At 38.8% G+C, this 57577-nt stretch overlaps 1 long non-coding RNA gene across 1 annotated transcript; it reads left to right on the top strand.

The window, feature by feature from the left end:
- Positions 1 to 24833: 24833 nt before the first annotated feature.
- On the top strand, positions 24834 to 33172 carry LOC138159789 (uncharacterized). The gene is made up of 3 exons (XR_011167977.1): positions 24834 to 25013; positions 25472 to 25569; positions 31254 to 33172. It is a non-coding gene; the product is annotated as an uncharacterized lncRNA (long non-coding RNA).
- The last annotated feature ends 24405 nt before the right edge of the window (positions 33173 to 57577 follow it).

Here is a 57577-nt window from a genome sequence, read left to right as displayed (position 1 = left end):
TGAATACTGTCCACTGGTGAAGGACAGTGCTGTTGTTGCAGGGGTCTGGGAGCCTTTCTGTTGGTTCAGAAGCCCTGAAGAAGGATTTTCTTGTTGTATGTTTACAGAAATCCTGGGAGAGGCTTTGCTAATGTGTTCAGGGGTTCTAGGACTGTTCTACAGACAGAGGATGAATTCATGAAGGGACTGGCAATGTATCTTATGGTCTTGCTAAGCCTTGTCTCCCCAGGAACTAAGATTGCTGAGAACTTGCCTCGTGTCAAGATGAAGAAAAGACCTCCATTTGGGTATTAAGTGCTGTGTTTAAACTTGATGTAACTCTGGGGTAGATTCAATTGTGATCCAGGGGTGGGGAACTTTTGACCTTATTGTGCTCTGTGATTGACAAACGAAGGTACTTTACTTATGTTTGGAAACTAATCTCCATTTGAGAAGAGGGGTTTTGTGGTGGACCAAATGAAGGTATAGCCTAGGGGTGGAGAAGTATTTAGAACAGGGACTTTGTAATTGATTGAATGATTGGAAGATCCTGGGGTGGGGTAGTACTTGGAGATTATTTAATCACACTTAGTAAATGCTGTATTTTGAATGATGTCATGTTTTGATCTTCTCTGTTCTTGGTTGGTCACTGAATAAAATGGAGAGCACCTATGCTGGTGTTTTGAACCTTGGGAAGTTGCCTTTGCTTGGCATTACATTACACTGACCACCTCATGTCCCCGTTAAGGGAACAGGCCCAGAGAGGTCAGGTAACTTGGTCAAAGGTAAACAGGTAAGAAGAGAGCAGAGTCAGGATTCAAACCCAAATGCTCAGACTCCAACTCCCATGTTGTTCCTATTCTACCATCCTTCCCCTGCTCCTTGACTTCAGAAGACTAGCAGTGAAAAAGGCTCCTCTCTCTGTCAGCAGAGAAATGGTGGAACATAAGGGGGAAACAAGCAGTACATCATCAGGCATGGCCAATGTGCTGGCTGGTTCTGCTCAGTTATAAAAGAAAAGGCTCTTGTTAGGGGAGGTCTTGGGAATAATGGAATAAAAAGTCAATAATCAAGATGTATCTATTTTCAAATATTGAGGCAGCATGGAATAATAAAGATCAAATAAAAAGATCTTGATTCAAGTCCCACTTCCTGTACATATTGGCTATGTGACCCTGGATAAGCTTCCCTAAGCAACTTCCCAAGACTATAAGTTGCAGAGAAGGTGACTATCTACATTAGCAGAAGGAGATTCCTCATTGAGAGGAATCTCTCCCTATTAATTGTCATAGGTCAGTCCAAACCAAAAATAACAATTGAAGTAACATTTAGTAAGAAGCAAAGCTGGGGGGAGGGGGGAGAGGGGGGAGGTAAGTAGGTGGTGCAGTGAATAGAGCACCGGCCCTGGAGTCAGGAGGACCTGAGTTCAAATGCAGCCTCAGACACTTAATACTTACTAGCCATGTGACCTTGGGCAAGTCACTTAATCCCAATTGCCCTGCCTTCCCCCTTCTAAAAAGAAAAAAAAAGGAGCAGAGCAAGGATTAGAACCCATATCTTTGGACTCCTCCAATATTCATTCCACTATACCAACAGCTAAATTGAGGAAAAAGAAACAAGTGTAAGTGACTTACCAAGGGTCACATAGCTAGCAAGTATCTGATGCTAAATTTGAACTCATATCTTCCTGACTCTAGGTCAAGCATTCGATCTACTGTACCATCTACATGCCACTCAAAGCCATAGAGTTGAAAATGACCTTTATAGGTCATCTGATTCAGAACCCTGCTTTCAGGTTGGAGCACACCTAAATTATTCAAGAAAGATACAAATATCCTGTTTGAGAAGATGCCTAGGAAAAAGGAAATTCTATGGCCTTCCTTGAACATTTTACTCCATGCCTGACAGAGGAAATCCCACCTGATTCTCTTGATGTCTTCCAACGAACCATCTCTATAAAACTGTTTCAAAGGGAAGATCGCTTTAGGTGAAAAACTATGGTTTTAGAAAGGGAGTCCTATCTGCCCTTCCCCACCCAAAAAAAATCCCATAGTTTAGTCATCATCAAATGGTTCAACATCAGAAATTGGCATGATTTTATTAGTGGGAAAGATGTTAAAGAATGGACGCTGCTACCTACTTTGTTCCTGCACCCTAAATGCCATGGGACGTTTCCACCTGACTTTCAGCTAACACCTGGCACGTGTGTGGTCCCCGCCATTAGAATGTGTGAGCTCCTTGAGATAAGGACTATCTCCATTTTTCTATTAGTATCTCTAGCCCTTAGCATGGTGCTTGACACATCACAAGTGCCTGATAAACGTAGTTTTTATTTTAATTTCTTCATTCACTCAAGATGACTTTATTCACTTTGGATGTTTCTGTTGTACAGGATTCTGTAATTAACTAATGTTATTTCCTTCTTTAACCTTTATTTGATTAAAGGAACCACAGAGAGGGCTCATTTGTCCACTTCCTCATCTGGTTGAAACAATAACAAAAGAGAAGGGGGGTGGGAGTGGGGAATACCAGTAAGGATGAAAAAGAACATGTGGGAATGGAATAAAATCTGTCTCTAACAACACTGCAGGTTGCCCAATTCCACCCTTCAATGAGTGACATTAGACATTTGAAAAGTCTAAATTCTATTTGAAATTATGCTCCATTATGCATTCATCATGGCTATTTGAGTGTGTCCTTAGCAATGCAGTCTACTTGTCAACAGAAGCTTGTTGAATGTATAGTTATTCAATGTATACACCCCATAGATGCTCCATAAATATTCGGTGATAATAATGATGGTCCTGAATTCCTGGGGCAAGGCTCTCCTACTGCAAAAGCCATCTGTTGCTGGCTCTATTTGGGTACACTGGGGCGAGAACATCCTGAGTTTTAGGATTCATCACTTTTATTGTAGATGACTTAATTTTATCAAATACCTTTTCTTACCCTGGAGAAGCACAGATTCCAATCTTTCTAATTCCTTTGCCTCTCACCATTTTACACTGCTGAATCACATTTTAAGAAACCATATGATATTTAAAACACTGATTTCGAGGGGAATTTAGAGGGAAGTTTTTGAATACTTTTGTAATTTTGGCATTTCAGTGGGTTTTATGTCTTGTTTTCTTTGGGTAGGAAAGAGTCTAGACCTGTGGTTTCATCATTGTTGGAAACTCCCACCATCGGTGAAGATCAGCAACTCATCTCAAACCTGGCCACTGAGACATTAAGTGATTTGCCCATGGTCACACAATTGGAATGCCTCAAAGTCAGAACTTGAACTCAAGTCTTCTTAAGTACAAAGCCAGCATCTTATGCATTACAAAAATCCTGACTCTTCATTATATAATTTTTATAGGGTTTTTTAAATGTGTTTATATAAAGGAGGAAAAGAACATTGGTAGTAGGGCTATTAAGCTGCTGTAGACAAAAAAATATATATTTAAAAGGCCATATTGATTTAGAAATTAGGACTGACCACACAATTGAAGCTTGATTTCCAGTGGCAGTCTTGTTTAGGATATTGACTAAAGTCCCCTCATGCAGAAAACATTTTTCTTGTTTGTTTGGTTTTTCTGTCTTTTTTGTAATAAGCTAATCTGATTTCCTTTTTTAACCTTTGTTTGATTAAGGGAACCACAGACATTTGCATTAAAATTCAAGAGAGCTGAAGACTGCCATCGATCGACTTCCTCACAGACCACTTATACTCAGTGAAAGATGATTTAGAGAATGTCAAGAGTCTTAGAACAACTCTAATGAGAGGGAGAGGGAAAAAAATCACTTCAGACTTACAAACTGTTAGGGGCTTACTTGACAGAAAGGGCAATTGTGTTTGGTGAATGTGTTTTAGAGAAATCAAATTGGGACATTTAATTTTGTGCTTGGGCCAAGTCATCAAACGAGCTGTGGGATGAACGACCATTAATAAAAGTATAGACTCACTGAACCAAAATATTTCAAAACATCTGAAAAGGATGAATAGAAACAGCAGGATTATTATTGGTGACAAGGAAAATGGAAGTAAATTGTAATATATCTTGATAAATAAGACAATAAGCATATACCGACTTTAGACTTCTGCTATAGATTCCCCTGAATAAACTGAGAGGGCTTTCCCTTGCTGCTTCTGATATGAATGAGGCTAACTAATGCCTACACCATCACAAGCACCACCCCTGCTACTCCCTCCTTCATAAGCCTTGTAAATAGCCCTCTTTCTCAGTAGAACCTATTGTTTCTGGGACAAAGCCTTATGGTGTCCCTGGCTCCAGATAATTTTCATGAATAAAGCCAATGTACAATATTGGGTCCTAGTTTGGTAGACCCAGCATCCTTTCATATTTTTACCCACAAGACCTTCTCTGGAAGGAGTGCTTCTCTCACTTATACAAGGAGGTTCATGGGACTCTGAGAATTCAATTCAAATTGATTCAACCCAGTGCCTAGCACTGTGTTGGGCATCATAGAGGTCACTAGAGGAGTAGATTAAATGGCACTCACCCTTGAGTGGGGACAGCTAGGTGTTGCTGTGGATAGAGTACCACGCTTGGCTTGGAGTCAGGAAGACCAGAGTTTAAACCAGGCCTCAGACACTTATTAGCTATGGGACCCTGAGCTTGCTTCAGTTCCCTCATCTGTAAAATGAGCTGCTTTAGAAGGAAATGGCAAACCACTGCAGTATTTTTGCCAAGAAAACCCCAAATGGGGTTACAAAGAGTCAGATACAACTGTATACCTTTGTATAACTGAACACCCTTGAGAACTTCACGTTGTTATCACTGCCACCATCATCTTAGGATCATAGAATTAGAATAAGAGCAGATCTCATAGGTCATCTTGCCCCACCCCATCATTTTATGGATGAGGAAATCAAGACCCAGAGAGATAAAAGAATTTGCCCACAGTCACAGAGGCAGTGACAAAACAAGGAGGTAAACACAAGTCTTCTTCCCAATGCACCAAGTTTCCTCCTTGTCATCATCATTGGAAGCTATATTGGGATAATGCATGGAATGAGGCAATACATGCAAAAACACTTTCAAACTCTAGGACATTATTCCTATGAATGGCGTTATAAAACATATAGCCTAATGCTTCTCTGGATATATCAGTTCTGACATATTTATCCATAGTATTTCCAGGGTGATTGTCAGGAGATTAGAAAATGCACTGTTAATTCTGTTTCATACTTGGGTAAATCAAAAGACAGAAAGAGTAAGTCACTCCACCCATTTCACCTGATAATGACAAAATCTTGGCTCTTCATCAGGTTGGGTAAATTTTCATGATGCTATGGGGAGAGTTTCCAGGAGCAGTATGTCATTGCTTCCCTTCCTCCCAACAGGTTCACTGATGGAATGTACTTCAACAGTCATTGTTCAAATAACCCAGTTATTCTCTTTGGTTGTCCAACACTTTAGGTCTCATGAGTGTAATTGTATTTCAGATATAACTGTTCATGTTTTTGTAGTATCTTAACTGACACAGATGAAAATAGTTCTTCTTTATGTGAACAGAAAATAAACTTTTAGACAAGTATAGATATTTAACTTAAAAGAATTTGGAAATAATGGTTCAAATAACTGAAGAGAGAAGTCTATGAGAAGATTGGATTTGACCTGTGTCATAGGTAAAAGTACTGTTTCCTTACATTCAGTGAGGTATATTTTAAAATCTTATAAAATTTTTTTTTTTTTTTTTTTTTTTGCTTTTTGATGGGCAATTGGGATTAAGCCCATCACCTTGCCCAAGGTCACACGGCTAGTTTTTTTGTGTTAAGTGTCTGAGGTCAGATCCAAACTCAGGTCCTCCTGACTCCAGGGCAGGCGCTCTACTCCCTGCGCCACCTAGCTGCCCCTTATATAATTTTCTAAAGGTTAGAAACAAAATTAGGTAGGTTGGCTGTGAGAATATATTAAATTTTGTTGTCATCAGCATAATAGTTGGTAAAGGAACAACCTTTGAATCAAGAAGACCTCGATCCAAGTCCGGCCTTTGACACATAATTGCTCAGGGACCATGGTCAAGACACTGAGCCTCTCATTGGCCCAGCCAAATCTTTAAGATGGTAAATTTCAGACCAGTTGCTAATCTGCAGAATTTGGAAGAATTTCCACTCCTACATCAGCAAATCACAAGGCCAAAACAAAATACACATTCATGTACATGTGAGAAAACCTTTAAGATACAACAAAAGTGACACATTAATTTTAAATACTCTCTAATTCCATGAAATCTAACCTTTTTTTTCACTAAATGAACCATTTTACTTTTAATTAAGCAAGAGGAAAGAAAAAAATCATGCCATGGATGGTAACAAGATTTTCAAAAGAGTTTGTGAAACCATTAGTGCTGAGGAAGCTGACTGTCCATAAAGCATGACAAAAAATATTTTCATGTGTCCCATAGGCCCAAGACATCAACCATCCTTTAATGCTACAAGTCCACATGAAATCTATATTATGCTTTACACAATGTTAAAAATCTATATCAAGTAATATAAAATTCACCTAGAGGATACTGATTAATAATAAATAATAAATTCTTGAAATATTTTTGAGACATTTATTTAGACCATAATTCAAAAAAAAAAACCCATCCTTATTCTGTTAGCTTCTGTCTACATTGTTCATCCAGTCTTATGGAAGGGCAAACAGTTTTAGCACCTGGGAAATCAATCAAACTCATCCCCATCAGAGGGCTACAGCCCAGACATGGAGTGATTTCCCCCCTTCTTCAGCTGCCTTTCAAAATCACTGAGCAGCATTCTTATCTCATAACACAAAGGCTTTGCTAGCATATTCTATGTGTAATTTATCAGAAGGACTGGAGAGATGTTCAAGTATTAAAAAAGAAAAAAAAAGCCATAGGCTGTGGTTGACTAGCTAGAATCTTTTAAAGGCTTGATTTTTGCATACTCTCCTATCCCCTGTAGCCTCTGAATTTTTAGTTTATTAGTGACTCCTAGGATACTGTCCTTGTCTCCCCATTATTCAAGTCAATAATAAATGTTCAATGTGCCCAATAGCACACTGGAGGTCACAAAATTCACTGCTTGGCTTCGCCTTCACTTAAAGTGTTTTTGAGGTTAACAGAGATGCAGCATTTGTAAAAACTCAAGAAAATAATCTGACACCATCAATATATGGGTAGATTCTTTTTAAATGACTGCTGTTAACATTTAACTACATTTGGTCTTTAGCCAGGATACACATATGATAGATGACACATAGTTAAAGTAAGGAAAAGAGAGGAGAAGAGGGAAGGAGAATGAAAAAAAGGGGAGGAAGAAAAGAAGGTAGGTAAGCACAGGAGAGGAAGACAGAGGAGAGAAGGGAATAAGACAGGGATTTCTAACTCATTTAATATTCTAGTTGATAAAGAGTCATCATGTATACCAAACATGTATTACAATTTTCAGATAATGAGACTACCATAAAACAGCCCCTAAGGTAAAACAATCTTCTTTCTATAGTCTCTATGTACAGACCAAATACAAATGAAGTTTCTGTTTCATCTTCCTATTCTGTTTCCTGGACCAGTTGAGAGGGGACCAGTTTCTGTTCATATCAGGTTTCTGCCTTGACCACAGTCTCAAGATTGGCCAGAATGACATCAATAAAGAGACAGAGGGTTTTACAACAGCAGCATGAATCATATTATTGTACACATAACTAAATGCTGTTTTATTTTGTTTTCTAAACTTCTAGTAATTCCATAGCAATGAATTCCTGATCTTTGACTTGCACTTTTAATTGACACTGTGTCCCTCCTTACATAATGGATTTTATGTCCATAAGTGTAGCGGAGCTAAACCATATGCTGAGACAAGACCCTAACATATTTGCTTCTTTGATGGTTTAGAAAGCATTTCAGGAACATAGTTCCACAGACCATTGTGAACTTCTTTACTGGACTATAAACTCCATGAGAATAGATCGTCTCTTACCTAGTCACTACCTCCCCCAGAATTTAACTTTTTTTGGATGTTTTTTTTTTAACTCATTTGCTATAAATCTTGTATAATCTTAATATGCACATGGGAAATATTCTTCAGAATGATTAAGTTGCATTTTTCTCTACCTACTCATTTGGGAGTCTGTATATGTTCAGGGGGCATGGCAGTCACCAGCAACCAATAAAACTCAGAGGGTTCTTAAATCCTCTATGCCTTCATTGATTGAAGGTACAGCCTGCTATAAAAACTCACCTATGAAACCCTTCTCATATTTTCATCAAGGGAATCCTCATTACATGTATAGACTGTTCTTGTAAAGATTTTACAGAGCCGAGAATGTAGGCATTTGAGTTGACAGATGCTAATGGCTTTTCAGTGACTTTTAAAAAATATATAATAATACTGTCCATGATCTTTACCATTCCTTTGGAATCTCTTCCAATTTGCAATATCTTGAAAATCTGTCCCTGAGAATCTTCAGACTTAATGTCATACAATCCTTCCATGTGTTCTTGGTCAGGCTCCAACCACTCTACTCATCTTGATTTTCTCCAAGAGACTTTCCTCCTTTCTCATGTAGTACTCCAGGTACTGAGTATTGGAATCCACATACTGAGGTTCTGCTGTCATCAATGATCATAATAGATCATCTGTTCCCTTTTATGTATGTTTATCATCCTTCTCCCAGTTTTATCTATGAGACAGGACTTGGGATGATCTGGATTAGTTTGGTTTCATGCCATGCTTTCTACAATTTCATTTTTCCTTCCACTGTTTTTTGATGTTTTATAATGCAATACTGTCCATAGTCTGCCAGAATCATCCTTCTTAATGTACTACAAATGAACTTGTATTTCAGACTGGTCTGTCTTCAAGGCCTGGGGGTGAGGTGAAGTTAATTATTTATTATCTGAGGACCTTTCTGGGCTCTTTTGGCCTCCTTGTGGAGGTGATCTGTTTTGATTAGTTAAGCTTCTAAATGAAAAAATATTAATAAAAGTCAATGTCTTCATCTTTATTAATTTCTTTTTTGTTATTGTTTCAACAGTTTGTTTGAATGGTTAAGGTTGTAATAGTCATAATTTCCTCCAGTGTAGTCTTCTCATTTTCATTTTTCCTTCTAATTTGACACCGATTTTTACCAATGGTATGATATACACATCATTGATTCTGAAATAACTTCCGGTAATCAAGCGTTTTCAGTCTATTAAGAGAGTTTTATTTTTCATAGTGTGGTTCAGTACTCACCATATTCAATGACTTCTGTCTCTCCTCTTGAAGATAATACCAATGCCTATAATAATGAAAATAGAGCAACTACGCAGCACTGTGGCCTGGAATCAGGAAGAACTGAATACAAATCCTATCTAAGAAATTTACTTGCTAATTGTGACCCCGAACAAGACACTTCACCCTGTTTGCCTCAGTTTCCTCACCTGTAAAATGAGTTGGAGAAGGAAATGGCAAACCATTCTAGTATCTTGGGCAAGAAAACACCAAATGGGGTAACAGAGAATCAGACATGACTGAAGAGCAATGGTCCTTTTCATTTCTTAATTTCAAACTATGTTTTCTAGCATACGTACTTTTTTGTTTTTTTCTCCTCAGCCCACCTTTTTGTTGAAGTCCCTGAGAAATTTATTATGACTTCATTTGGATAATCTTGCCAAATTTTTTGTAGCATTTCATCACATCTTCGGCCTTTGTAACCAATGTGATGAATAAGCTGTAATTATCTTCATGGAAGTCTTTTGCTCACGCTCACCATTAGCACTGCAGGCCAAGGTGACTGATGATAAGACATTTCTTATTGCTTTTAGGAGCACGACGAACCTAACTGTCTTTCACTGTCATCTCACTCTTGCTAAAGCTCTCCCCCCACGCTTGGAATGTGCTATGTTCACCTCTGCCTCTTTGAAGCCCTAAGCCTCCTTTAAAGCTTGTGAAGCTTGAGCCTCCTACCTAGTACCCAGTACTTGCTCCTGTCCCACTCCCCATCAGAGGCAGCCATGGGGTGCTGGGCCTAGAGGCAGGAAGAGCCAAATTCAAATCTAGTCTCAGACACTTATCCGCTGTAGGACCCTGGGGAAGATACTTAACCTCCATAGACATCGCAATAGCCCCTACCTTCTAGAGCTAACATGAGGACTAATTTGTAAAGCCGGTGGTACAAAGTAGGAGCTTGATAAATGCTTGCTCCCTCCCCGCTAAAAAAAAACAAAACCCTAACAACTACCTTGCATATATTTTGTATTTACTTATATGTCAACACATTTTCACTAGCAGAATGTAAATTCCTTGAAGGCAACAAGAATTTCATTTGGGGTTTTGCATCTCTATCACTTTACACAGTGCCTGGAACACGATAGACAATAAATTCTTGTTGTTTGATTTAGCTGTTATTTCCTTTTGTCTTCTGGTTTCATCCATAAAGAGAATATCAGTGTTACAAAGGTTCATTTCCTCTAGCACTGTATCAACTCATTGATGAATGGGCAAAGATCACATGTTTAGAGCATCAACAATTAATGTTTACATGTAACCTAAAAACTCTGTACTCTTGGCACTTTATTTTAGAATTGTTGCCAGAAAAAAAACTCTCCTAACATGCCCTATTCTAAATGCCTCTAAAATAGTCTATTCTAAATGCCTCCTATTCAAGAATCTTCAGTGAATCCCTATGCCTACTACATTAAATATGGACTCCTTTCCTAGTCTTTTAGACCATCCATAACATGGCTCCTTACCTTTCCCCATTTTCATTTCTCTCTTTCATCTCCACTATGCTGCAGTCAGGCGAGTTTTCTCCCTGCTCTCTGAACAAACCATATTCATCCCCACCCCCATGTCTTTGCTCATGCAATCAGTCCATTCCATGTGAATACCCTGCTCCCATCCTTCTGCCTATTCAAATCCTACCCAACCATACACCACCTTTCCAACAAAGCTTTACCATACAAGTCTAGTCCACACTTTTTTCTTCCTTCTCCAAAATACTATTGCACTTAATCATATGTTATTTTATGGTTATCTCCTATTTATGTGACATTGCCTCTCCCCCCCCCCAAAAAAATGATAAGTGCCTTGAGAAAGCTAGATGGTATGATGGATAAAGTGCTGAATTTGAAGGTGGAAAGATCTGAGTTCACATCTGGTCTCAGACACTTACTAACTGTGTGACCCTGAGCAAGTCATTTAACCACTGCCTGCTTCAGTTTCCCCATCTGTTGTTTACCTCCCAGGGTTGTTAGGAGGACCAAATGAGATAATATATGCAAAACCCTTTGCAAACTTCAAATTACAATGTAAATGCTAGCTATTATTATATACTTCTTGGAATCACCCACTAATCCTAGCACAGTTCTAGGAACACAATAGGTAATCAAATATCTGACTAATAGTTAATAATTTCCCTATTAGATTCTAAACTCGATGAGGACAAAAATAAGGTTTTATTAAAATTTATAAGGTACACGAGAAGAGTAGGCTAGACTTAAAAGTGACCCTGTGACACACTCTAAAAGCTTTTCCTGTTGTTGTCAACCTCTTACAAGATTGCTTACTAATCATTTGTCCCCTTTTAGTAAAAAAAAAAAAAGTCCCAGAAAGTCTAAGGATAATCTAGTCCAGAGGCCAGAAAAGGAGTGGCTCTTTAAATACCAGCTCTTTTAGCCAAAACAAACCTGTGAGTCCATACCTGGGTGTTGACTCATCTCATTAATAATCCAGAAGCCCTTCTGAAACTCCTAAGACTCAGAGGTATAGAGAGCTCCAGCCTGGAACTGTCCCGTTCCCTCCCTCCCCCAGGGCTTGCTGATGCCCTACATCTCTTCCTCTTCTACCACCTCCATCTGTTGCCTCCTGTCCTATATACATCATCCCCTCAGGACCAGACTCTCCCTCAGCTGGAAGGTGACAATACACTAATCTGATAAATGCATTCTAGTTTTCTGCTAAGGGGAAAAGGGTATAATAGGACATTATTAGGATTCCCTCTCCAGGTACCAGGTCACAGTCCAATCTCATCCAAAGGTCCTTCTGAAAACAGCAAATTATTAATTGGTCACTCTAGTCTAGGGTAAAAATTAAATATGCTGACACTCTGCATTTAATTTATACAAGTTTTTTGTTGTTCAATCATTTCGGTCACGTCTGACTCCTCATGACCCCGTTTGGGGTTTTCTTGGCAGAGATACTGAAGTGGTTTGCCATTTCCTTCTTATTTACAAATAAAGAACTGAGGCAAACAGGATTAAGTGACTTGCCCAGGGTCACACAGCTAGTAAGCATCTGAGGCCAGATTTAAACTTCAGGAAGATGAGTCTTCCTAACTTCAGAACTCTATCTACTAAATCACTTTATATAAGTTATAATAATACAGTAGACAATAATTTCAATGAAACAATAAAAAAATATGAATTGGTATAGATGAGGTTGTTACAAAATCAGAAATGCACCAACTGAATATATGTGTGCAATTGTACGGGGTGTGCCAAAAAAATCTTAGTGTGATTTTAAGTCATTATACTTTTTGTGATATTTTGTGCTTGTGCATATGTGTAGACATATACATGTGTATGTGTGTATATGCATGTGTACATGTGGGTATGTATATATTGCGTACAAACATGTGTGTATATAAACAGATGTACATGTATGCATTTATGTACATATAGTTCCTTTGATAGATTATAAGACTAATATTCTAAGACTTAAAAAAAAACTCTTCTTGGGGCAGCTAGGTGGTGCAGTGAATAGAGAACTGGCCCTGGAATCAGGAGGACCTGAGTTCAAATCGGACCTCAGACACTTAACACAAAACTAGCCATGTGACCTTGGGCAAGTCACTTAACCCCAATTGTCGTCCAAAAAGCAAAACAAACAAAAAACCCTTTTCTCCCTTGAAAGCTTGCTGATTTCTGATCCAGCCTAACTAGTTTCTTGAAGGAAGAAACCCCTATACCATCCCCAACAAGTGGTCATATCTCCTCTTCTCTTGAAGACCTCCAGTGACTGGGAGTTCACTAACCCAGAAGCAACCTGTCTCTCATCTTAAATCAGCTCTAATCATTAAGATGTTTTGCCTTGGAAAAATCAGAAAAAAGGGTAGAAGGAATCACATACAATCAAGTTATAGGTTGAATTTATTTTATACCTTAAAGGAAAGCAATATCTAGACAATAGAAAATTGCAATTCCATACACAATCCTCTCCTTCTGTTCTATGATACATATGGAAATGCTCGTTTTATATTAAGTTCAAGATAACAATAATATACACACACACACACACACACACACACACACACACATATATATATATATATATATATATATATATATATATAATTCTTTCTTACATTTAATCCAAACCTACATCTTTGTAAACTTCTGTTCACTGATCCTAGCTCTGTTCCCTACAATCATGTAGAACAAATCTAATCGTTCTTGCACATGGTAGCACTTCGGGCATTTGAAGATAGCTATCATGTCCCCTGACAAGTCTTTTTCTAAATCATACATACCCACCTCCTTTTAGCTAATCCCATGGTTTCAAGTCCCCTTAACATCTCAGTCTTCCCCCTCTGGACTCAATCCAACCTGTCAATGGCTCTCTTAAAATGCAACGTGGAGAGCTCACTGTGATATAATTCCAGATGTGGTCCAACAGGGCAAAAGATGGCGGGATTAGCACCTCCCTTGCTCTAGGCACCAACCGTTACTGTTAATGCAAGGTTGCAAAATCAATACCACCTAAGATTATGTTAGCTTTCTTAGCAGTCAAAAAAGTGTAGCATAGGGGAAAAAATTAAAACTGTTTGTTTTCCAATTTAAGATAAAGGCAAGTTTTCTAAATGTATGTATATAATATATATGTGTGTGTGTGTATAGGTTTATAAAATATACATATGAAAAAGTCCTTTGTAAACCTTAAAGTTCTATATAAATTCTAGATATAATATAATATTATATATGTGTATATATACACATTTATATAGAACTTTAAGGATTACAAATTACTTTACATATGGATATATGCATATATACATACATGTATATATGATGGTATCATTATATTATAGCTAGCATTTATATAGAGCTTTAAGGTTTAAAAAGCACTTTACATATGGTATTTCATTTGATTCTCATAATCACCCTTTGAAGTAGGTGCTATTATTAAACTCATTTTACAGATGAGGAAATGAGTTATATGACTTCACTTATGCTGTATCTGGGGGAGGATTTGAACTCAGTTCTTCTTGACCCACACTCTAACCACTGAGGTCCAGGGGTGGGGAACCTGCAGCCTGGAGGCCATGCGTCCCTCTAGGTCCTCAAGCACAGCCCTTTGACCTAATCCAAACTTCACAGAACAAATCCTTTTCTTTTTTAATGGTTTTTTATGTTTTTGTTTATTCTTATGTTTATTTGTCCTGTGCAACTAAGCTATCTAGTATTATAATGGATGTATACATGTATCTGTTATATACATGTATGTGTGTGATGTACATATACATACATAGAATGTGTTTTACCAAAAAAATAAAACTTTAAAACCATCTCCTCTAAGAAGTCAGTATATCCCCTATAAACTCTGGCTCCCAGAAGCAAAATGCTTCCGAAGTTTCAAGTGAGAAAAGCAGTATCAGAGTTTCTCTTGCCTTCCGGGTAATCTGTGAAGGTTACATCAAGTCTATCAGCCTGTGAATTCAAAACCGTTTCATGTCACTTTTCAGTGTCATCATTAGCTGTCTTGGTTCCAGGTCAGTTTGTTTTCCAGCCTGGTACACTTTCCATTTCTCCTTTTTTACCATTCTTAATCTTCCCTGGAAAGGCCAAGGTGATTGTAAAAGTCAGAAGGAAAGCCTTGAAGTCAGAGGCCAGCAACAGAGTAAGTGGTACCAGAGGCTGGAAGGAGCAGCTCCCCCAGAACATTAAAAACATGGCATATTTGGGGAAAAGTTTTAAAAAAGATGGGGGGGAGGATTCGTGCTACCCTGAGGCTGGCCCTCCTAGCTATTCGTTTTCCAAATACTATGTTTTTACTTGCATGTCTCTTTGCATTTACATGGAAAGGATACATTTTTATACCCTTTACACAAGAGTACATGTGCACATGCACACACACACAGAAGGCAAAATATGAAATTTTAAGACAAATTGGCAAGGGATCATTTACACAAGCTGTTGCCATTTTCCGCTGATATTGAATTATATTTAGTTGCTCTATATGACAACTATATGGAATTGTTCTACCATATGATGTGGCCTGTGGGCTAAAAAATGACATGTGCCCTAGGAAAATTACAGAATTCATGAGCTGGAAGGCACCTTAGACATTAATAAGCCCAATGCCTTCTCTTCATAGATGAGAAGATGGAGGTCTATAGAAGTGATATGACATGTCCAAGGTCATACAGCCAGTTAGGCAGTAGAAGACCAGCTCCCAGCACTCCTGAAGTAAAGGACAGTCTTTTTCCATGAAGGAAGGAAACCTTTGTCCACAGCCTGTGAACTTTGGAGTTTAAGTTAAAATTGTCTTGTTATATTGAAACAGAATGTTTGAGGGCATCTAGGCTACTCAGATGGAGGACTTGTTTGGTGGTTACAGATAGGCATGGGCTTCATGTGAGATACAGAGACAGAGATAAAAGGCAGAGAGGAAGAAGAGACAGAGAGATGAAAGAGAAGAGACAGAGATTTAGAAAAGAGACACAGATAGAGGTCATATTTTAAAAACTGAAAGTTTGGGAAGTTTAAACTTTGGTGAGAAAGGAGGGGCCAACTATCAAAATTCAGATGAAGGTATAGCCGGACGTCATTGCTTGCTAGTCCTGTTAAATTACATGCTTGCTGCTTCTCGATGTTTAATTTCACAGGTTCATCCTTCTATCACTCACCTTGGGCAGAAGCTTATGAAGAACAATAGACAATTTTTGCAGTAACTGAAGAAGAACTTGCTGCCGGGGGTGGGGTGTGAAGGATGGATATGGCGGACAAATTACAGGCTTGGCTCCTCAGTCATCAGAATGGAAACATGTCTGTGAATCAGTGTATAAAGAGGATATTTAATAGGATAGAAAAAGTCATTTTAACACCTGTTTCCTGTGCAATTGAATTCACTAATGTCAATCACTCACCGCCTGGATTCACTCTCCAAGCATAAAATGATCTCATCTCTTTTCCTTTAAGATTCAAAGCAGCAGAACAAGGCCTATTTTTAACAGTTCGAGGAGAGGAGGGGAGATTCCACAACATTGTCATTTAGGAGAGTTTGTCTTGAAACGGCGAAGGGTAATGGCAAGCAGAGCCAGAAGCCTGTTTTCCCATTAGTCTGGCAGAGTGTGTGGAGATGTGTAAACAAAACACATATAAGCAAAATAGAGGTTGCGAAAAATGAAGAGTATGGAAAGTTAAAATGGGGATAGGTGAAATAACATCACCCTCTCAGTTACTAAAATCAGTGCTATAAATGCCACGATGATGAGGCCAAGACTTGGCCAGTGGTTTTTATTGCAGTCCATTATGCTAATGGAAAAAAATTCATTTTGAACTGTAGCTGTCTGTATTGACTTAGGTTAGATGGAAATTCAGGCTCATTTGTTGGGATAGAAGGCTTGACTTCAACGCCATGTAAAAATCAGTAGACATCAGCTTATTGCATTAGGACGCTCCCCTGTGGCATGGAGCATTTGCTGATCTCTGTCATACAAAGCTTCAGTGTTGGCCTGTTTTCTCCTCCTCTTTTTCCTGTGTTTCTCTGAAAGTTTGCATTTCCCCAGTGCATCATTTGCAGAGAATTTTATTTCATCAGAACCCATCTGAACTCAATTTTATTCCTTAGGGGAAAGAGCCATCATTGTTGAATTATTTTCCAAGAGCCAGTGAGGATAAAATTAAACCATGACTGTGTTGGCCTTGGAAAACTGTGACTGCTGCTTTTCTTTGGGCATTCACACTTCTTAAGGATGAAATGGTGCAAACAGAACACTTTTTTTTGAAAGTGAGTTTTCCTAATGCCTTTGTTTTTATAAGTCATTTCTAGATATTACCCCACCTCTTAACATATAAATTGAACTCTTCTTTGTTACAATCAGAAACTGCTAAGCAAAAACAATGTTAGACTATGTATATAACATTCTGACCCCACAGTCCCCCACCTGTCACATTTCCCAGCAGGGTTTAGCCTTTTATAAATAAGTTTGAACCCTTGAAATGTCTTCTGAAAACACTGGCTGACTTAGCATTTGCTTTCTAAAGAACATTTTGAAGCTAATTTTCCCTTAGGTTTCCTTAAATATCTTTGCTCCCTCTCACCCTCCCTTAATTTTTAAAGATTCATTGATGTCAGAGATAATGTCAAATCAAAATGTTTTCACTTTGTGATCTTAGATCAAATCTGGGCTCCAACACCTTACTCTCTGACCATGACCAAGTAATTTTCCCCTTTCTAAGTCTCAGTTTCCTAATTTATAAAATAGGGGTGAGAAGACATACTACCCATCTCACACAACTGGTGGGAGAAAAAATGATCTATAAACCATAAAGCTCTCTACATAGGTGAGATGTCATTGACATTAGTCTAAGTATTCATTTTTATGAGCTTGCTCCCAAGGAAATGGGTTTGCCATTCGCAAGACTTCAGAAGGTCTGCTGCTTTTACCATTGCCTTTGATTATGATCGGGCTAAAAAGGAAAAGTCTTCAGAGGAGGCAGAATGGTATTATCATTCTTGTGGAACTTTCCTAGCACTTAGGAACACTTGGGAGCCAGCTGCTAGAGTTGGGACTAGTTGGATTTAATGTTTTTAGGTATTGGATCTTCCAAAGATATCAATCTAGTTCAAGGTTCTTATTCTCCTTTTATTTTTTTTATATAAATGTAATGGATTCCTTAGGCAATCTGGAAAAACCTGTGGACCCTTTCTAAGGATGTTTTTAAATGTCTAAAAATAAAATGCACAGGATTACAAAGAAAACTAATCATAATTAAATGTTGTTATCAAAGTATTTTTAAAGACAAGCTTGTAGATCCCAGGCTAAGAACCTCAGATCTAAAGAAAAGGTTCTTCTCTTTTCCAAAAGTCTCCCACTCTTAAAGGTTTATACAACATGGCCTCCAACTCAAAGAGAAATGGGGGCCACTAAACAGTCCATAAGGATGTACACTGGCCATAATATGAGTCACATATTGACTTAGAAAACTACATATTAACATTATCTATGTTCTGTTGTATTATAATTTCTTTTTGTTAAATATTTGCAAATTGCATTTTAATCTGGTTCAGTCTACACTGGGGAGGGGACTGTGTTTGACACCTCTGCCCTAGGGCAAGCATGAGACAGGCTCTCTCATGAGACAGGCTCTTTCTTGGGGCTGCACATATTGGGGAATCAATTGAATATATGGGTATCCCCTGTGGGCTACTTCATGGTTCTCTGACTCTCAGGTGCTACATCAGAGATGCCAGAATTTCTGATCACCACATTAGCATCATACACCTGGGATGGCAGGTGGTCCATGATGAATTTCAGCATCACCACCACCTGGAGGTATAGAGAATTTGGCAGGTATTGCAACAAGCCTGCTAACTTCCCCCACAGGGTCCATGGCCTGGGCATGTACCTCAAAGACTAAGGTGTAATAAAATGCTAGCAGCTGTTTTATTTGTAGATATGGCCACCAAAATTCCTAAGTGACCACATGTAAGGTTTTAAACAGGCCCCATATAGCCAGCAGCTGGGTTGTCCTGACAGAGATGGAACACTGCCCACTGGGTCTCTCTAAGAAGGACTTCCAGGCAAAAAAGCCTGTCAGAGAGAGTGCCTTTGGATGAAGGGCACATACCAGCTGGGAGTTTGGAGCAACATGCCCCGAGCACAATTGGGGCTGGGTATAGGTGTTCTGGGCCTGCTAGCTGGCTGAGGCTAAGTAGTTGCAAAGCTTATGATCCCTGGGAACACCTATAAAGCTCATTCACTGGATTTGGGGTTTCCATTAAAGTGTACCCACCTGCTAGTTGTGATGCCTGGGATGTAGGGGAGGACAAATTAATTCTATCATACAGGAACTAGAAGTTACATGGTATGGTTAAATGCAAAGCATTTAGCAAATATCATCTCCTTTTATCCTCACAACAATCCCAGGAGATAGGTGCCATTATCATCCCTATTGCATCTATGAGAAGGCAGACAGAGATTAAGTGACTTGCCCTGAGTCACACAGCTACAATCTGAAGCTCGACTTGAGTTCAAGTCTTCCTCACTCCAAGTCCAGTGCTCTATCCACTGAGCCGCCTTCTAAAAAAATAAAAGCATCCAGCTGACCTGATGTTAGTTGAGCAGATGGGCCAGTTAAAGGCACTTCTAGTAATGTTTTCTTTTTGATATGGAGTACACAGCAAAGGTACCGTATATAGAGTTCATATAGGTCATTTGCAGTGTAACCTATAAAAGTATGGCTCCCTCTGTAACACTGGATATGTTAGACTCCAATATGAATTACTGACGAGAGTCCAGATAGGTCAAAAAAACTTCTGAGGAAAAAACACTTGAGCTCATGGAATGTGCCTTCTTCTTCTGGAATGCAATGGAATGCTTTGGGGTCATTGAACAGGTCAGGGAGAGACACTGTCAGAGCTGAAAAGCCAGAAACCAAAGAATAGTAATACCTCATAAACTTGTTACCACTCAATCTTTCGCTTCTGAGGATGAGGGGGTGACCCACTATAACACATTCTCTACTTGATATGGGTCCATCAGCCTGTTATGGGCCCTAGGAATTCTATGCTTTCCCCTACAAACTGCCACTTTTCCAACTAGGCCAACAGCTGGTATAAACATATGTACTGGGAAATGGCCTGAACAATGCTGGGGTGGGGTCCTGAGAATAGATAAGAATTTCACTGAGATAATTATCCACTGCATTGATATTGGACTACTTTCCACTGGTTTCTGGAGCTCTGAGTTCAAAGTGCCATGGACTTGTGTTAGATGACCCACAGAGCAGGGTTCAGAGTCAAGTAGAATGTGTATGCATTTGTTTTGAGCATGAAACAAGACTGTCCTGTGCAAGGAGGGTGTAGCCCAATCCTCCATTCCAGAGCTCAGAAAAGCAACCAGTAATACAATCCAAAGGTCAATAACAGAAACGCTTGTGGTGCAAGATCCAGGAGACTATGGGGGAAAAAAACTCCATCTGAGTTCAGATATCCTGGGTGAAAAGCCGGTCAGTCCCTTTACCTCATGCAAAGCCAAGTCAGAACAACATAGAAAGAATGTTCACTTTGAACAATGACAGACATGAGTCAGAACTAGAGGACAGTTAGAAAAAGTTAAAAAGAAATGATGGATGGACCCTTATTTCACTCAGTCCTTAAAAGGAGAAAGCTTCACTCATTGGGGGGAAATTTCTATATTACATTTCCCCAAGAAGCTATGCTTACTTATGTGAGTTTACAGGATAGTGACTTCTCCTATACCCTGCGTGGAGATTTAACAAGCAGTGGAATACTCTACTGAGAGGGACAGAGACAGGAAGAAATGACATCTTTGTAGAAAGGAATTGAGTGGCACAAAAGTAATCATAGCCATCCGAGGTCCAACATATCATCCAAACCGAGATGATGTCTGTAAAAGCTATGGCAAAAGATTTTGGGAGCTCAAATGTTACCTCAGACACTTTCTGGCAATCTCCTCGGTAAAGTAGAGAGTTAGACTAAGTGACCTCCTAAGGCCTTTTTCTAGATCAAAACCTGTGGTCTTGTCCCCCTTCAAATTTATCTTTCTTATTCATTTGAACATGATTTCACCTGAACAGAAAAGTGCACGTGGATAAGCAACCAATTTATCTTGGGGCCCAGACTTCTGCTAGGGATATCTCTGGCCCTTGAACCCTCCCTGACGGTGAATCTGAAGGTAGTTTGCACAATCTCCTTAAGAAATTCTGTTAATCATTATTCTTCTTACTATTGAAGTGAGGAAAGCAAAAGGGAAAGAGATAAGGAGAAGACAGAGAGACCTTCCTTGGAGCGTCCACTTTCTGTTGTAATGAGGTCAAAACATGTGGCTTTCATCAGTGCTTTGTGAAATGTGGTATTTAACTATAGACCTGGCTTCCATTCACATTCAGAAACTTGGACCCCATAATGACAAATGCAAGACTTCCTGAACTAGGTGTAAGGGTAAGAATCAGGGATTTGAAATCTTTTCACGATATGGTAGTCAGGTTTTATTATTCTCTGGTTCAGGGTAAAGGCTCACCATAGCATTTAATTAAGCTAAGGAGAGAAAGAAAAAAACTTAGTTGATTATAACAGGGGACTATTGTGTGGTAAGCTGAGGAGATCAAATTACTAGTTTGGTACAGTGGAAATCTCTAAACTTCCAATATTCCTTCAACAGGGTCACATTTTCTTACAAGTTTTGTGCAGTTTTTAAATTGGAGATGCCAAAAACAATAGACAGTGATTGTATAATAACTATGTCAATAAAACACCCCTTTCTTTCCTCCTGTTGAGATTTTCAAGTTATTATCATAATAATTGACCTTACATTCAGTGCTGTGTTTTGTATAGTGTTTTATATTCATTATCTCAGTTGATTCTTAAAGCAACTCAGTAAGGTATATGTAATTTTTTTTTCAAACAGATGAAGAAACTGTGACTTAGAACAATTAAGTGAATTTGCCCAGGGTCATATATACCTAGTAAGTGACTGGGATGGAATTTGAACTCAGGTGTTTCTAGTTTTCTAGTTTTCTGTCCAATATACCAGTCACTAGGCCAGGGTACCTCCAGTAAACACATGAAAGCTCAGACCAAAAATCATCACAGTAAGAACGTTTTAATTCATGTTTCTTTGTAACCTCCCCATAAAGGGCCTGAAGAAGGACTCTTTCACCTTCATTTCCTTAAGTGAATCTGCTCAGAAAGCCCCAATAGTTGCTTTGTTTGATTTTGAAATACCTTGGAGATCTTCTAAGATGGATGATTAAAAAAAAAAGAAAAGAAAAGAAAGAAAACAGCTGTTATTTTGCCAAAATAAATATCCGTTCAAAATGGGAGAGGCAACTTATCTAATCTGAAGGGGGCAATGTGACTAAAGCTTCTTTGTTTGCTCTCTAGTGGCAAAGCTTTATATGAAAAACCTTGTTCAAAATAAACCTGACAGAGCTGCAGGAGTGCTCTGGTCCAAAGTCCAAGAAATAGAAGGCTTTCCTGTCTTTCCAGAGATTCTTGGAATGCTGCTTATAAGTTTAGAGAGGAGCTATTTCTGGGGCTATAAGGAATGTGTTGTTTGGGGTAAAGTTCAGGAAAAACCAAGAAAAAGGGGTGATTTTTAAAAAAGAATAATAAAAAATACTAGAGCAAGGGGACATTGCTCATGGTTCTCTTAAACAAGAAGATGAAGGCCCTAGAGAAGGGCAAGGACTATTAAACTTTTAAATGTCCCCTAAAAACAAAGAGAGCCTCTTAGGGAGCAAAATGCCTCAGGGAACTTTAAACCACCCTGCCTTGCTGCCGGGGTAGGTAGTGCTGACCCAACACAGTTCTCAGCACTAAGAGGTGCTCAATTGATGTATTACTTAGTGAAATCGAGAAAAATAGTAGCACAGATTTAGAGGTAGAAAGGACCTTATAGGCGGATGAACTTGTCCAAGTTCTTCATCTTACATTGGAGGAAACTGAGACTTAGAGATCATGACTTATCCATTAAATAAGTATTGGCTAAGGAATATGGGTCTCTACTAGACTCCATTAGAGCAAGCTAGTTAGCCCAGTGGATAAAGCATCAGTCCTGGAATCTGGAAGACCTGAATTCAAATCTAACCTTAAACACTTATTAGCTGTGACCCTGGGCAAGTCACTTTACCTCTGCCTCTTTCAGTTTCCTCTACTATAAAATGGGGATAATAATAGCACCTACCTCACAGGATTGTTGTGAACATTGATTAAGATGACATTTGCAAAGCACTTGGCACAGGGTCTGGAATACTGTAGGCACTTAATAAATGCTTATTCTCTCCTCCCATTAAAGGTCTGGTGTGTTGATGATAAATCTTTGAGCCAATCCCCTTCCTAGTTTTGTTCCATAATGCCCAGTCTGATCCAAAGGTTGGTATCCTGCTAGAGGTGGGGTTCCAGTTAGACCCCAGGGGTAATCCAGGAAAAGGCTTCTTCTAGACTTGGGATGCTAAATCACAAAACATTGGCAGGAAGGAGCCTTTGATATTATCTAGTCTCCAATCTCTGAATTTTATAGATGAGAAACAGCGGCCGAGAGTCAGGAAGGGCTTTACCCAAGGTTCCAGGTCTCAAACCCAGGTGCCCTGTATTCTAAATCCAGTGCTTGGAACAAGGCCTGAGTAGGTTCATTCAGGGAGTGGTGAACAAAGCACCATTTCCTGGGGCATCTGATGTTGGTGCTTGTCACTTACTAGGAAACTAATCTTTATCATCTTAAAGTTGTTGTTAAGACAAGATGCAAATTCTCTAGTACGGTATGTTCAGCATAATACCTAGAAGGTATTATTATCATATCATGTCCTGCCAAGATGCAGCTCATCACCTCTTGCCACTTGGAGCACAGTTTTTAAATTTTTATTATTTATTTATGTTTTTGTTTTGTTTTCTTAAGTGAAAGTCAGCTCCTGAAAGCATCCTCCCTAAAGGGCATCATTATGTGAACAGTGAGAGCTTGTCCTATATACAGCTCTGCTAATCACAAGAGCAAGTCTTAGAAGATAGCCTAGGCCTAGGCTTGAAGGACAATCTCATCAAGACTCAGATATTAGGTCTCTATAATATTCCGTTCCCCAGCATGAGAAAAAAGTCAGTAGCTGGGATTATCAGGGCAGCTACTCTCTTGAGATATGGTTTGAGGGAACCATGCTGAGAGCCCGATGTGAACCTTTAAGCCCTAACAATTCAATTTTTTAAAAAGAGTGTCTTTGTTCTCATCAATCAAGTTTTCATTTCCAATGGGCAATAACCTTGTAAGGCACTTTCAGGAAATCAGAAGCTAGGGTCCTGTGCGTAGAAAGTCAATATAGTATTTTCTATTGTCAACTTAATCTTACAGACTTAACAGGAATTTCTCCCTTCAGTGGATTTGAAGTTCCATATATCACAAGGGTGAGTAACATAATTTATCAGACTGTCTGTCACTTAAAATGAAAAAGATATGTCTTGCATTTGGGCTTATTAGTGCTACAATAGTATTCCCTTACCTTCATATAACAATTATATGCTATAGTACCATTCTTCAGTATTATTAATTAATAGCAGCTGACATCTATTTTGATATTTATAACTTCAAGACACTTCATTTACAGCCATTATTTTATTTGATCTTTGCAACAACCTTGTGATACCACGTCTTCTCAGTCCCATTTTACAAATAAGAGAATCAGATCATTAATGTGCTCAAGGTCATACCACTGGTGAGCATGCAACAATAGATAACAACACACTGGACAAGATGGTGCCCATCCATTGGGGAATAACTGAACAAACTGTGTACATACAGATGTAAGTGAATGTTTTTGTACTAAAACGATGACTATGATGAATCCATACAAATCTGAGAAGACTCACATAAGCCTAGGCAGAATGAAACAAGCAGAATCAGGAAAAAACTGAATACAACAACCAAAACAAAGGAAATCTGCTCTGTAAGACTACAGAACTCTGATAGATGCAATGACCAATCATGCCTTCAGAAAATTGATGGTGAAGCACATCATCCCCTTCCCAGCCAGAAGGTGATGGGCTAGAGGGACAAAATAAGATACACACACACACACACACACACAGTTGAGGTGATGATGAAAATGATGATGATAACAATAACATTTGCTGTTAATAGAACACTTTACATATGTTATCTCATTGGATTCTCACATGTCCAACAAGCAGGTGCTTTTATTATCTCCATTTTACAAAAGTTACTAAATAGAGAGTCAGTGACTTGCCTGTTAATAAGTTAATAAGTGTCTGAGGATGGATTTGAATGAGGTCTTTCTGATTCCAGGTCCAGTACTCTGTGTAGTGTGCCACCTCTCTGCCTATGGTGAATTGGTTTGTTTGACTATTATTAGGATGGTGGGAGTGAGGAAGGAAAGAAGGAAGGAAGGAAGGAAGGAAGGAAGGAAGGAAGGAAGGAAGGAAGGAAGGAAGGAAGGAAGGAAGGAAGGAAGGAAGGAAGGAAGGAAGGAAGGAAGGAAGGAAGGAAGGAAGGAAGGAAGGGAGGGAGGAAGGGAGGGAGGGAGGGAGGGAGGGAGGGAGGGATGAAAATAAGGAAGGGAAAGAAAGAGACAGATGGAGAGAGAGAAAGACAGAGAGAAGGGAAAGAGGAAGGGAGGATATTTTAAAAGCACATAAAAATGAAATTCAAAAGGAAATAAACTGCAATGTAGTAACTGCCATGTTGCAAATAATATATACTTTTTAAAATCTGTACATAATGGAAGTCCACGGTTTCATATACAATATTCTTTTTTGTTCTTCTCTGACTACAAAAATGCTCAGGATTGTGGATAACGGCAAAATTCATAATAAAGAAAAACTTTGAATCCAAGGCCTTGATCGAATACTAGCTCTGTTCCTTGCTACTTAAGTGACAATGGGTAAGTCACTTTGTTTTTATGGGTATCAGTTTCCTTTACTTGGAGGGGAATGAGCTAAATAACTTCTGAAGATCCTTTCACTTATGGATCTCCTGCCTGGGGCTCTAAATTCAATTCTCTTTGAGGTATCTAGTGGTACACTGGGTGGAACCCTGGAGTATAGAAGCCCTGAATTTAAATCTGGCCTCAGATTTAAATTAGCTATATAACCTTGAGCAAGTCACTCAACCTCAGTTTCCTCAACTGTAAAGTAGGGGTAATAATAGTTCTTACCTCCCAGTGTTGTGGGGATCAAATGTGCCTTGCACAGAGGAAGTGCTATATAAATATTTATTACATTCCCTTCTCTCACCTTTCATTACATAGCAGCTACTTGAGAAAGATAATTCTGATATACTTAAGAGGGACCAAAGGGATTCAACAGCCTCCACTGTGATCCTTAACCACACATGCTAGGAATACCACAGGCAAATTTTATTCTGAGAAGTCAGTTTCCTTTTTTTTTTTCTTTATTAATTTGTATGTTTACTTTGAGTTTACAAGATTCAGTTCCCCGGTTTTTTGAGTTTCAAATTTTCTCCCCTTCCCTCCCCTTCCCCCCCCGCCATGGCAACATACAATCACGTATAGGATCTGCAGATACTTTCACATTAGACATTGGTCAGGTTGAAAAGAAGGATTGTAACAGATGGAATGAGCAATGGGAAAGAGGAAACCAAACCAAACAAGAAAGAGAAAGAGAGCCAGTAATTTGCTTCAATCTGCATTCAAACTCTGTTCTTTCTGGTTCTTTCTCTGAATGTAGACATCTCTCTCCATCATGAGTCTTTTGGAGTTTACTTATAGCCCTGCATTTCTGAGAAGAGTCCGGTCTATCAAAGTTGGTAGTCACACATACGTTGTGTCTGTAATTGTGTACAAATCTTTCCTGGTTCTGCTCTTCTCACTCAGCATCAGTTCGTATAAGCCTCTCCAGGTAGATATGAAGTCCATCTGCTCTTCAATTCTTATGGCGCAATAGTATTCCATTACATTCATATACCATAACTTGTTTAGCCATTCCCCAATTGATGGGCATCCCCTTAATTTCCGATTCTTTGCCACCACAAAAAGAGCTGCTATAAATATTTTTGTACATATGGGTCTTCCGCTTCTGTGATCTCTTTGGGATACAACCCTAGAAGTGGTATTGCTGGGTCAAAGGATATAAAATTACTTATAGACCTTTGGGCATAGTTCCAGATTGCTCTCCAGAATGGTTGGATCAGTTCACAACTCCACCAGCAATGTATTAGTGTTCCAGTTTTTCCACATCCTCTCCAGCATTTATCATTTTCCTGTTTTGTCATCTTAGCCAATCTGACAGGTGAGATATGGCACCTCAGAGTTGTTTTGATTTGCATTTCTCTAATCAATAGTAATTTAGAGCATTTTTTCATATGCTTATAGATATCTTTAATGTCTTCCTCAGGAAACTGCCTGTTCATATCCTTTGATGATTTATCAATTGGGGAATGACTTGTAGAAGTCAGTTTTCTCAGTCATTAGTTAGTAATCTCAATTGCTTATGATAGAAGGCTTTCTCTAGGACGAACCTGTTTGCCCATGACAGCACCAGGATTACAAATATTTAAGATACATTTCTTCATTGTCTCCAGAGATGCTCAAGGCTGTGGGGGAAGTGATAAGGAATTTCATTAAATTTTTGTTAACTGCCATGTCATTCATACCATTAATAAAAATAATTTTAAAATGCTAAGTCCTTTGTTTTTGATGGATTATTCCAGGGCACTGAGTTAAAAATCTATCTTAAAAGTAACTCAGTTCCCACAGTGAGATGTTATTGCAGGCTTCCAATTACACTAGATACATTTTATTAAAATATATTCAAAATCTGAAGTTGTCAATGTCATTTTTTCAAAATTCTATTATATCCTAATGCAATAGCAACTTGATGACCAGACAATATGACAGTCCTTGGTGTTAATAATATTGAATACCTCCTGACTCTTTGGAATATTGTATAATATGATCTTGAAAGCTCCAAGGTCAGTTCTCAGTCTGATTTTAAAATTTCCTGATAACATATTATTGGGCTTTTTATTTTTGCTTCAGTTAAAAACCTGCCTTCAACACTTTAATAGTCTTGAACATAAAGCAAAGGTAGAAATGATTAACATTTGTAGGGCGCTTTTCAGGTTCTTTATGATTGTGTTACAGTTGAGATGCATTTTTGTTAAAGTCACTTGCTTTAAAGAGGTATTTAAATTTCCTTTACAAAGTCAGGTTAAACTAGCCTTTATTTGTTTTCATCCAATTAGCACTTGCAATTGCCATAAATCCATAGGTTTCTTTAAGACCATGACTTGCCTCTACATTATCTAGAATTCTAAAAGAGCCAGTACCAACTCTTTACCCTTCCCTGATGCTCAGTTCCATGCAGAGAACAGTTAGGTGGGAAGCTACAGAAATGCAAATCAGTAGTCTTTGCTAAGGTTACCAACCAGCCTGTATTTCCGACCAGTCTGCTTAATATTTAGGTCACAGTCATGTAGAGCAAAAATAGAACTCGGAAATCATCTACTCCAAATCCATCATTTGACAGATGAAGGAAGAAACGAAAGTTTCTTTAGTTGATCCAGTAGCCAGCAGGACAGAGTCAAAATTTGAGCCTACGTGGTCTGACTCCCAAGCTAGTTCTTTTTCCACCATGCCACAGTCTTATCACAGATGCTGATTACTTCTTAGAGGGGCCTAAACTAAGGTGGTGGCTATGGGAATCGAGAGAAGAAGTATAATTTGAAAGATGTTGTCAAGGTGGAAAGGGCCAGATTTGGCAACTTATTGGATACGTAGGCTAGAGGGTGAGGAGTTGAGGATAATGCCAAAATTAGGAAGCTAGAGACTGAAAGGATGGTGGCATCTTTGATAGAAATAAGGAAATTTGAGAAAGCGTAGGGGGAAATAGAATGAGTTTAGTTGTAGACTGGTAGAGTGCAAATCCAAGACAGCCAGTCTGAAATTGCCAACTCAATAACTGATGATGTGGGAACTAAAGACTGGGGATGGATATAGAGACCTTGGAGTGATCTACTTTAATCAGGATTTACACTCTCAAATTTATCTCCTCTCTCCACTCCCATAGCTACTACCTAAATTAGGCCCTTGTCACCTCCTGCCTCCATTACTATGACAGCCTCCTAATTGTTCTCTCCCCCCTCCTATCCATCCTGTACAATGCTGCCAAAGTAATTTTTCTTGCCACGTGACTCCCCAATTCAATCAAATCTAACATTAAAGTATAAACTCCTACTACTTCTAGATAATACAGAGACTAGCAATAGTCTTAGAGAAGCCTATGGATTTATTGCAAATTACAAGGGCTAATTGGATAACAGCTAATAGAGGTTGGTTTAAATTGATTTATTAAATAAAATTTAAATAGGCCCCAACCTAACTTTCCAGCCTCCTTGGACATTACTCCCCTTCCTGAACACTACCATCCATAGTACTCCATCTCCCATCTGTGCCTTTAACTGGCCACCCCACATGCCTGCAATGCACTCCCTCCTTCCATCCTCCTCCCAAGCACCCTTTCTAACTCCTCCAGCTCTGTAATTGATTACTTTGGGTGTATTTGTATTTATTTAGTTCATAAAGTAAATGAATAAAATATATAGAAGTACTCGAAAATCCAAGCACTTTCTGACTCTATTACTCCATTTTCTCTAGGGAGAAAAAAAAATCATCATAGAATCAAACGGAAAACTACTCCAAATCCCTTCTCCAGGCCCTGTAATTTTCTGACAACCTCTGTTTTCAGATAAATCTGTCTTTTTCCAAATCACCCATTACAGAGTGTGCCCAAGAGCCATAGGGTGCCTCTCAACAGGAGAGAAAGGTCAGAAAGCAGTCAAAACCACAGTGATTTCAATGACTAAATAAACTAGGACGGGGAGTTGCAGAATGTCATAACAACTTCCAGAGCACCAGTTTGTGGTTTTTCAAGAGGGACAAGTAGGTGTGGGTTTCCAGGGTGGCATAACCACCCCTCAAAAAAAAACCCAAAATAACCACACAGATGTGTTGTGTTTACTGTCCGCTGCTTGGTGATAGTCAACTGTTGGTTTGGAACTAAAAAGAGTGCTCTCCCCTCACTTGCAACATGACCCAGGCAGGCTGTTATTTTCTTTGTAAAAACAATGTGCCACCTCATGCTAAATTTTAACCCAATTGTTTGTGAAGCAAGGGTAGGAGGTTAGAGAAGAGGAGCAGGGGACAGCAAGACATCAAGAAAAGAACACTAGTTCAGTTAGGTAATTTCAAATGCATATCATATAATAATTCAATAAATGGGTCTTATATTTAAGTTTCTGCTATGTGTTAGGAAGGCACTGACTGTGCTAAGTAACTGGAAATACAAAGACAAAAAAGAAACCGTGCCAGCCCTCAAGGAGTTTATATTCTGGAGTTCTAATCGCTCAGTTCAGACGCCAGCTCCCCTAAATGATTATGAATTTAAAGTGTATTTGTTGAGTCACAGGTGGCAAAAAAAAAATATCCCATATTTGCTAGGATGGCTTTTATAGGGTGATTCACTCGACTCTTGCCACATTGGCACAACCTCTGTTACCCCTGCTTTCCCTTTGGCATTGTTTTCAAATGTTGTTCTTTCTCTTGCAGGTGGGGCCAGATATTTTGAAATACTATCAAGTGGTTTATAGGGCAGAGCTCAATAAAAACAATCTCCCGGTCCCCACTGAGGGATGTCTAGCATTTACCCAAATAACTTCCAGCTAGAGATGGACTGACAGTTCCAATAAAGAACACTAGATGGCAGTCAATAACTACTTTGTTGGCAGTCCAATACATTAAGTATCAAAACAGCTATTTACACATTTTTATCACGTCTAGAGGAGTTATATTAGTTATAAAAAAAACTTTTTTTAAACCATTCTAAGAACTTGCATGACTCTATAGATGTTACCTGATTAGTTCTCATATTAGCTATCTGCTTTATATTTCAGTAAAAATGAAATAAATGTATATTAATATTTTCGAGAATGAATTATAATTTCAATTTCTGTATAAAAGGCATAGTTGAAAAGTATACACAACATAGCAAGGTTGGGTTCAATATTATTCATCTTATAACCCCAAGTAAGAAGTAATTTAAATTCCTGATGTCACAGAACCACCAGAGACACATCTAAAGATCTCAAAGGTAGAAACCTTGAAAGTGATGTTCTGCCAAAAGAAAGCTGTCGGTCATTGCATCAGAAATTTAGCCCTGGAAGAGACCTTAAAAGTGCTCAAATCCATATCCTTCAGATTACCAAAAATGGGCCCAGCACAGGAAATAAAGGTCAAAGGGAGGATTTGAAGCCAAGTCCCCTGACTCTAAATCTAGCATTCCATTCACTATACCATGAGTAGCTGGCCAAGTGATTAAAACACAAAACTGCTTTGAAAAGCGGAAGAATGTTTGATGGCGTGCCCAGCTTCTGTTTCTCAGAAGGAGAGTCAACATCCCACTGAGCACTCCCTAAGTGGTCAATGCCTTAACATACCTAGTAGAGTCACAAGAAGTAGCAGAACTGGTCCTTACCCTACAGCAACTTCTCTTATTTGGTTCCATTCAAAGTGACTTATTTTTTATTCTTTATCCAAATCTGACCCTGAAGGAAACAGCCTCGGCACTTGAACCCAAGAGCCTGGGGAGGACCGGGAGCTTCTATACTATCGGAACAACTTTCTGCTCAGCCATCACTGAAAGGAAACAAGATGAAGGAAAGGGCCTCGTCTTGCTCATCACCACCAGCAAAGGCTGCCGACCAACTAACTGCCACCAGGAGCCCATCCAGTGACACCACCCCATGCCCAGTCATGCTGCTAGCCCAGCCCTAACAGTCGTGAGGAGAAGGGTCTCAAATGGATAAGCCAGCAATCCTCACCAGCTGCCCCCCACCCAGGGCAGGCAAGCCCCCCCAAAGCAGTAAGACATCCTGAGGGAGACAGTACTCCCCTGTCTCATTCATTAGAATGTGTGCTCCTTGTGAGCAGTCTGTATCCAGAGCTTAATTAAAGTGCTTTACATAGTAGGTGCTTAATAAATGCTTTAATCATCTATTCATTCAAACCTGTAAAATTACTCAGGGAACTCTAGCCACAATTTTTCTAATAAGGTGTATTCATTTCTCACTTGAACTGAACTGAGAGCTAGCTAGAACTACTTCAAACAAGATGATGACACTGTATCCAAAAGGTTGGTTTTCTGCCTACTCTTTATTCTCTGAATACTTCACTGGAGAGAATAGGTATTTGCAATAGTGTTTCCACATTATTGCACCAAGCAATCAAGCATTTATCAGCTGCCTACTGTATACTAGGCACTACACTCAATGCTGTGGATACAAATACAAAGAATTAAACAACCACTGCTCCCCCAAGGAGGTACTTTCCAAAGGAATAATGGATTACATTAAATAACAGGACTCTCCTTCTTCTACCCCTATACACACACACACACACGCACACACACACACACTATAGGGAAATAAACTCTGGGCTTGGAGTTAGAAGACCAGGATTCAGATCTTATTTCTATCACTATTTGTTTGACTTAGGGTCTTGGGGCCTCAGTTTCTTCAACTACAAAATAAGGGGGTTGTTTTATCAGGGATCCTTAATCAGGGGGGCCCAAATCCCCAAAGGACTCATGGGTAGATTTCAAGGGAAAAATGCATCCTTATTTTCACTAACCCCCAACTGATATTTAGCATTTCCTCCAATTATTTAAAAACATGACTCTCACAAGGGGTCCTTGGGCTTTACCAACCTGCCTGCGTACACACACACACACACACACACACACACACACACAAAATCATACATATATATATACACACACAAATTAAGAACTCTTGATTCAGATGATCTCTGTATCTTTTTCTATTTTTAAATTTATTATTTTTTCTCCCTTTCTTTAACCTCTTTCTTCACCTACTTCTTTTTGAAAGGGAATGAATTGTTTTAATTATATAAGTATACATGATGATGCTCTATTGAATTAGACATGATTGTTAGGGACCATTAGCTATAAAAAGCCCAGATGAGGAAGCATTTCATGGTAGAGATGCTCCATTTCATGCTAAAAAGGGGTGGGGAACTACAGGTGAAGAATGTTGTATTTGCTGTCAGAAAAAGTCAGTGTTGATTAGTTTTGCTTAACCATTTCTCTTTGCTACATGAGAGGAATCATCTGGCAGGTAGCTGGTGGAGGGAGGAAAGGTATATTTGGAAATAACTTTAATGCAAAAACAGAAGGCAGCAATGAGGCATTTAAAAAATTAATCAATTAAAGTTTGAAAGAATAGCTATCCGTCCTTATTCCATAAGGCAATAAAGCTTGAAGGCATTGCTGGCAAGAAACATTTAATCTCAGCTGTGCTACCCCTGGACTGACCTTCTGTAACACCATTCCCAACAACATCAAGGCAGTAGGAGGGTTAAAGTTCATTGGCAAAGAGAGTATGCCAGTTGTCTCTGCAATAACCATTGGTCCAGCTGGGGAAGAAATAAAATTTCTATAACAAAGATTTAACTGCTCCTGGTAACTGGCTTTCACTGATGTAACACAAAGGGACCTACAGTTATAAAACTTCTGTTAAGATATCTATACTCTGGTTTTACTGGCTAAACAATTGGCTTGAGTTTCAGCACCATGACCATATATAGATAGAAAGCTGCTTCAAAAGAAACAGTGACAGATTAATAAGGCCTGAGTCAGTATGTGGGGCCAGGGAGGGGCCTGTATGAATGGGATGTTGCTGGGGTCACAAAATGAAGCTTGTTTTTTATCAAGCATTATTACTAAAAGTGTGGAACTACAGATGATTCAAAAGATAAGGCCAAAAAAAGGAAGTGTTGCAAACACTAGCAATTACTAAGAAACTCCAGCAAAAAGGGATTAACTGTATCTTCAAGTTCATTCAAAGATTCCAGTGAACTCTAGAAAGTAGACATTTTCTTTCCTTTAACATAGAGATTCTTAGTTTTTTTTGTATGATATCGACCCCTATAGGATGCTAGTTAAGCCCCTTTTCAGAATAATGTTTTTAAATACATAAAAAATAATACATAGGATTAAGATGGAAACCAATTACATTAAAATAGTTATCAAAAAATAAAACTCAAGTTAAGAACGCTTGCATTAAGATTTAATAATTATAGCTTACATTTATATAGCACTTTACTATCTGTTAAGCATTTTGTGTACATTGTCTCACTGGATCCTTACAACTGTGTGAGGTGAGTACTAGATGTATAGCACCCAAGGGAACCAGTCAACTTAGCATGCCCCCCACGCACCCCTCCTCTCAGAAGAGTCTCGGGTACTCAAAGTATTCTGCGAGTCGAGTTACTCAAAGTTATAGTTCACAGGCCCCTACCAATGTATTCACTTTTACTAGTCAGCCAAAGGATACAATGAGTCGGTAAACAAAGTCATTTAATGAAATGGCATAGTAAGAAAAGTATCAACAAACATCCCACAAATACCTATACCGTTTTACACATGGTAAACTTGTAGAGAGGTAAACATGTAGGGAACATTTGATTAGGGCACATATTGTGGAGGGTCTTACAATAGGGAGTACGTATGACCAGGGGACACACACACAGGAATAATTCAAACCTGTTAACACTATAGAGCCACTAATATCTTCGATTAATGTCATCTTGGGGCAGCTAGGTGGCCTGGAGTCAAGAAGACTCATCTTTCTGAGTTCAAATCTGGCCTCAGACACTTACTAACTGTGTGACCCTGGACAAATCATTTCATTCTGTTTGCCTCAGTTTCCTCAGCTGTAAAGTGAGTTGGAGAAGGATATGGAAAACAACTCCAGTATCTCTGCCATGAAAACCCCAGATGGGGTCATGAAGAGTCAGACACAACTGGAATAACTAATCAACTCCTGCTAGCCTTATTCCCTGTTGGTTTCACATGGATTATTATCTCTTGTTGCATGTGAGCATAGACTGTGGTCCCTACCCTGCATCCTTCTTGGCTGTTCTCCCATAGCCGCTGATCAATATTGCTCCAATGACCTCTTGACCATTGGTCATTACTGCCCCATACAATTCCACTAGGCATGAGGTTTATAGAATTATAGATTCAGAGCTGGAAGGAGCCTTAGAAGTCATCTAGACCAACCATCTCATTTTTACATATAAAGAAACTGAGCCACCTCCCGCCTCAAGGTTAAGTGACTTGCCCAGGTCAAACAGGCAGTAATTGGCCAAACTGGAATTCTGGACCCCAATATTCCCTTTTTTCCAGTGCACCAGGTTGTGGGGCCCCTGTTCCAAGTGTTCAGCTGATGGATTACTTTTTCTTCATAGGAGGAGGCCATTACTATTTTAGTTTAAAACAGAGATCTTTTGCTACCATATCATTAGATTGTAAGCTCATGAGTCCAGTGTGAATTCCTTAGGACAGTTCAGAGAATGTCCTGCCTTTGTAGCTCCAGAACTTACCAAAGTACTTGGCACATAGAAGGGACTTAATAAATACTTTTTGACTTGATTTGATTAGCTCTTTTAGAAAGACAGAAGCCAAAAAGTGTTGGTTATCAGATTTTTTTAAATTCTAAGAAAATTTTCTTCCCATATGAAGGATGTATCTGTTCTCTGACATGGATGTTACCTCTCCAGAAGGAGATTCTTCAGCCTAAGAATCAAGTTTTTGTTGTTGTTGTTTTTAACATAAAACAGTTGGAAATAATCTGAAGTATATTTTTAAATCTCTACTTCCTGCTTTCTAAATTCAGAGTCTACATAAAAAGTCTCACAATGATGTAGGTTTAAAAAATCCTCATGGCTCTCTATTTAATTTGTGATTGCTAAATTGTGCAGAATCAACATCCTTTTTGAGGTTACCCTGCCATCAAATTGGCAAGGATTCTCTGGGTATGGGCTCTCCAATTTTTTTTTGGGGGGGGGGGCTTTTTTTTGAAGGGCAATTGGGGTTAAGTGACTTGCCCAAGATCACTCGGCTAGTTTTTTTGTGTTAAGTGTCTGAGGCCGGATTTGAACTCAGGTCCTCCTGACTCCAGGGCCGGTGTTCTATTCACTTCGCCACCTAGCCGCCCCTCTCTCCAATTTTTTAATTTTATTTTATTTTGGTCTCCCATTGGAGAGAGGAAAGGAAAAGAAAAAATTTAAGACCAACAGCAACATCATTGTCTTTCCTCTGCCTAGCCACATCCTTGGCCATCTTACTGACTTTGATGTGTACACACTGCCATTAACGAGACAGTCTGCACATTATTATTATCTCCATTTTACATTCATTATCTCTTTTTTCAGATGAAGAAACAAAAATAATTAATCCTCAAGATAGTAAAGGGAGAATCAAAAAAGCTCAGATAGCTAGCAGCCATTCCAGCAAGGATGATAAATGGCACCAGATCCAATAATACAAAGAAATCTAAGGAGAAATTATGGTAAGTTCATTCTTCCAGCTCAGAAGGAGTTTATTTAGAAAAGCTTGGCCCAGAAATATAGCTCAAGTAAGCCTTACAATTTGGGAACCAGGGGAAAACCAGTGAAGCCTAGAGGCTGAAGCTATGCACTGGGAACAGAAAAGTAGAAACCCCAAGCAGGGCCTAGTAAAAAATGTCTAGAACTTATAGACATGTAATTCTAACCACAAACTAAGGTTCTGGAGTATGTGAGGCTTGAACCAGGAGACCAAAGACTAAGGCTTTTCTGGGATCAGATTGCCCCAAATGCAGTCTCTGTCTCAGGATCATAATCTGGCTGGAAATGCTTTTAAGGTCCTTGAAACATAGAAAAGTTATTATGATCCAGACCCCATATAATAAAGAGCCATTGCTAGATATCTGAGCTTTTGTTGCTATAAAATGAAGAAGGAGAAATCACAATAAATTAAGAAGAAATAAAGGAAATTATTAGAAATTATTTTTGCCAAACTATATTCCTCAAAAAGTGATGATTTAAATTAAATGGATAAATATATACAAAATATAAAAAACTCAGATTGACAGTAGAAAAATAGAGAATTTAATTCATCCAGGCTCAGAAAAAGAAATTGAATGAGCCATTAATGAATTTCCAAAGTGATAAAAGAGCAGATATATTTATAAGTAAATTATATCAAACATTCAAAGAATAATTAATATTAATATTACATTTAACCATTTACAAAAATAACAAGAAACATGATTTTACCAAATATGGTATTGATACCTAAACCAGTAAGAGATAAATCAGATTAAAAATTGATAAATATAAATAGTGATGCAAAAAAATATTGAAATATTTAGAGTTTATAGTAGTGACCAGGCAAAAAATTATGCCAGGGATCAAAGGACTACTAGATGACCTAAGGAAAAACAAAGAGTACCCAGGTAGCCCCTGCATTTCTAGACTGGGCAGGATAGAAAGGAGAGAGAGAAAGGAGGAGGGGGAAAGGGAGGGAGAGAGGGAGAAGGAAAGGGACAGAGGGAGGGACAGGGGAGAGGGAGAGGGACAGGGGGAGAGGGACAGAAAGAGAGATTAGTTCAAAATTAGGAAAATTATAGCAAAAAAAAAAGCCTTCTGGGAATTCATCAAAAAAAAAAAAGCAAGTCCCCTAACTACAAGTAAGTTCACTGCTATGAATATTTTTTTACATCATGTATCTTTTCTTGCTGTCCATATACTTGGAATTTATGCCTAGTAATGCTACTAGGTCGAAGTACATGAACAATTTAGTAACTTTAAGAATAGTTAAACTAATTCTCTCCCAATGGGGAGCTAGGGCAGCTGACTTCCTATAGTTCTTCCAATGAGATTTCCCATGTTAGAGCATATTTACTAGCTTGTCGAGCACAAGATGCCACCCTAGGATTGTTTTTATTTGCAGTTTCTGTGATTATCAGTGATTTAAAAGTGTTTCAATTGTTGATTGTATTTCTTCTCTTTAAAATTATTTAAATGATTCAAGTAATTATTTATTGGGGAATGGTTCTTAATAGTGTATATCTCTATCAATTCCCTATAGATTTGGACATCATACTATTATCATTGATTTTATGCAAAGGCTTTCCCCCATATATTCCATATATTTTATTCTAATTATAGCTTCATTGACTTTGTACAAAAGTATAGCTATGGAAATAGATCTAATTCTGCTTTCCAAGGACCATCTAGCTAAGTACAGACACTCACCACCAGTAGGCAGGTCACTGGATGATTAATTCCTTAGGCATGGCAACTCATGAAAGAAAGAAAAATAGAAAATGTTCCTTAGTCCTATTCAGACATGACATCTACAGCTTTTGTGTGATGATGGCACCATGACCAAAAAAAAAAAAAAGGAACAGAGTGTGCTAAGAATTCATTTATATTAATAACTGTCCTTACTATAAATGTGAGATCTTTGTTCTATAATCAGTGAGGGGACATATTATTAGAACTGAATTACATAAATCTTGACATTCTTACTATAAATAAACAAAAAGACTTTTAAAAGTCACAACTAAATTGAAAGATGGTTTATATGTTCTCCTTGGAGATGTAAATACACAAATGTGAAGAATGAATTGGTTTTATTATGCATCCAAATGCTACAAAGAACACCCTTTCACAGACCATTTGGCCATCTCATAAATGTAGTTCTTGTAACATGTGTTTGCAAACAAGACTACCATGAAAATAATCATGGCTTGTTCAACAGAATCTATAGCGGATCCTAAAGTTTAGGTAGAGTAAAGTCTATGAAGACCTTGGTGAGATCCTCCAAATTTAATCAATATGTGCTTTGAGACTTCAGTGAAAAGGTCAAAAGGAACAAAGGAGAAGATAGCAAATAATAATAATAATAATGTTGCAATAAGGTTCAAGAAGCAGGAAATGGGAGAGGCCAAACACATAGATATAGAGAAGTCTCATGCCTTTGCATCAAGAATACCACTATCATGGGGCGGCCAGGTAGCACAGTGAGTAAGAGCACCGGCCCCAGAGTCGGGATAACCTGGATCGAATTCAGGCTCAGACACTTAGCACCCACCCAGAAACACCTGGCCATGTAACCTTGAGCAAGTTACTTAACCCCAATTGCTTAGGGGCGGACAGGTGGCTCAGTGAGTAAGAGCACTGGCTCCAGTGTCGGGATGACCTGGGATCGAATCTGGGCTCAGATATTTAGCACCACACCCAGAAATAACTGGCCGTGTAACCTTGAGCAAGTTACTTAACCCCAATTGCTTTTTTAAAAAAATAAAAATAAAAAAAGAATGCCACCATCTTCATAGACTTAGCCCTTCTCAGCAATGCAAAGATCAAAGACAACTCCAAAAGACTCATGATGGAAAATGCTATACACATCCAGAGGAAGAAATTTGAAGTCTGAATGCAGATGGAAATACACTATTTGCACTCTTTTCTGTTATTATTGTTGTTTTGTTTCTTCTTTCTCGTGGTTCCTCCCATTGCTTGTAATTCTTCTTTACAATGCGACTAATGTGAAAATCTGCTTAAAATGAATGTATATGTAGAGGCTATATCAGATTGCATGCCATCTTGGGGAGAGAGGAGGGAAAAGAGGGGGAGAAAATGTAAAACTCAAAATCTTATGGAAGTGAATGTTGAAAACTAAAAATAATTTTTCTTAAAAAAGAATACCATTGGGGTGGCTAGCTGGTGCAGTGAATAGAGCACTGGCCCTGGAGTCAGGAGGACTTGAGTTCAAATCTGGCCTCAGACACTTAACACAAAATTAGCCATCTGACCTTGGGCAAGTCATTTAACCCCAATTGCCCCACCTTCCCCCTCCAAAAAAAAAAAAAGAACATCCTCAAGAAAAGAATCAAAAAGTCCTGGACATGGTGAGCACTAATATAGTATCATTAAAAAAAATGAACCAGCAGGAAATGACTCATTACTAAAAGGGAAGGCACTCCTGAGTCAGTTGTCTGCATATAGTCAGGAACCAGACTTCTTGGATAAAGACGCAAATGAATATAAAGCTAGAAAGAATAACAGTGAGAAAAAGATAATTAATACAACTAAATAACTTTAACTTGACCGACATAAACATGTTATTGATGACTCAAGAATAAGAAATGTGTGGAAAAGAAGATACCCAAAATTATCATAATTTCGAATCAAAGTTTAATATATAAGCCATTTGCCATAACAAGACAAAGAGAACCTAAAAAGTGCCCTAGTAAGCATAGATTTGGCTTCTCATCAAATAAGGAAATATAGAAGCCAAGGCAATACTGATTTAGAATATGAAATCATTTGTAAAATCTTACAGAGACAGAATGTAGAAGATTGTGAGCATGAAAAGAAATAGAGGAAAAGCAGCTTAAAGAAAGTTTGGTTAAAGAAAGAACTATAAGAATTTCTGTAATAAACTCTTGTCCATCAATGATGGTGGAACCACGACATTTAGATTTTAACTTTAAGGTCCCTGGTGTACTGCATGAGGAAGTAGAAAGGGCAAGAAATAAAATGAAGATACAAAGAGTAGCTAGACCACACCAAGAATAAGCAAAGGTCTGTTCTGGAGGAAGCACAGTTTTGAGGGCATTGGAGCTATCTGAAGAGGATAGGAAACCAAATGCTCTGGGGGGAGAATAAAGGACATATATTACTCTTCTTGAAAAAAAAAAAAAGAAGGTATCTGAGAACATAACAGTAACAACTTTTTTATATACTTCCTTTCCCATTTCTACAAAACTTTATGAGAATAATTGACCAAAATCAGAGTCATCCTTGATGAAGATGAGAAGAAAATAGAATTTCAAAAGTGATATTCCATAGTACACCACATCTCAATTTAATAGAAAGATGTTCTTATTGTTTTTATTTTGGGAAAGTGAAATGGAATACTGAGCAATTATCTGGTGAATTTTGTATTAGGTAATTCAGAGGAAAAAAACCTCATCTTTGCCCTCAAAGATAAGAACTGGGTAAGAACTATCCTAATTATCATAACTCTCTACTTCAATCAATCAATTTTTACTTACTAAATACCAAGAAAAACTTTCAGGGTTGTTATATGTGTAAACACACACACACACACACACACACACACACACAACGCTACTTAAATTTTCCTAAGATTTAAATCATACCACATTATTAACCCCCATTCCATGTGGTTAGAAGGTAAGAAAGTGACTGTTGGCCATTAAAATATTACCAAGAATAGTTAAGCATACTGGCTCCAAAAAAATCAGTCATTCAGTCTAAGATAGGACTTTAGCCTAACATATCTATTTGATGAAAAGCGCTGCATGGTCATAGAGATTGTCCTCAGTAAGGAATTCAAGGGAAACCCACCTGAGAGCTGATTCCTAACTTGCCCTTCATGAACATGAGCAATTTATATTAAATAAGTCAATAACTGCAACAAAATAAGTGAAATAAGGCTATAATTGACATCTCTAGCCATCTTCTAGGTAACTAGGTAACCTGTCTTTAACATTTTTATCAATGATTTGGGTAAAGGAATAAAGGAAATAGTCATTGAATTTGTAAAAGACAAATTTGGGAGGGATACTCAACATGGTGGATAATAAAGTTTCCAAAAAAATGTATCAACTGGCTAGCACTGGGTAAAATCTAAATAGATGAAATAACAAGGATAAAGGTAAAGTCATGATTTGCCATCACCTACCTCTTCTCACCCCATATCAGCAGGGCCAGTTGGAACATCTAGGTGGCAAAGTGGAGAGAGTGCTGGACTTAAATCAGGAAGGTCTGAGTTCAAATTCTACCTGAAAGACTTACTAGCTAAGTGACCTTAGGCAAGTCCCTTACCTCTGTGATTCTCATTTCCTCATCTTTAAAGAGATAGAGATTGGATTCAATAGCTCTTTTGCAGTTTTAAATCTAGGATTGTAGGATTTCGAAATCCAAAGTGCCAATTAGGGGAACCATCTTCATCTTTCTGCTTGGTTCCCTTTGCCTTTCATTCCCAGGCCCCCAAATGCCTCAGAAAGGAAACATCTGTTCACCCTGTATTCTTCTGAATGCTTTTCAAGGAGTAAATTAATGTCTAATTCCTTTAATTTTTCGTTGTCACCAATGTCACAGATAATGTGACATTTTAAAGGAAGGCTCGGTTGAGCCAGAAACATTTCATTGAAGACACTTGGTTTCCTGATGCAATTTGAAGCTCAGACCCAGGGCAGGAAGTGTTGTGAACTCTGTGAGCTGCTGTGGTGATTAGGGTGGAAACCCTTTCCCTTACACACTGCTGTCCAAGCACTTAAATACTTTCCCTGGGGGCCTGGTTTGCCTGAGGTCGTGAGAAGTATACAGAGCTCTAAAATCTCCTAGTAGGCTATGAATGGCAATTCTCCTCCATTCCATCCCCCTCACTCCACCCACCCACCCCCAAATCCAGCGTGGAAAACTTAATACGGAAACGCATGTAGGGATAGAATTTCATCTTTGGAAATCATAGGAATTTCTATGTCAACAGTTTAATAGAAGTCTGTGTGAACCTAGTAAAAGCAGAGATAGACACTCTGTGTGTGCATGTGTGTTTTAATGGCAGTTACCCAGGACTCACAGTATCGGGGCATAAACATCGTCAAAAGATACGACTCCTGGCTGTATATGTGACCACTCTGAGATGTTGGATCACATGACTGCTAGGGTCCCTTTTAGCTTCTGAGGCATCATCCCTTAAAGCTCTGATTTTAGACGGATCCAGAAGGAATAAATTTACTTTTGGTTCTGAGAAACAATGTGTCAAGCCAAAGGCCAGGGCATCATATATTTACTGAAAAATTAGGACTATACCTACTGTTGTTATTGTTACTATAAGCTCACATTTATAGAGAGCTGTGAAGTTCTATCTCTTTTGATCCTCACAGCAACCCTGTGAAGTAAGTGTTATCATTATCCCCATTTTAGAGTTGAGCAAAATGAGATCAATAAGGCTAAATGGACTGACCAAGGTCATAGAGGTAGGTGTCTAAAGAAAGTTGTCAGCTTGGCTCTTCCTGATCCATTGTCTATTTACTATTCAGCTCTGCCTCTCAAGACACTGTATCTATGAAGACATGATTAGAATTGATGAAATCATTGATCCAAGTGGCTCTGTCACCCCCTCCATGGTCACTTCCCAAATTCCCACTCACACTGAAGGTTGAGTCACCAGTGGAAAATTAACTTCCCTACTAGGAATTGTATATTGTTCATGAGCCTCCACTATACTTCTCATGAACAATCATCCAGTAGGCTTAATTAGCTTTTAGCAAAGGTTACTCATACAGCATGGGGGCAGGGAAAGGAATAAACATTTATATAGTGCACTAGGCTAGCACTTTACAGATCATATCTTGTTTGATCCTCACAACCACCTTGTAAGTTAGTACCGTTATTATCCCCATTTACAATTGAGGAAACTGAGGCAAACCAAGGTTAAGTGACTAGTCCAGTATCACACTAGTATGTAGCTAGTCACACAGCTAGTAAGAGACTGAGGCTGGATTTGAACTCAAGTCTTCCCGTCTGTGCCCAGCAGGACTCTAGCCATAGCACCTCTTAGCCTTCAAGAATAGTTGATCTAAAACATTCTTTCTAAACTACCTTCCTGAGTCACAAAGTCCTAGTCCTTCTCTGGTGGAAGGGGCCACACACACTGACACCGTGATCAGTACAGTCACAAGGTGATCCTGCTCGAGTCCTGCACTACTTGACCACTTCATTGCTGAACTCAGTCAGCCCCTGAAATTGCTCACATTTAAGGGCCTCAGAGGTGTTGCTAGTTTGTTTGAGAGGAATTCATGCCTTATAAAGAGATCATCTTGTTCACACATTGTCTTAAGCTTAGACTTAAATCTTTGTCATTATTAACTTAAGCTAGAACCCCAGTCTTACTTTAGGACCCTGGGTTTAGAGCTGGAATACACTTCCCACCCCCATCCTCCCCACCCCTTCCTCCCCTACTTTTTTTTTTATCTTTTTTTTTTTTTTTACAGTTAAGAAAACTGAGGGGCAGCTAGGCAGCGCAGTGAATAGCACACACCCTGGAGTCAGGAGGACCTGAGTTCAAATTCGGCCTCAGACACTTAACACAAAAACTAGCCCTGTGACCTTGGGCAAGTCACTTAACCCCAATTGCCCTACCTCACCCCCTCCAAAAAAAAAAAGCAAGGGAAAAAAAAACAAAACTGAGACCAAGGAGGCTAAGTGACTGGGCCAAAGTAAAATAGCCACTAAGAGGCAGATCTGGGATTTGAACCCAGATTCTCTTACTCCAAATTCAGCACTTTTCCTATTGTACCCTGCTACCCCTTTTGAAATATTGAAGTAATAATGAAAGAAAATAAGGACTTATGCTCAGAGCCCCTAGTCCTGATCAGTAAAACACCCTTTCCAAATACTTCTGCGTGTTTACAGGGCCTGGGTTTATAGACAAAGAAGCTCAGCACAGTAAGGAGAGAGAGTCTACTCAGTGTCTAGGGAGGGCAAGGAGAGGGGAAAGTCAGAAGGGGAGGCTTCATGACTGGGAGAGCGGCAGTGGGTGGTGCACTGCTCAGTCAACAAGTATTTTTTAAGGTCTTCCTATGTGCCAGGTGTTCTGCCCAGGCAATCTTCACTGCCGTTGGGGAAGTGGAGAAATCTGAGAAGGAACATAGCTGTTTTATCCGTCACAGCCCTGCCCCAGGGATATCTAACCCCTCTCCTAGGATGATCTCCCTGCTTGTGAGAGCACCGGGGACATTCAAATCTAAGGGACTCAGAAATAATGGGGCACACTGCAAAGACTCTCTTCGGTTATTCTTTTTTAAATAATAATGCCATGGGGCAGGAGAAGCATAAGACCATGACAAGCCAGCCATGTGCAAAAGCTTGTGACTGGCTGACGCCCTGACTCACTCGAATGGGGTGTATCAGAGCTGCTGGATGCTGATCTCACTGAAGAACTCATAACCCCATCACTCACCTCACTCATGACAGCCTAGAGAGGCGCGGGAGCAAGCAGAGCTGCCCAACCTTGCAGAAGCATTACACAGAGGAAAGACACACCTCAGCGTCGACTAAGATACCTATGCCCTCAGGCAGTGGATTTCTGGTTAATGAAAGCGTGGCAAGAAGCCTAGAAGGGTATAAAAAACCCTGGATTCCGAGGAGCTGGGTTCAGATCTCACCTTTGACACTTCCTATCTTTGTGATCTTGGATAATTCATATGTATTCAACTATTTTGTATTTAGTCTCTATATACTTATATATGTTCTCATCCCCCCCAGTAGAATATAACCTCCTTTTATTGTTTCATTCTTTGTCCTTGTATCCCAAGTACCTGCTATAGTACCTGGCAAACGGCAAGCACTAAATACATGCTCGTGGACTGACAGATTGACGATTGCAATGGCTATCAATATTCTCATTTGTAAAATGAGGGAGTTGGGATAGATGAGCTCGAGAGCCACAGGCCTATACAGCTGTCTCCTTTTTCCTATGTATCACATTCCATGATTTGAGAGATTTGAGACCTACCACGAGCTGGTATGGGAAGTGATTGCACAAAGAAGGGGAAGAGCAGGGTTTATATTTTCTACAAAATATGTCTCGAATTGAGTTGAAAAGAAAATAGATGATCCACCAAATCTCTCCAAGAAAAACTCAGGGGTGGGGCATGCATTTCAAAATGGCAAATGTATGGATTTGTTTTGCTTGATTATGCTTTTTCGTTACAAAGGAGGGTTTGTAAATTAAAGAGAAGAAAAAAAAAGGCAGAGAAGATAAATTAGGTTGGGGAGGAGAATTAGAAATATTAATGTCAAAAAAAATTTAAGTGTTTCTTCAAAAATAGCATTAAAAATGCACAGAAGAAAGCAGTTCAGAGGGAGACAGACAGATAGGACGGCTGAAATTGTGTTAATTTGGAATAAACCTTTTTTTAAATAACAAGCCATATATGTAACAGAAGTTTGCAACTTCATATACATACTTCTCCTTTTCTGTTCTTCTTTATATATGGAAATGATGATGTTTATTAAAGTTTGTCAACGTCAAGATGATTTCTTAAGTGAGAAATTTTACAGGGATGAAAAGGGGTGGATGTCAGGATTCACATCTCACAGAGATAGGACTCAAATAATAGCTTAATGAAGAAAGCAAATGTACAGAGATACTTTCACTAGGGAGGGTTCTTTGCTACATTCACTGCTGATGAGTCATATCTTTTTGACCCATGCGGAGACTAAGAAACAACTATTCCTTTTTTCATGGTGGAGATGGGGGTGGTGGTGGGGATGAGGGCCTGAAGAGTTGGCATAATCTGTATCTTTCAGAGAATATAGATATATCTCCCCAGGACAAGGCTTCTTGTCCCTTTTGTGTGTGTCACAGCCCCTCTGGCAGCCTGGTGAAGCCTACGAATTCCTTCTGAGAATAATAGTTTTAAATGTGCAACATAAAATAAATAGGATCACAAAAGGAGCCAATTATGTTCAAATATACTTATCAAAATGATTTCAAAAATTCATAGACCTCAGGTTAAGAACCTGGGAATATTGTAGGGGCAATGAAACAGATCACATCCCTCTGTGGTTCTGCCCCCAACTAAGCACAGTTTGTAATTTTACTTTCCATTTAAATACTGATAATAATAGCTTGTCTTTATATAGCTTTTTAAAACTATGAAGTGCTCTGTGTATGTACATGGCCTCAGCTGAAGGGTGGTGGAGGCAGTCAGGTAAAGTCAATGCCTAGAGTGGCCATGCCCAAACAAAATACAATGAATAGTCTTGCTTTCCAGTTAGATCATGATAATGTCAAGTCAACTGGCATTTATTAAACACCTACTCTGTTGAGCACTGTGTTGTCCTGTGCACACAAAAAGTAATTTGCATTACATAGCATTTTATATCTACCAAGTGTTATATGTATACATCTCAGCTGATTCTCAACTCTGTGAAGTAGGTAGTGAAAATACGATTATCCCTATTTTACAGAAGAGGAACTGAGACTTTGAGCAGCTAACCAACCCAAGGTCACGTCTCTAATACATGATAGAGCTGGTCAAAGAACATAAGCAAAATAGCCTTTAAAAGCAAACGACAAACTATCAACAACCATAAGAAAAATGCTTCAAATCACCAATAATAAGAGAAATATGAATCTTACATTTCACTTTCCACCAAGCAAAGTGGCAAAGATGACACAAAAGAGGGGGATGGTCAATGTCTGAGGAGTTGGGAAAGATGGAAAATTAATGCCCATGTTCATGACAAATTAATACAAAATAAATACAAGGGGTGGAGGTGGGGACACTAAGAGCTAGGAAACTCAGGGAAGGCCTCTTGAAAGAGGGGTGCCACTTGAGCTGACCCCAGAGCAGAGCTAGGAGTTCCAAAAGGGAGTGGGGGAGGAGGGAGAGCATTCTAGACATGTGGAGAGACATGGCAGCAAGAGATAAAATGTGGTGTATGAGGAACAGTAAGCAGGCCAACTTGGTTGGAGAGTAGTGTGTGACCAGAAATAGTTCTTAATTATCAAGAATGGGAAAATGACCAAAAATATCATTGTCAAATTAAACAACTAAGGATTGAACTGATTTTACTCCCTTTCAAAGGACTCAAATTAACATGGACATTATCACCCATGATGAAGTTTAGCCTTCAATTATTTTCTAGACTAATCTGTGATTTCATTGCCATAGGGAGTTCCCAGTGAGGAAACTCAATCAATGCAGTTACTCTACAATGTATAATCTTCAGAGAGTTTCCTGGAACATTGAGAGATTAAATGATTCGCCTAGGGTCACATAACCAGTATGTGTCAAAGGTGAGATTTGAACCCAGAACTTCCTGTCTTCAAGACCAGCTCCCTATCCAGTGTCACACTGCCTATTGATACAGGTATACAAATAGGCAATATAGCCTTACAACATAGATCCACAATTTAAAGGAGCAATATAGGCAGTGGGAAAAAAAAAAAGATATTCCTCTTAGTTTTTCTTTCATTTATATCCTAGCAGCTCTGGCATGGATGAAAACCAGGAACAGAGATCCAGGAGTAGAGGAAAGAGTGGTATGACAGGCTTCTGAGTTCTGTAGTTGGTGATTCTCCTGGGCTGGAGTACACACCCCTTTATCTGCATGCCTAATTCTCTGTTGAGCTAATTTTTTACCCCTTTATTCTTCAGCTTAATTATTAATTGTGAAGAACCCCCTTGACAAATTTGGTACCTGATTCCAGTTGTACAGAGGACAGGTTGAGTCACTAAATTGGGATTCATGGTGAGTCATCACAAAGGATTGACTATTCCCATCTCCTCGTCAGCCATTCTACTGAATGTCCTCACTCAATATAAACAGTACATTATTAAGAATAAAAAAATACCAAAAGGGGTAAGTCTGTCTAAAAGAAGTAAAGGTATTATGATCAAAGGTCAGAACAGAGAATCCTCTCCCTTTCCTTCCCCCAGGAGAACACTATTAAAATAACTTTTGTAGCTATGATGGTACTCCCTTGCAAGTATCATTCAACTGACACCTGAAACCAATATAAGTGGGGAGGTTAATGGTTCTGGGGAGCTAATTATATGGCATATCAAAAGACAGGGGTGTCCACTGGCTAAATGCACATGAGATGCAGTGCAGAGTTTATCAAGAATCTCACACTTGGCAGCCTACTCATTGTGGGATGTGCACCTGTAAAACTGAATCTCAGTGGACATTGCCAGGAAGGTGACATTGGAGGTCTTAGCAAGAGTTCAGAGATGAACAAGTGCTTCAGTCTAGGTACCTAAACAGGATGGGGTTCTCCCTCTGATACCATCTGGCATAAGATGAAAATGAAGAGGAAAAAAAAAACCATAGCAAGGGAAAATGACAAATACAGCAAATGCAGTATGTAAGAGTTTTCTGAAGTATTTGAATAAGACACTCAGAAAAGAGGGGTGGGGAGAAGCAGGGAGGGCATGGGAAGAAAGATATAAATAATGGCAACCTAATTAAAACAGCATCCCAGGCATGTCTGAACAATCAGATTAGCAAAAATAAATTCTTAGAAAGTAGATATCAAATTTCAACTTTACATTATAATACAAAAATCAATACAGGTGTTAAAAGTATATTCATAAAAATTATAGAGTAATTAATATTTCAATGCATTTTTTATTTCTCTAGCCATGATGTGGAAGAAAGAAAATTAACCTAGAAAACTGAATCAATTAAAGGGCCTACTTCTAAACTTCTGCAGGAAGCTATCAAATGGTGTAGAAATGGAGTGTTATATATTTTGGGAGTTTGAGGCCATCCATGTCCACCCAGCCAACAACATGGGGAAAAAAGTAAAAAAAAAAAAAATCAATGCTTTGTACACTCAAAAACACCCTCACCTATAAAATGAGAGTGTTGAATTAGGTGGCCCCTGAGGTTCAGGCTTCAGTTTTAAGTCTATGATTTTATGATGATATTTTTCCATAGTTGGTCCAAGAGATAGTCTCAATATCAGTATCAGAAAAAACATGGAAGGGTCGGCTATGGCCTGAGGAAAAGTCAGATAGAGGTTTCTGCTTCCTGGAAAAGGAAGAGACTTTTCCTTTTCTGCTTTCCTTCTGCAGGAAAAATAAAATGCATCAAAACATAAAACATAAGAAGTAAAGATATATGAAACTATAATATTATTGTTAGCTAATATAGCCAAACTAGTCTTCATATCAAAAGATGTATTATTGTTAAATGCCCATTCCCTAAAACCTAAGAATTTTACACGATAACAGTAAAGTATCCAAAGCACAAGATAAATCTATTTGTTCTAAATTTAAGTAGCTGTGGAATCCCCTATTACCAAAGAAAAGTCATTGTGTATTTGCAGATTCAAAGTGCTTTAATTTTTGGCGAATCAGAATGAGACAAAAAAAAAACAGATTTAAATATTCTTTCATGTGAAAGGAGAGACCTATGGTCTGTGGTGCCAAAGGCCTAGCTCCCAATGCTCCCTGACCCCCACCCAGTCAAATCCCAAGGTCTGACTTCCTAACATCCAAATGTCACCACCTCACCTCCTGGCTTGGGTCTTTGCAAATTGGCTTCACTTGCCAGAAAGAAAACAAACTTTTCCTTTCTCTCTTACTCTAGCTCTCTAGGGAGAGTACAAAGTCCTCAATAAGTGTTTTTGTTATTGACTTAAAATAAGAAAAGGAAAAATGTGCATGTTTAGAGAAGTCTTAATCTGGGCATTAATATCTGGTCATAGTTTCTTATTTTCCTAAGTGAACCCCTTCTTTTATATTTTGTCTTCAAAAGTCAGTGGGCCCAAGCCCATCTAGATTGAAGAACCTTAAATAGAGGAATTCTTGCTCCCAGTGAAAATCTGAAAATTTGAATGTAGGGTGATGTTAATGAGATACAAAATGGCAGCCATGGGCTGGATGGGGGTGTGAATGTGGTTGTGGCAATCACATGGTTCAGAGAGGAATTATGCCCACTGGTACCATGCTTTGGAACAAATTCTTAGTTTCCTCACCCTAATTATGCATCTGCTAAGCTGGATGATAGATCAAACATTTGGTTTCTATCTGAGGTAGCTATGGGTTGACAAAGACTGTATGCTGCCTTCTTGATTCTAGTTCTTAAGCTTTGAACTCAGGTTCAAGAGCTTCAGGTTTATATCAGATACTTCCTTTTCTGTTCCCCTCCTCCAACAAACCAGCTCCAGGGCTTAAGATCAATTTGATCCTGAAGATTAAGGTCCTAGGAGTTTCTATCCTTACCTATTGGATGTCAACCAAAAAATCCCTTTTCTATCTCACATCCAAAGATTCCTCCCCAGGATTCAGGCCTCTGGCATTGACCTAGTACCATATTGCTTTGACATCCCAGACGATTCAATGAATCCTTACCTAGAATTATTCTTTCTCTCTTGCCCTTCACTCATTGCTCCTGGATGGCTTTCTAAACAAAATCACTAGTAAATATTACACCTGCTTCTACCCATTGTGGTGAAGCTGGCTTCTTCATTGAACCCAGCATGTTATGGTGTCCTAGATTTGGAACAAGAGGCCTTAGCTTCAAATCATGACTCTATTACTTACATGTTATCACGACAACTTCCCCAGACCAATTCCTTTTTTGGTTCTTTTTCAATCCTGGGCAGGTAGGTGGTGGAGTGGACTTGGAGTTAGCAGAGGTGCGGCTTCATATCTTATCTCAGACTCTCACTGTATGAATCTGGGCAACTCATTCCATCTCTCAGCCTAAGTTTCCTCATCTGTAAAATGGGCTTAAAATAATAGCATTTACCTCACAAGGCTGTTGTGGGGATCAAATGAGACCATTTATGTAAAGTGCTTTGCAAATTTTCAAGTGTGATATGACTGTTAGCTATTAATGTTACTATTCAACCTTGATCCCCAGGAGACTTTTCAACAAGTTCCTCTTTGGGGGTCTTTAGGTCCCCAGCTCACTTAGCAGAACTCAGAGAAGAGATACATCTTCAGATTGATGACAAGTGACATCTGTTTCAAGATAGCTCCTTCCACCTTTTCCACATATCCTCAGGTTTATCAATCAACAAGTATTTATTAAGCACCTTCTGTGTTCTAGGTACTAGAGATATAAAGACAAACATGAAAGAGCCATTGCCCTATCATTTGCGCTTCCTCCCCATGGCAGTGGTTTTAGAATTTCCATCTAATGCAGGTTTATAATAGAAAAAGATCCCGAACGTACAGTCAGTAACATACCTCTTGGTAAGGGCAAGGTCATGATACCATAGGAACCCAATTAAAAAGTTAAATCACCTTTTCCAGACACCAAGCAATTTCCCCTACTCCGTACTGCTATTGACCTTTTAAACTAGGTACTAAAAAAAATTAATAAGCTCTTACTTAAACCTTCAGGCAATTAAATTTCCTGCCTTTATTTTATCAAGGCCATTCTTGGAAACAGCAAAATTGAATTTATCCACATTAACTTCAGCCACTCTCCTCTAGCCTGTTCAACTTGCATCTTCTGACAAGTAAGTAAATCCCCTTGGAAAGCAGGAGGGACTGTGGCCAATGCAATCTGACTGACCCTTAAAGCAAAGGAATATGAGGCATATGGAGGGAGCAGCAGACTTTCTTGCTTCCCTGGGCCATCCCCAGCTCTATCCTATGACCTTGACCTAGAAAAGTCCTCAGCAACTCTTAGTTTTCACATTAGTGAATTGTTCTTCTGGTCTCTGTTTCATTTCCAGTTTTGATGTTCCCGTGTCTGTGGATAACTGAGTGCCAGATAAACCTGGGACCTGACAACTGTGGTTAGCTATTGAAATTTCCACCCTACTAAGAGTGGGATGTGACATTTTGTCTTCCAACTTACAACAGAGAAACAGCAACTATCTGGCCCCCACTGCCCACGTGCTCTAAGTCAAGAATGCAGTTGTGTGCAAGAGAACACTAAGAGCTTGGGCAAACAGTTGAGGAAAATGGACCCAACTGGAATAACTTATCTGAAGAGAATTGTCTATTCCACAAAGAAGAGCAAATCGTCGTATGTTCTGGCCCACTAAGTGCCAAGAGAAGTACTTAGGATTTCTCAGTTTGAGAATTCACTGTGGGTGTGATGGTGGAAGATGTTGGGCACCAGGAGTGGGATGTTAGGGATGGAAGCCCAGGGATGGGGACAAGGGGATGGTCTTTCTGATGATCCATTTTTTAAATCAAGTGGCCTATTTGCTACCTTGATGGAAGTAGGATGAAATGTTATATTATAGTGAAATAAAAGCAGGTATTGAGGTGAAGAAAGATTTGCGTTCTAAGACCACTTCCTGTGTTTTCTTGCTGTCCCACCTGCAGGTGATGTAATGTCTTTGAGCCTCAGTCTTCAGATCTATAAGGTGAGAATAACAATAACTATAAGAATTACTCCACTGGGTTTTCATGAGGATAAAATGAGATAATGTGTGCAAAGGGATTAATAAATGTCCCCTTTATTATAAAACCCAGTCACCTGTCATGTCCATAGGAGGCAAAGTGACTAGGAGGGCAGCTGATCTGTGAGGCATTCGGTTCCTTAAGATTCCCAAAATCTGCCCCTGCCCCTGCCATTGAAATCAAAGAGGCTTGTGGGAAGACTCCAGAGTAAAATCCAGGGAGGAGTTATTGTGACCTATGGGTAGGGAGAAGAAGGGGTTGAGTCATTGTCAAGCAGAGCAATGCCCAAGGAGACGGGGGTCCAGATCATAGACTACAAGGAGGAAGTCATTGGGCACAGTGATCTCTATCCAAGGGGGGAACGGTGAGACATTTGCTTGGCTTAATGACACCTAACTTTTTCCCACCCTTTCTCTGTCAACCCTGGGAGAGGCTGTCCTAATGGATGCCAATGAATTTCTATTTATCCGCACTCATAATTGCATTGCATATACATAAAATTGTTTTTGCTTACATGAAAGAGAAAATCATTATTAGGAAAGGAGCTTTTCATCATAGATCATTCATGCTAAGATTTAGAGATGGAAGGGACAGAGAGACCATCTAGCCCAACCCCTTCATTTTACATGTGGATAAACTAAGTCCTAAAAATAACTACACCACCACACTGCCTTAGGCAGGAGATCTAAAGCCAAGAAGAAGGGGGAGGCAGTAGTCAATATAGAAACATTAAAAAATCACTCAAATAAATTTTGTTGGTTTATAAACTTTGTTATTGTTCAGTCATTTTAGTCATATCCAACTCTTTTTGACCCCATTTGGGGTTTTCTTGTCAAAGACGCTGGAGTAGTTTGCCATTTCCCTCTCTAGCTCATTTAGTCTGAAGTTATTCACAATCATGTAACTTCCTAAAATGTATAACATTTTGAAGAAAAGTTGCTGGAGAGGTGTTTGGGGAAGCCAGATCTGAGATTTCACTAAGAGGAAAACTCCTAGAAAGTTTCCATTTAGGAAACTCCCTATACCAACATAAATAAGTACCTGCTTTGTTATTTACAGTGTCAGATCGTTGTCTTAGGCATTGAAAATTTAAGTGACTTGACCCATCACAAAGTTTGCATGTATCATAAATAGGATTTAAACCCAATTCTTCCTAACTCAGGGACCAGCCTTCTGTTCACAATGCCACGATGCTTCTCTAATAGCCAATTTAAAAAACTTTCCTCTCACAAACATAACTTGTGTTGGATATGTTATTCATACAGTAGAAAATAAGATCCTTGAGAGAATAAATCGATTTTTTGTTCCTTTTTAGTAATAAATAAACTCACAAAGAAAAAATTCCAAGACCAAATGGATGCACAAATGAATCCTATCAAACAAAGAACCATTAATTCCAATACTACATAAACTGTTTACAATAATAAGAAAAGTAAGCACTCTTCCAATCTCTTTCTATGACACAAATATATTCTTGATATCTAACCTAGGAAGACATAAAAATAAAATTGCAGACCAATATTTCTATTGAATATTGTCTATAATTTTCTTTCTGTCTCTTCCTGGATTAGCAAGTAGGCTAAAATAACATATTATAAAGATTACTTACTATGACCAGGCTGGCTTTATACCAGGAATGCAGGGTTGGTTCAGTATAAGAAAGAATATGAATATAATAAAACATGTTCATATAAATATAATCCATATGTTCATATCAATAAATGCCGAAAATGCCTTTGACAAAATCCAAAATTTGTTTCTAAAAACTCTAGAAATCACAGGAATAAATCTACCTTTCCTTAATATGCTAAATAGAATTTAAGTATACTTAGAGAACCCTAGAGTCAACTAAAAATGTGATTCAAGTAATAACTTCAGCAAAGTTGCAGGCTATGAGGTGAATCTACATAGATCATCCATATTCCTTTATGTAACAAACAAAAGCCAGTAAGAAGACCTAGAAAGAGACATTTTCTCCAAAATAACTATAGAAAAATTTGGGAGGCTATCTTTCAGGGACTATAACTCTAACTATGAAACACTATTTACATAAATACAGACCTAGATAACTGGGAAAACATTAACTGCTCATATCTAGTTGCATTGCTATATCAAAAATGGTACCATCCAGTTTTAGAAAGGACCACACCAAACTCACACTAGGTGGATGAGAATTCCCCTAATTTTTTTTTTTCTTTTTGGAGGGCAATTAAGGTTAAGTGACTTGCCCAAAGTCACACGGCTAGTAAGTGTGTCAAATGTCTGAGGCTGGATTTGAACTCAGGTCCTCCTGACTCCAGGGCCAGTGCTCTATTCACTGTGCCACCTAGCTGCATCCCCTAATTTTTAAACAAACAAAAAAGGAAATTCTAAAACCAGAGTCTCTAATTAACCAAGGCAAACCAACTGGATTCTTGATTGTCCCTCAGTCTTTTTTTTTCTTTTGGGGGCAAAATAATTACAGTTCTCTTATCTTCCTCATAGATCTTACAGTATTTTATACCACCACATATTTCCTGGCATTTTTTCAAAGGATTGAAGAAGGAACAATAAAAACTATTAAAGGGTTAGAAAATCAGCTTTCTGGGGGGAAAATGTTTAAAGCGTTTTAGCCTTGATAATTTAGACTAGAGGAGAAAAACAGCAACTATATCTAATTATTTTAAGAGCTGTCATATTCATATGACCAGAGAGACAGCATGGAGTAAGGATTCCGGGTCTGACACCACTTAACTGCATAAGCTTCAGCTGGCCACACAATCTTTAGACCTCTTTTCTCATCTGTTAAATGATGCCATGGAACTAGATGGTCTCTTGGGTCCCTTTTCCCCCTTTTTTCATCTACTAGTCCTCATTTAGTGAGATTTAGGGGTATGCAGGGGAAGCTAGGTGATGCAGTAAATAGAACACTGAGCTTAGAGTCAGGAAGATCTGAGAGTTCAAACCCCATGTAACCTTGAGCAAGTCACTTTACCTCCGTTTGCCCCAGTTTCCTCATCTGTAAAATGAGCATGATATCACTCCCATTATTGCTGTGAGGATCAGATGAGATAATATTTATAAAATGCTCAGCACAATGCCTGGTACATAGTGAGCATGATATTGATGTTATTGCTTATTATTATATTATTATTTCATATCATTATATTATTATTACATGTTATTATTTCAGGATTGTCAGTGAATCTAGCGATGCTGTTGTGTTGGCTGTTTGGAGGGGCAGTATGCATTACACGATACGCATCATATATTCATAGTTCTGTGTATGTTGTCTCCCCCATCATAATGTGAGCCCCCGGAGGGCAGGGTCCATGCATTTGCCTTTCTTTACAGCTCCAGCTCTTGGTACAATACCTGGTATATAGTAAACACTAAAGAAGCACATGCTGACTGGTAGAAAGAATACTGGACTAGGAGTCAGAATGCCCAGGCTCCAATGTAGGCCCCCCCACTGGCCATATGACCATGGGCATGTATTGGGTTTCAGCTTTTCCCAGCATCAGTTCCCTCATTTGTAAAATATGGCTCCTCATACTTGCCCTGCCCCCTCCCCATAAGTATGTTATGAGAATCAAATGAGCATATGGATTCTCTACTAAAGTCCTCCTCTGGCGTGCCCTCATGGCATGGAGAGGAGCCTGAATTCTTTAGGGCTCTGCCAGCGAAGCATAAACAGGTCCAAGAATGGTGCCCATGATGGATTCTCTGTCTGTTGTCTGAAGACTAGCCGAGCTAAGTTTGGAGAGACTTGGTGCCAAGCTGTCTGTAGAGTGATGAATTTTTTGGTCAAGCCATTCTCGAAGATTATCTAAGTCATTAATAGATGTTGATCTCTCATCAGGGCAAGGAAATACCACACTGACAAAAGGTCACCTTGCTGATCTCCCACCAAGGACAGCCTGAGAAAGGATCCAGGAACTTCTCTGGTGTGGTGGCACCAAGGCAAGCCACATTCACCTCAAGTCACCTTCCATCTACTCTGTGTTTGTACTCTGTCTACAGTTATCCCTTTCACATCACGGCTTTCCCCATCATAGTTTCAAGTATGTCACCGGCCAGCATAAAAAATTAAATGAGAATTTTGGGAGAACTTTGTGAAAGACACATGAAGGCCAGCAGACAATACAGAAAAAGTTTAGAAACTCAGAAATGCATAAAATATATGTGTAGCATTACATAATATCAACCCAAATTTTATAATAAGGTACTGTAAACACCCCATAAAATAAAAAGAAAACATTCAAACTTCTTCTCTTAATGCAAAGGGGGGGGCAAAAATTTTACATGGCTTTTCCAGATGGTGGGGATACTGCCCTCCTAACTCCCTCCATGTGAAAGGGGTAACTGCACCTCTCTATGTGTTGCCCCTTTTCCATTATAATGTTAGCTTCCTTTGGCCTCTCTTTGTATCCCCAGCACAGTGCCTGGCATACAGTAGTCACTTAATAAATGCTTGTTTCTTAAACAGCAACAAAATATTTGGATCATTCTTTAAAATACAGTTCTGTTTGTGAACTAATTATAAACTCAAAAAATCCTGAAATTGTGTCAATTTTTACCAAGAAAATCCTACACACAAAGATTATGACATATAATTCAAAGTTGAAAGCCAAGACTTAACTCTGCTCTCTAAGCAGCCAACTGAGAGATTTATATTGTGGTGTCAGATTCCAGACCAAACTGAAAGCATGTAGATAGTAATAATAGTTCAAATGTCTGTATCACTTAAAATTTTACAGGGAACTGTCCTACAAGCCCCCTGAAGTAGATATTATTATCTTCATTTTATTGATGAGGAAACTGTGGCTCAAAGAGTCTGCCCAGGGTCACACAACTGGTAAAGTGTCTGAGCAGGGTTCAAAGCTAAGTCTCCTTACCTCAAGGCCAGAAGTAGTCTTTCCTTTTCAACACTGTATGTAAGGTAGTTTTGCTCTACTTTGTAAATGGCTATAAGTCTTTATCTTACCACTGAAGAAAAGACAGAATGAAAGAAGAAGAGGAGGAAAAGAAGGAGAGGTTGGGGAGACAAAAAGAGACATAGACAGGCAGGAAAACAGAGGCAGAGAAAGAAAAAGAGACAAAAAGATGGAGAGAGAGAGAGA

This window comes from Petaurus breviceps, unplaced genomic scaffold, assembly GCF_028583685.1.
Source record: "Petaurus breviceps papuanus isolate PSGF00001 unplaced genomic scaffold, PetGlider_PUasm1.0 178, whole genome shotgun sequence".
In the NCBI taxonomy this organism is placed as follows: domain Eukaryota; kingdom Metazoa; phylum Chordata; class Mammalia; order Diprotodontia; family Petauridae; genus Petaurus; species Petaurus breviceps.
This window is presented reverse-complemented; position numbering and strand designations above follow the sequence as displayed.